Source organism: Triturus cristatus, chromosome 1_1 (assembly GCF_964204655.1).
Source record: "Triturus cristatus chromosome 1_1, aTriCri1.1, whole genome shotgun sequence".
NCBI lineage: Eukaryota > Metazoa > Chordata > Amphibia > Caudata > Salamandridae > Triturus > Triturus cristatus.
Window position 1 is genome coordinate 1,102,428,528 of NC_140579.1, and position 72,089 is coordinate 1,102,500,616.

Here is a 72,089-nt window from a genome sequence, read left to right on the forward strand (position 1 = left end):
TTTATCCCCTTCTAGTTTTGGGACATTAGCTAAAATAATGGTGTATGGACAGGCCTCAACAGGTAGGTGCAGGGAATCCCTCTTGTCATAGTTAGCTAAAAAGCCGGGCCCCCTTTCAATATTCTGTGAGCCCGAAACCACCGTTTGAGTTGTACTCGTAGGATTTAAAGCTATGGGTGGTGGATTTACGCCAGAAGCCAGGGTGGAACCATAATGTACTGGTTATTGGGGTACAGTGATTATAGTATCCAGCAGATTATTAACCGAGGCAGTGACTGAGTTAAGAGAGTTAATTGCTCGGGTACTAGAACCAGGGATAGAAGCCTTAGGAGTAAGGTGTGACTCAATTATATTCAGCCGCTCCTCAATGCGCCTCAGGGTAACCAATAACGGAGCAGTAAATGATTTAAGGTGCTCATCGAGAATGTTTATGAGTTCTGACATAGATTTTTCGCTATTTCTATCGGTAGAACTACCCAAGGCTGATTTAGTGCTAGCATTCCCTGCCGCTCCCAGGTTCTCACTAACTGAGAGTGGAACCTCAGTAGTGGTTTTGTTCAATCCAGGAGCGGGATTATTAGCTTTAGATAGTTTTGCCGGTTTTCTATTACCCTGTGGGTTGTCCTTCGCCTTCCTTTTCCCCGTGGCAATTTTACCACCACCAACAGTCAAATTAGACCTAATTCTTGATTGTCTGGTACGAACTACAGGGGGGGATTGTACAGGACTCGCTATAGTTGAAGGGGGTGACATGATTGTAGGACTAACATTAATACAAGAGCCATTCCTATTCTCAAGTAAATGCACATCATCCTCAAGAATATTATTTGATGAACAAACTACAGCGGGTGATAAAGGTACAGATAATCTAATGGGGTCCAATGATAGTCTTCGTTCGACTGAAGCGATCTCTTTCACAATGGCAGATTCTGCCTGTTTTAAATAACTGTCCAAGGTCCCCCTACCCGCAACCCTTGAGCCTGCTTTAGAAGACCCTTTCGACATTCTTCCACCAAGCAGCACAGAGCACAAACCACCCAACTAGTAATCACCTGTACAGTTCCCAGGATAGATGAACACTCCAACAGTCACTTTACAGGGGGCTGTCCCAACCCAACCTCTATCGGCCTCTGAGGGCCTAAGAGGGCCCGCCCTTTGCCCGGGCTTAGCCCGGCGACCGCCCGCGCGCGTCCCGCGACGCGGGAGGTCAGCGTCCTTTTAAGCGCCTCTGGGCGCGCAGGTAGCGTCACGGGTCGCTAGGGCAGCTGGGAGCTGTAGTACGCTCCGCTTTCCAGTCCGCGAAATGGCGTTGCGGCGATGTCAACGTGGCAGCCCAGGAACAGCAGGACTCAGACGAGGTGAGGAGAGCAGAGCACGAACAGCGACCCCCGACCAGCAGCAGGTCAGACACAGACACAGTCAGCAGGGCTCCAGGATTCAAACTTCCCGCTCTTCCAAAAGATCAGCGTCCTTTTAAGCGCCTCCGGGCGTGCAGGTAGCGTCACGGGTCGCTAGGGCAGCTGGGAGCTGTAGTACGCTCCGCTTTCCAGTCCGCGAAATGGCGTTGCGGCGATGTCAACGTGGCAGCCCAGGAACAGCAGGACTCAGACGAGGTGAGGAGAGCAGAGCACGAACAGCGACCCCCGACCAGCAGCAGGTCAGACACAGACACAGTCAGCAGGGCTCCAGGATTCAAACTTCCCGCTCTTCCAAAAGATCAGCGTCCTTTTAAGCGCCTCCGGGCGCGCAGGTAGCGTCACGGGTCGCCAGGGCAGCTGGGAGCTGTAGTACGCTCCGCTTTCCAGTCCGCGAAATGGCGTTGCGGCGATGTCAACGTGGCAGCCCAGGAACAGCAGGACTCAGACGAGGTGAGGAGAGCAGAGCACGAACAGCGACCCCCGACCAGCAGCAGGTCAGACACAGACACAGTCAGCAGGGCTCCAGGATTCAAACTTCCCGCTCTTCCAAAAGATCAGCGTCCTTTTAAGCGCCTCCGGGCGCGCAGGTAGCGTCACGGGTCGCTAGGGCAGCTGGGAGCTGTAGTACGCTCCGCTTTCCAGTCCACGAAATGGCGTTGCGGCGATGTCAATGTGGCAGCCCAGGAACAGCAGGACTCAGACGAGGTGAGGAGAGCAGAGCACGAACAGCGACCCCCGACCAGCAGCAGGTCAGACACAGACACAGTCAGCAGGGCTCCAGGATTCAAACTTCCCGCTCTTCCAAAAGATCAGCGTCCTTTTAAGCGCCTCCGGGCGCGCAGGTAGCGTCACGGGTCGCTAGGGCAGCTGGGAGCTGTAGTACGCTCCGCTTTCTAGTCCGCGAAATGGCGTTGCGGCGATGTCAACGTGGCAGCCCAGGAACAGCAGGACTCAGACGAGGTGAGGAGAGCAGAGCACGAACAGCGACCCCCGACCAGCAGCAGGTCAGACACAGACACAGTCAGCAGGGCTCCAGGATTCAAACTTCCCCATTGGACAAGTGATTGTACCAAGTCCAAAGACTCAACTCCAGCCACCATTGCCCCTAAGGCAACTGTTCCCCCTAGTTCAGCTCCAAGTAGTGGTACTGAGAATAAGGGTGTAGTAGGGTTAACCCTGGGTTCTGAGGTGGACTCTGGCCTAGTCAGAGTTCCAACTCAGGCTGTACTGATCTGTGATGGAGGCATGGATATGTCTGCCTTTGTGAGTTCCAGTAATCTGGGCAAATACAGACAGCAGCCTTTAATCAATGGAAAATAGGCTTTGGCATTCAGGGACACGGAGGCAAGTGTCACAATGGTGACAAAAGATCTTGTGGCTCCTGAGCAGATCATACTTGGTGAAATGTACCAAGTGACCAATACTAGAAATGCAGGACAGACCATTCCTTGGCAGTTGTTAAGTTCTCCTGGGGAGTGGTAACTGGCCTTAAGAAAGTTGTGGTAAGTGCAGACCTCCATGTTGAATGCTTGCTTGGCAATAATTTGGAAACTTTAGCTTGGGCTGAAGTGGAGCTCAGGACTCATGCAGAAATGTTGGGAATCCCTGCACATGTGTTTGCTGTAACCAAGTCACAGTCAAAAATGTCAAAAACTGAACAGGCCCTGGATCCTGGAAGAATGGACCAGGTGTACCCCAAGAAAAGGAGCAGCAGGGGTAAGGCAGTGTCTTCCCCCTGGTTCAGGAAGCAGATCAGCCTCTTGAGGGAGATGATCTCAGGCCTGAAGAAGGAACTGTCCCAGATGAGCTTGAACCTGATCAGGTTGAGTTCTTGGGGACAGGGGGCCCTTCTAGGGCGGATCTGAGCCAGGAGCAGCTGGGGGTAATCAGCTGAATTTTCGTCAAATTCATTTCCAAGGTGTTGCAGTGTTGTTATGTTATGTTATGTTATTAGTACTTATAAAGTGCAAGCAATTTCCCAAAGGTGTCAAGGCGCTAGCACTATGGGTGCGCGGTGACAATCACCTATCAAATACATTTCTGGGGAACTTTGTTTCATTGATTTCTTTTGTGTTGTGGCATTGTGCCAGTTCCTATTTGTGCCATAGTTTTAGTTGTTGTATTTCCATGTCGCCCTACCATAGCTCCTCTAGCTTATTTCATAAGAAGTTGTGTGACCGTCTCTATCTGTCCACTGTATCTTCATGCCAATGACACGCTGTGGGATGCAGGACTATGCTAGTAGCACGTTGTTGGTGATACTCGGTGTCTGTTATTAGTTCTTGGGTGTAACTGTATGTCCAAGGGCTTTTATTGATTGTAGTTTTGTCCCAATTGTCCTTTGTTGATGTTGGTTAGTGCAAAAGGCTTTTTGGTGGTGTTTCCCACCATTGTCTCTTTCTTGGGAGCATTTCTGTGCTGTTAGGTGAAGCTTTTAGCTAATGGCTCTCCCTTGTATTTTTTCTAGGGTTGGCATTAATCATTAGAATGGACGCCCTCCACTTCTACCTTTTTGTTGGCCTCATGTTGATGGTAGATGCCTTTGGTTATGAGTATGACTTTGCTGGGATTCCCGTCATGGCTGACCGATCGATACCAAAGGGGATGATGGACGGAGCGTTTGAGCAAATCAAACACTCACCCCCAGTCAACTGATCTGGGTTTAATCCATCATCATTCTTTAGCCCACTCCACCATCCCAGTTCAGACATGGCCATATGCAAATCAGTCTGACCATGTGCCTCATGGGAACAGTCCAGCCCGAACTGCAAAGCCATGCTTCCCTGGACCGGAAACAAGCATCCTGGGACCGGTTTCAGGTTCATAACCCTCATCAGCCAGGCTATCTTGAATCCAGTGGCAAAGTGAGCAAGGGACCCATGTCTGGGCATACCCTGCCACCTTAGGGCGAACAAAGCGATACCAAAGGGGATAATGGACGGAGTGTTTGAGCAAATCAAACACTCACCCCCAATCAACTGATCTGGGTTTAATCCATCATCATTCTTTAGCTCATTCCACCACTCCAGTTCAGACATGGCCATATGCAAATCAGTCTGACCCTGTGCTGATCCCCGTCATGGCTGACCGCTCGGCACGCGAGCCCACCATCTTCTCCTTCAGAGGCAAGGGTTATTCAAGTCCCGTGGCCTGTCGAGCGGTGACAGTTGTCCCCTAAACTGTGTCTGCCCCTTTCAGTGGCCTGGAACAGTGTACTGTGACCACGGAGGCCATAACACAACGCCGTCAGGCCTCCCTGCTCACACCCAATACCTCTACCTCCAAGGCAATCGTCTGAAAGGGCTGCGACGAGCAGACTTCACCAGCGTTACAGAGCTGCGGTGACTGGTGCTGGACTGGAACCAGATTACCAACAAGCTGCTGGAGAGCGGGGTTCTCGCAGGCTTCACCGGGCTGCAGAAACTGCTGATGAACCGAAACAACTTGACTAGTGTTCCTGGACCATTGCCGCCTGGGCCGAACCAGCTTTGGTTGGCATACAACCAGATCTCTGAGGTGCCTTCCGACTCCCTGAGGGGCCTGGTCAACCTCACCCTCCTGCTCTTGCAGGGCAACCTGCTGAAGACCCTCAGGGATGGAGCCATGAGGGGTAAGAGGAAAGGGACAGTGGATTAAGTGGCTAAAGAGAGCAGCAGTGAGGGTTTTAGAAGGGACAGAATGTGGGTCAACAGGTGGTTGTGAGTGAAGTGAGGGGGTCAATAAGGGATGAAAGAGAGTAAGAGGGACTCTGTGTGGTGTAAAAAGGAAGGAATGCATACCAAAGAGCTGACAGAGGAATTAAAAAAGGAATGAGGTCAAAGAGTGGAGCGCAGGAAAGAGGCAGGTGCTAGGCCAGTGTGAAGAGGCCTTTAAAGAATTGAGGTGGAAGGATGGGCGGCATTGATGGGTGATAAAGGACTGAGTAGAAGAGGAACATGGAAGAGAGGTTAAATAAAGTGACTAAGTGGTAACAATGATGTGATGTAAAAGGGCATAGAAAGGACCGGTAAATGCTAAGGGGCATGGGTGGGGTGATGATAACTCACAGGGGCCATAAGAGAACATATGCTATTGAAAAAGTGCATAACAGGTCAAAGGGAATGAAAAAAGACCTTCAAGAGTAAAAGGACCTATAATGGGGCCTTAATGGATACGCAGTCATGGTAGGGGCAGTAAATAGGAAGAAGGAATAGGAAGCACCAATCAAAGGTAAGAGGTTAGGGAACAACCCATAAGGCAGTGGTGTTCAAACTTTTTAATGCTGCACTCCAACCCCCCCACCCCCCAGTGAAAAACAAAAATCATCAGGCCCCCCCTCAGAGTAAATTGGCAATATTAAAATATGTCTTACTTATTTAACATTGCAGTTAAGTTCTGTTACCATTTTAAAAATGCAATCGAATACGTGATTGCAAAACATTTTTTTCTGCTCAGGCAGGCCTTACTAACATGTAAAAGTACCCATGCTAGCTAGGATATAAATGACAAAAGATGTCAGTGATGGCCCATTACAGAGCGGCTTACTGCCACTCATTTCTGTCAGCTTAAAGCAAAACATTGTTATCAGCATAATGCTTTTGTTTTGCCTGAGCCCCCCTGGGATCACTTAAGCCCTCCCCCCTCCCTCCCCCCCCCCCCCCAGGTTTGAAGATCTCTGCTACGTAGTATAAATGGGTGTGGAAAAGAGGAATAACGATAAAGAATAACCACAAAGAATTAGGAGAAGTGAAAGACTGTGGAGAAAAGGCAGTGAGGGTTAGGAGAGCAGGTAACAAGCCCATAAAGGGCAAGAGAGAAGGAAATGGCTTCAAGTGGTTAGGAAAGAATGGAAAGTGGATGTAGGAGGAAGTGAATTCCAGAAGCTGAAATTAAGACAAGTGGGCACGAAAACACCACATAGGCAGTAAAAGAGCACGAAAAGGTGCAAAGGGGTGCAAAAGAGCATGTAAGGGAGCCACAACAGTCTGAAGGGAATGGAAAGAAGCCATGAGTCCAAAGAGGGCTGCAAACAGCCCATGCAGGCCATGAAGACATGTAGTCCAGTCACGTAATGATAAAGGGCATGGAAACTAACCATGCACAAACTGCATTGAGAGTGTAAGTGAACAAGAGAAAGAGCTAAATGCTATCAGCATCAAAACGGTCACACAGGATTAAAAACCACAGTAAGGAATGTACAACAGAGGAATGCAGGGGCAAAAGGCATGGAAAGAGGCTATAAAGAGCCTGGGGCAGCTCCTCCGTTATGGCAGAGATACGTTGCCCCACTGCTGGAACCAGCAGACATATGTAAAGTAAAATGATAATAAAGAAGTTAATAAAACTGCTTTGTTATCATTTTATCTTACTCCAAAGCGGAGCCACAGCCGAGTCTTGAGGGTTGGGCCAGCAGGAGGATTGGTCAGAGCACTGCCAGTGCGCATCTCAGTTTGGTCGGCTGTCTTAGGACGGCCAAACTTACATGCACACTAGGATATCTTTGGGCTGTTGCTTGGAGATATCAGCAGGGCTCAGGAGCACAGGCTGCCAGTCTCTGCTGGAGCATGGAACCAGCCCACTCCGCTCAATCCCTACGCTTCTTGCATTCTGGGTAATACTAGCATCAGGGTAGCATCTGGATTGCCGCATGGGAGTCTGGGAGCCTGTGTGAACATCGTCGGAGCAGAAGAGGAGGCGAGGTGGCGTGGCGGCGGATGTCAGGCTGCAGGTAAGTTCTATTTTTCTTTATTCTTTTCCCCGCTCTGCCCACCAATTTGCCCTTGTAGCAGCCACACCTGTAAAGAGCCAGAGCATAAAAAAAAGACTATAATGTGTTACTGGCCCATGAGGCGTATTAAGGAGTAAGAGCATGGAAGGATTGCAAGTTTATGGACAGGGGCCAAAAAGGGCAAGACGGTATGAAAATGGGCCATGATGATTCAGGGGGCACTGTAAGAAGGTACATGGGGGTCCTATTAGCTCAGGGAGCAGAGAAAGAGGGTGAAGAAGGCACATAAAGGCCATTTAAGTTAGAAAAGGGTAGGGGAAGGGGCCATGAAGCATAAGAGTGTTTGGAGAGGGGCATGTGGTAAGTGGCTAATGTAAAGAGCTCTGATTGAAGAAATTAAAGACTGGGGCGTGGAGTGGTAAGAAGGGGTGGATATTGGCTAGCAGTGTGCTGAGTTGGTAAGAATGAGAGAGGGGAGGGGAATGGGCAGGGCACTGATGGCAGCAGAGGACTACTCATTTGTGAAAGGAGACAAGAAGCAGTAAGAAGGGAACTGGTGAAAAGGAATGGGAAGGGTGGGTGAAGGGAAACTGAGTACTGAAAGGTACCAAGGTGCTTAGAGAACATCCAAAAGGGCCAGCAGGGATAATGGTGGAGCATGCTAAGGAGCACAGAAAGGAACTTAAGGTGTAAATGGGCATTGCCAGGAAGGGTAAAGTTTTGGGATTGAGCCTTGAATGGTGAAAATGCATGCAAAGCGGACACAAGTGATGTTTTAAAGGTTCTGTAAAGGTAAGTTTTAGCCTAAAGCAGCTTCAGTGGGTCTGTTGCCATAACATATAAAATGGTTTCAACTCATTCAAACAAATTCCCAAAATGGACAGTATCAGTCTGATGAAACCAGTTTAAACCCATGATCTGAGATGCTAGAAGCCTGCCTCTTACTCAGGCTGGTGGAGCGCTCTCTAAAAATGTGAGGTCTCAACCATTTTCAGAAATTCATGCTGTCCCCAATTAGTTGGATTTCCATCACATCAGGACCAACAAATTATTGTTTTTTTCCCCAGAAACACTATGGTTAATGGTGTGGATCATAGCATGGAGACGGAAGGCAAGCATGGGTGCATGCCTTACAGCATTGATTGGATTGCGGTCTGTCCAATCCGATCCTTTGGGAGTTTGAACGTTTTTTCATATGGTTTATTAGGTGGGGCACAGAGCTGAAAGTCCATCATGGACAGTACCAGGACACAATTCAGACAAGTATGTGAAGGGTCAGGGAAGGTGGTGGACATGCCTTCGTGCATAAAATCAGCTGGGCAGCCCTGTCTTTGAAAACGTGCAGCTTCTGCCCGTCCTTCTTTGGAAGTTCTTTATATTGGGGTAAAAAAGCAAGAGGCGGGCCAAGGATGGGTGCGAGAGGAAGAAATTGGGAACATGAGGGGTGAGTATCAGCTTATATTAGAGATGGCATCCAATACAGACTATCTCAATAGATTTCTCTAGTTTTCCTTTAAAGCTCACTCCAAGGTTCCACGGATTGCATGAACAAGCACTGAGAGTGGGTTGATGGTTCAGTAGTCACTCAAAAACTCAAAGGGACCTGTAGAATAACTCATAGTGGACAAATCAGGTAAACCGCATGCACTTTATCTCTCTGTTTTTCTGCAGCCTCACTTTCAGTGCTGCAGCCCAAGACAGGATAAAAGTGCCATTCTGGCCACTCAGGCACGAGGCGAATACACTTCCTACATAGGCTATATGCAATACAGCATCCTTCCAAGGAAGAACAGTGTAGTGTGCTACCCACCACACATGGCACTTTAAACCTTCCATGATGTATGAAGCACAACAAATGCAACTACAATCACAGGAGGACTGGTGGAAGAGAAGGAGGACATAGACAGAAGTAAACTAGCCAAGAGGGGCTCAAGGGGATATAATACAGAAATTAAGTGTAAGGGGGAGGAATGAGGGACAAAGAAAGGTAAGTGGAAAGGAATGAGCCCAAGGGAAGAAATGTGGACAGAACAGATAAAAGGAAGTAAAGAAGGAGAACATGTGGTTTTGGAAGCGAGGAACGGTGAAAAGTAAAAGAATGGGGTCGAGGAAGGGCAAGAGGTGAAGGAATGGGAGGTTGACCAGCACACTTAAGAGGATTGAAAATGACAGCAGGCGGTGTATAAGGGCTGGGCATGGGTGGGACCGGATAAGTGGAGGCCAGGGTAAGATGGTAAGAAAGGGGGATCATCAGGAGTAACAAAGGATGAAATAAACCCATGACCCAGGGTTAATGGGGCAGAAAGAGGATACAGTATGGGCAGAGGTAGAAGAGTTGGGGTCTAGCAGTGCAAGTGAGGAACTAAGAGGCTTTTGGAGAGGCAGGAGAAGAGGGAATGAGGGTCAAGTGGGCTAAAATGAGGAATACACCAGGTGGAACAAGCGAGAAAGCAATGGGCATGGGGGTGGGGGAGGCAGGAGGAGAAAGGCATTGATTGGATTCAGCTGAGATGCCAGGCTCTGGAATGAGGACCTGGGACCAGTGAGCAGTGTGGAAAGAAGCCATAGTGGCACAATTTGATTGTGTTGTAAAATGTTATGTTAAACAGATTCCCAACTTAATAGGGATGTGGCCCATTTAATACAAAATTACACGTTTTTTAAAAGCCCCTCAAGGTTACCGAAATCCTGCTACATAGCCCAAAAACCTGCATTGACTTTTGTGTGCCTCAATTATTCTTAACACAAAATGAAAAATTAATTTGACAGATAACCACAATAGCAATATCTGATTTGCATACTCTTGACCAAATTGGCAATCCGTCATTTCCCGCATCTTCAAATCTGGATGGGTTTTCCAGTCAAGCCCCAAAAGCATCTTGCATAGTCATTCAACATCTTCCTACTGAAAACTGAGAAATTGACTAAGGGCCTTATTGAGGGTTTGATGGAGGTGGAGTTCCACCACCAATCTTTGAGCCGCAGGGCTCCAAACCCATGTGTCTGCCGCAACATTTAAGTTGGGGGAACTGCTGATTGTGCCTGGGTGGAGCTTAAGCCATCTTTGCTGGCACATGGTGTTTGGCGGTGGTCTGTCCGGCATACCACCTCCACCTACAGTTTATGGGAAAGGTCTACCCTGAAGTAAATTTTCCCAGCCTGCATTTCAACCCGGACAGAGCGATTCATCACTGATGTACTGTAGCACTTCTTGTACAGAAGCTGCCTATCCTCCCGGTGTGCAGTAGTACTTTTATGGAAGAGGTCTGTTTTCCCTTATGTTCAGCAGCACTTCTACACATGCTTCGTGTTCTCTCAAGCGTACAAAAGCTCTCTATAGCTAAGATTTACAGTAACACTCCTACCGATGATGCATCCTCTCCAAGGTTTACTTTAGGCCCTCTATAGTTGCTCACTGTTCTCCTAGATTTATGCAGCTGCACCTCTAGAAAGGATTTCCTGTCTTTCATGTGTCGCGTATTTGATTTATTTTTATTGAGCATGCAAATACCAAAGGGCATCCTGGCGGTAGTGGAAGAAGGCAGAGAAAAGCAGAGTGTAAAGAGATATGTTTTGGAACTTTTTCAAAACTTTAACAGATGTGGTACTGAGTGTATTAAAAGGGGAAGATATTCCAAGTTAAAGCTGTGGTAGTGGAAAGAGCATGGCCGCCCATGCAAGTTTTTCTTTTTAAGTGGGACTATCACAAGGAAGGAGTTAGAGGAGCCGATTTATATGCTGAGAATGACATATCATTTTTGGGAGGAGAACAGAAAAGTGACAAAAGTATAAGGCCTTGAGTATATTTCTTCTGAATGGGAAGCCAGTGCAAAGACAGGAGACACAATTTCAAAGCTGCAATAATGATGTGACCAACATCATTTGGAATAATTTGCAGTTTGTATGTGAAGGTCTGAGGAAGGCCAACATACAAAGAATTACAGCACTCCAATCTACTCAAAATCAGAGACTGGACTAAAATCTGTTTTGAAGATGGAGGGAGGAAAGGAGTTATTTTTCTTATAACTTTAAGCATATCGAGGCAGGTAGCCATGAGTCTGAAGATGTGATCCCTGAAAGAGAAATTAGGGTAAAAAAAGATTCCCAAATTATGAGCAGATGTTGTCAGAATAGGACAATAGATCAGTATTCAGGGAGTGAGTGAGTTAGCTTTCATCTAAGTAACTAATGATTTAAGGAAGCTCTGATAATGTGTCTGAAGAGTGTGTAGAGGCCCTTTGACTTTGAAAATAATTTGGGTGTCGCCAGTTTATGCCTAAAAGGCCAGGCTGAAAGATGCAATGAGATTGGCCAAGGCAGCTACAGATAAAACAGGAACCCTGAAAGACATTGCAATCAATTGGTTTAGATGTGGAGGACCCTATCAGAAAGGAGGAGAACCACTCAAGCACCATTTTACCCTCTGATCCAAACCTGTCTCATTCTGGTCAGTAAGATGTTATGGAGTGAGAGCTCACAGGTGCCTGATTTACAGTCTCTTATTTGATGGATCTTTTTTAAGTTGACTGAGACGCCAAGGGAGTTAGCAATAATAAAACAATTCAGTCTTCGTGAAGCCCATTTGGCCACACAATAAGGACCAGGAATCAGTGACTGAAGTTAATGAATTTTATGTCCAATTAATAGTCAGTTCAATATATATGTTTGTGAGGAGAATATTAAAGAGATCCAAGATTATATGGCAAGCTGAAATATTGCAGTCGGTTAAGTGTCAGTAGGAAAAAATACAAAATAATCACAGCCACAGCAATACAAAAACTAAGAATTAGACATGGGTGTTCCTTAAAGAAGCTCTGTTTCTCTCTCCTAAACATGAATGCATTCTAGAATTATCTAATCAAGGTTCTAAGTCTAGAATAAGGATGGTTTATAGAGTGTGGTCTTAAGGACATTCGAAAATGCAAGAAGGTGTCAGCATCAGCCGCAACCCGTGGAGGGAGTTCCGTGGGGCAGAGAGGCAGGGCGGGGGGTACTAAAAACCGGAATATGGATAATTGGAGGTAAGTAAACAATTAAATAAATAAAACAAATTTCGTAGTGCGCGCTGCATTGCATTTTGCTTTAGTTTAGTTCAAGGATAATCAACAGTCTTGGCAAGAAGTGCCAGGGGTGGGGGGATAGTGTGGGGCTGGAGAAACGTTGTCTAGAGTGTGCTCTCCTGAGTGGGTAGAACAGTGAACTTGTGGGACTCAGATACATTTTAGGGGACACAGGTGGACGATTGATAGGGTAAACCTAGAAATTCACAATCTTTGGGATATAATATAATCCAATCGATCACAGTAAAAGAGGATTTGTATATAAGTGCAATACCACCTCCAGGGCAGTTAGTACGAATGTGAGTGAAGAATTAGTTAGTCTGGAGGAAAGGCTAAGGAAATATTAGGTGCTGAGTGTTTTTTAATCATGTTTCAGTAACAGCCATTATAACCAAATAAAAATCAATAGATACATACCTAAATTCAAGTACACTTTGGCCAGGGCATACATTATTCAATGACACACCATATTATGATTGTTTTCCTTCAAAAAGAGAAACCTGTAAGAAAATGGTTTGGATGATCCTAAAATAGACTCGGGGTAGTAGGGAAAAGCAATAGGAAAACCATCATTAGGTGGAGGTATACTGGGAATTGAAGGCTATTTTGTAGCATAGGGAAAGAATTCCAAAGTGACTGGGCGAATCAAACATAGAGGTGCATTGCACAGCATAAGAATATTATTGTGACTCGCAGAGACACTATTGCACCAGGGCGCAATGGTGTCTCCGTGGAGAATGTCAGCTGATTTCAGTGTCAGCGCTAGGAAACGAGGAGGAGAGTGCCATATTTCTGTAAATATGGCTCTCTCTCCCTCTCTCCTTTTCACACAGCGCAGCATGTGTGGCTGTTGCACTGCACTGTGTGAATAAGTGGTAGCTCTGGCCCAAAGGGGCTTATTTGCAAACCCCCTGCGGTGCAGGTGTGTCACTTTTTAAATGGGAGAAAAAGTCACTCAGCAGCGGTGCAAAGGGCTTGTAAATAAGCCCCCTAAGCATTAATCTTTGATGTAAAACAGGAGAATGAGATGGCCATCTAGAAGGTGGATTTCATAGTGTGAGAGAACCTAGGGTCAAGCCTGACTTTTGTGACTGACTAAAGCGTGTGATCCAATTGTTATACTTCAGCCAGTTTCCTTTTTCTTCATTAACACATATGAGAGAACAGTCAAATATATGAGTTCAGAATGTGTTCTTGCAGGAGTAATTCTATGTTCATTTTTAAAAACTATAACTTTGAATAAATGTCTCTCATTGCAGTGAAATAATATGATGTACTAGGGTGAAACGTGCCCCACACATTTAATACACTTTTTGGAGGTATTTTGAGGAGGAAATGTTATTTTACCATGATGTTTGTTGCACGATTGACATGCCAAATATTTTAATTGCTCAGCTTGCAAAGCCTCGCCAGACCCTTGGCTCAGCTCTTCTTGTTAATTTCTTGGCAGCGTTTAATACCGGGGGTTTATAAGAGGCTGTGTCCAGGTTCCAGGCAACAACAACATCACATTCTATCTATAAACAAATTACAAGTAAGGTTACTCTGGTCCAATGGCCTTGCGCTTGCTCATACCCATAGAGCTTTGTAACCGGTATGGCTCAGGTTACATATGGTACCAAAAGTTGAGGAGGATTTACTCTGAAACACTTAGAGGCATATTTATGGAAAGTCAAGCAACACTGTGCAGAAAGTCACCTTGCTTCTCTGTGTGACTGAGAAAGGGCAGGAATGAACCGTATTTAAAAGTATGCAGTGTATTCCTGCGTTTCCCCCTGCGCTGGTGCTGTTTTGACTGCCTAGCTCCAACACATGTTCCCTTGCACCATGGCGCAAGGGTGCCGCGTTGGACGTAGGATTGTTTTTCTGCAGGAAGGGGCATCGTCCTGCACAAAACCAATCATGAGAGACATATTCCTCCTTCTATGTGTGCTACAGACTGTAGCACACATAGAAAGAGAAAGCAAAGAGGAGTAATAAAGATATTTATACCCATTTCACCTCCCCTGGGAAGGTGTAGCATTTTGGTGCATTCCCATGTTTATCAGTTCTGGTAAATCTGGGAATGCGTCAAAATCTATGGGAGTTGCTTGGGAACATCCACGGGATGCCCATGGAACGCAAAGTAATGCAGCACAGTGATTACGTTACTCCAGATTTATGAAGCCACTCAGGGCCACGCAAAGTGGCCTTCGGTGGCTTCATAAATCTTATTTTTGAGTTCCGTCGCGCATGCACCACGCTGCATGGTGCAAGTGAGACACAGCTGTGCTCTTAAATATGGTGCTTATTACAATACATTTTATTTTGATTTTAACTTCCTTTCATGTACTGCTTTAAAAAACCACACTTTAAAAAGGATTCACATTTCTTAGCAGATCCATGAAGCAGAATTATACTGTTTCCAAAATGAGTTCATCATTAATCATACCGATTTCTGCCCAAGTTTATACCCATCCTTACAGTCCAATACAGCCTCATGTGGCTCTTCTTCATTTTTTTAGAGGTTGTTCCAATTTAATTGATTACATCTCAACTCTAGGATTTTCTCAAAAGTTCTTTAACAGACTTAATTGGTGATCCCATCCATCAAAAGAGTCCTAAGCTTCATAAACAATTTTTAATTAATAATCAGAATTTCCAATTTAGGACCATGATATTTAGAAAGTCATCAGCATGAATCAAAAAATCTGAGCTGAAGTATCTGACAAGGAGCGAACACGTGTTTTCGGGTGCGCTGCAGCTCCTTCAGGGTTCACTTACAGCCTAGAAAACAAAACATCTCTTCTTACAACCTACATTACTCAAATAATCATATAATTAACACATTAGAACCATCCACAATATATTAAGTTATGGTGAAATATGGAAATTTCCAAAAGAAATCCACACCGTATACTGGGTAGGTATTGGTAAACAATGCCAGAAACCCCTCCTATTTTGAATGCTCGACCACAATACCATACAAAGCTACATTTCAAAATTACATTTAGAAAGTTCTCCCCAACCTAATATAATAAAGAAGCATGTTTACCGTAATTATCTAATGTTTTTCACCCAGATCAATTCCAATTACTAACTAGATGTGGTAAGAGTTGAAAGAGAAAAATAATCATCTTATAAAGGAGCCCTGTTTATAATTGTCTTTTCAAGTTTCGTGGTAAGCGCCTAGACGTTCCTTATATTGTTAGCAGTTTAAGTTTTCCTCGGCATCCTGACATATCACAAGGGTTACCAATATTATTTCTTGTCTCTCCCTATGATCAATAGGAGTGCATTACAAGCACGCTTTCTGTGGAAAACCACTACTTCAGCCCATTCAAATGCTGAACATCTTGTGAGCAACATGTGGGTAGGGCCAGAGCCCCTCCCAGTAGTGATTCTTCAAGCCCTTTTTAGGTCGAGGACCGCCGGTCTGCCGAAGGCAGAACCGGAAGTCGGAGATTTAATGACTTGGAGAAGAGGGGCTTGAACCCGCCCCTCTTCTCCCCTGTTCTCCATTGGCTGGCCTCTTCAATGCTGGCCAGCCATTGGAGAAGAGGTCCCGTCACTCTGATCAGGCCCCGTCCTTTTCGGATCGGGGGGCGTGTTTTTTGCAGAAAGTCTAATTAACAGCAAAACACGCTCCCGAATCCGAAAACGACGCTGCGTTTCTCCGAGGCATTTCTGCTTTGCCTCGGAGAAAGGCGGTGGTGTCCCGGCGTCTGACGCATTTTTTAATACACAATGTACACCCCTCACCGACCTGTGTGTGCTGTGTTTTCTCCATGCACACAATGTGTGCCCATCACAGTCCTGCCTGTGTGCTGTGTTTACTCCATGCACACAATGTTTGCCCCTCATAGACCTGTGTGTGTGCTGTGTTCCCTCCTCATACACACTCTGTGTGCCCCTCACAGTCCTTGCTGTGTCCTCTCCATGCACAGTCCTGCCTGTGTGCACTGCTCTTCCGTACACACTGTGTGCCCCTCACAAGTCTGCCTGTGTGCTGTGTTCTATCTCTACACACACACGGTGTGTCCCTCACAGTCCTGCCTGAATGCTGTGCTCCCTCCTCATGCACTCACGGTGTGCCCCTCACGGACCTGCCTGCGTGCTGTGTTCCCTCCTCATGCACACATTGTGCCCCTCACAGTCCTGCCAGTGTGCACTGCTCTTCCATGCACACTGTGTGCCCCTCACAAGTCTGCCTATGTGCTGTGTTCTCTCTCCATGGGGGGGGGGATGGGGGCTGGTGTCTGGCTGCATCCAATGCCTCTCTCCGTGCATTGACACACACTGTGCCATGTAGATGAGAGGGCACTGCTACATATGTGCCCCTTGGGTGCTCAGTACATGCACACTCTGCCCCCCCCTCCCCGGTTTATAAATAAGCCAGGCTCCCCATATGTGAATGGAAAGGTCTCCGGACACAGACCGTTTTTTAGGTCTCGGGACCATCCGGTCTGCCGAAGGCAGAACCGGAAGTCGAGAGATTTAATGTTTTGGAGAAGAGGGGCTTGAACCCGCCCCTCTTCTCCCCTGTTCTCCATTGGCTGGCCTCTTCAATGCTGGCCAGCCATTGGAGAAGAGGTCCCGTCACTCCGATCAGGCCCTGTCCTTTTCGGATCGGGGGCGTGTTTTTTGCAGAAAGTCTAATTATCTCCTCCAGCCAATGGCTGGAGGAGATAACAGCAAAACACGCCCCCGAATCCGAAAACGACGCTGCGTTTCTCCGAGGCATTTCTGCTCTGCCTCGGAGAAAGGCAGTGGTGTGCTTGTTGTGAGATCTGCCCGGATGAACACCATGGAGCCTAATGTCAGCACATGTGTGGGAACTGTCTTTAAATATCCGACGTATTTATCGCGTCACAAATATGGATTAATTGGATAAGTGAAAGCAGAGCGAGTCAGCGGCTCCAAAAATCCAGGTTTTCAAAGATTTTCTCTAGCAGAGTGAATGAGGCGGAGATGACGGGGGAGTGTATTCCATGCTTTTACCCCAAGAACGGCTACTGATTCCCCTCCCTTTGTGTTACATCTAAACAATGGGTTTTAGTAGGTTTGCTGACGAGGATCTTGGACGGCTTGCGGTGAGTCCATTCCTTGCAAACATGGGGCTGTGGGATAGCGGAGGCATTTCCGTATGTAGCGCTTACCCCAGCGACAGGAAGTGGATGATCACGCGTCGGCGCCCGCTGGCCGTAAGTGTCCTGGCAGTCCGTTTTTAGGGAAGACAAGCGTGTGAGCCTGTGCAGAGACACTTGTCCGACTGAGCGGCAAGTGCGTGGGCAGCCGCGGGCGCTGCTCGTGTGACCTGTGGTAGCAGCGGCCCTCCTCCTGCCTTTTCTTTAGCTTGCTCTGGTTTTTCATGATTATTACGGTATAGTGCCGACTTAAAGGGAGCTACTCCAGCTTGGACATGTTAAGGGCTATAGGAAACTCCACCAGCGTTTCGCTGTACCGTGGCGTAATGCATGTTCTTAAACAGCGCTGGCTACTAACATAAAACTCCCTTGTGCTGCATTTTCATGCAAAGACCTACTGGCCTTTAGGGACATTTGAAGATGTGTGTACTACCCACAAAATGGGGAAGTTGTTAGGGCTATGGAAAGTGTATAATGTAAGCCAACACTGCTATCGTTTCAAAACTCCCGTCCTGACTGACTCCTTCCCCGCCGTTATCTCAGTCACCGTCCTGCTGTGCAGTGTCTCGGACGCCCCGTCCTTGCGAGAAATGCCGAAACCACCTGATATGTGGTAAACTTTACTCAAAACTATCGTTTCATCGGACGCGCCGGCCTGTCGCCTGAGTCCAATGGGCTGACAAGTGGCTGACTGCCTGTGCCCACAACACTAGTGGCACCAATTTGTAGAGAACTGCTCTCATTTCCTGATGTGACTGACAGCGCCGCAGCCCAACGGCCCCTTCAGAGGGAACCTGCGTATTTGGAAATGTCTAGATTACCTTTCATGTGCCCGACTTCTTCCCAGCCCTACTGGTCTCTTAGACCCACTTGCTTGTATGAAGCCCCTCAGATTGTCCAACACGTACCCTAGCGAGAACCAGATGTCTGTGTGCCAAATCGAGAGAGTTCTCGGGGGCGGGGCGCTACTGCTATCGGGGGAAGCACGTGCCTTGCAGTAATCACTTTCTTGCAGCGCTTTACCGGCATCCGGCGCTAATTCAGGGAAAGCCCACTCATTTACTCAGCGAGTCACGTAGCGCCGCTGGAAAGGAAGTTCACTGTATCAGCTCAGCACTTAGAAATTCATCAAGGCGCTGAGCTAAGCCGTCACGTGACCGCAGTCACAAGAACAGTCCGTCCATTCAGCGCCTCCCCGGATATAGCGGATTTGCATCAGCCTTGGTTGCCCCTGCGCGTGGTGACTCAACAAACACACGTTCCACGCGGTGTCACTTGATACAATATTGGAGGATGTGTCACGTCCTGCTTCCCTGAAGTGGCGGCGTCTCCCCTGCACCCTAAATAGCACCACCCTCCCTCGAGCTCGGTCTATAAATGTTTGGTGCCTCCGGATGGCACTGTACAGACGGCTCCACGCTGTTTGGTTTTGCTAAATGTATTGAAATGTTATTTGTCAGATGTACCCTTTAGGGAAATTCGGTGCTTACTGTGGCCACAGGGAAGTGCAGCAGCTCTCTGCCCCCACCGGCGAGGTCCCAACCCCCATGGCAGTGTACACTTTAATGCTACAATGCAACGGTCTCGGCATTGTTAAAGTTAGAGCTATTGGCATTGCTCATGACAATGCCGTTTCTTTAAATGTTTTAAAAACAAAAACATAAACAAAAATAATGTCATGAGCAATGCCAATAGCTCTAACTTTACCAATGCCGAGACCGTTGCATTGTAAATGCTTGTTTAATTACGTTTTGACATCCTTCGAATCCTTAGATTGCATTTTCCTCCTCTGCCTTTTTGTGAAGACATGTAATGATGTAATGATTGGGGGGTGGGCTCCGATTAGAGAACTGTGAGCAGCGGGGACAGAGATCCGTGCCTTGTGCAGTCTGCAGGTTACAACACGTGTGAGTGTCGAGGGACGAGCAGAGCTGGTGGGGGTGCTGCAATGGGTTATGGTTGGGGATGCCCCCTCCCCCTTAGAATCCGTGGACAGCGGGGGGTGGGGGGTTGAATCGTTTGAAGGAAGGTTTTCATTGTCGGTTTCTTTGGCGCAGGCTCTGGAGGGAGATTGCATTCAGCCTGTCTGCTAGACAGATTCCCTCAGGAGGATGATGGATGACACAGCCCTGCAGCCCCCTCCTCCCCCCGCCCCCACCCCTGCTCTCTCAGAGCGACTTTACAGGCAGAGCCGGGAGGAGCAGAGTGTGTGTGTGTGTGTGTGGGGGGGGGGTTTAAAATAAACACACCAAACGACGGCCCCTGAGCCCCGGACATCGACTGAGCCGCTATCAGAAATTAACCAGCATATCAATGTATCCAATATCGCCTAAAAACAATATCTGTGGGCTGGTGGGCGCTAAACTGCTCACTTCCTACAAACATGCATTAAAAATCCCCACCACCCGTTTTCCAAGTGGTGCTTGTTTAAATAAACAACACACAAACACTTCATCTGCTCTTCAAGTATTGTGTAAGTACAAGAGCAGCGCGAAGTGACGCAGGAAAAACAGTTTCATACAGCGCTTAAGAAAGGCGCTGTGAGATGATTTGATGCTATGTTGCTATGGATTCATAAGCACACGGTCACCCTTTGGCCTCCAGGCACTACTGTTGTTGACATCTGAACTTCTCCTACTCAGGAACAGCACATCCACGACTGCTTGAAAAGCGCTTCAGCGCTGGAAACAGCGCTATCCTCAGACACGGGCTGCCGGCCGGGTCCACGACATATTTAGATCGCTCTAAAGGACCATATGCAACAAGGCCATAGCGCTATCTTAACAACGGAGTGCAGCAGCGACCATTCGGCGCTGTAACCTTCGCATTGCTAGCGCAGGCCCCGGTTTAGAAAAATCACTTTCTGAGAAGTTCTTTAATGAAGGCAAAATTATTTTAGTGCTCGTGCGAACGCCAAGAACGGAACTGCTTTTCGGCTCGACTGTTACACCACCTATAATACTATATTTATAATTCGTATTTCGTGTTTTACAGCACCTAAGCCTCGAGAACAGGCGCTGAACTGCCGAATGTCATTTACACGAGTTTCACATATTTTATTTTGATTGAGTTCGGGTAGGAGTTTGTCTGCTGCCTCTGGGCACAAAACTCGCGCCCTGTACCCCGTTTATTGCCCACTTTTTGCGAGAATTTCAACATGGTGTGGTAAACACCAGCACGTGTCCTGGGTCCCCACTGCGGAGTCCGTCCCCCAATAATGGAACCGTCTATGATGGGCCGGATTCAGCACTGAGCGGTTTGTGTGAGACGACGCGCGAGTCATTACTCGCGAACCTGCGGACCCCGCGGGGGTTCATAAATAAAAGCTTTGGAACCCCGATATTCCATGTGGTACTGGCGCCTTTCGATCACAAATACTGATTTTACAACGTGCATTTGCGAGGGAACCCGGACGCGTTACTATTGTTTTTTTTAAAATGAGAAATATTATTTATAGCCAAATATTGAAATAATTGTTATAATCGTAACTATCCCGAGTCTTCGCCCTCGCTTTGTTCTAGTGCCATTTGAGTAATATCTAATATAAACTAAAAATTACATTTTTTGTATTTTATTTTTGTTCACATGACAGCTGTTATTTTTTTGTACATGTATTAGTAGTTCTTTTTCTCGTTGATTTATTATTACCATTATTATGTTATTAAAAACCCATAATAATAGCACTAATAGTAAAGCAATTATTTCTAGCCAGGAACGGTCTGTTTCTAGACCGATGTCGTCACGTCCGGTGTTTACATGGGTAAACTTTGCCTGCTAGCCTGGATTCGGCTGCTCCATTTTCTGAATGTGTCCTGGGGTGCAGGGACCGGGTGCCTGGGAGACCAGCCCCTCCCGCACCCCTCTTTCTGCAGCAGTGTTGAAGGGTCTGGAGGTGTTTCTATGGCTACCTCCTGGGCTGGGGGTCAAACGGGGGGGGGGGGGCCCTCTGCGCAGCTCGTTTATCACTGTCACCCTCTAATGACGCCCTCGGCAGAGCTCTATTGGCGGCAATAATTACATTACTGCAGGACCGGGCGCTCAATGCAAGAGCTAAGCACAAAACTTCTCCCCGGCCGGGCTGGCCACAAAAAGGGCGGAGGGGGGCACATGCCCAGCAGCTAAAGAAGAGCTTGCTTTTTAGGTCTCGGCTCGAAGGCTGCGCTTGCGCAGTCTCGATCCGAGATTTAATGACTTGGAGAAGAGGGGCTTGAACCCGCCCATCTTCTCCCCTGTTCTCCATTGGCTGGCCTCTTCAATGCTGGCCAGCCATTGGAGAAGAGGTCCCGTCACTCCGATCAGGCCCCGTCCTTTTCGGATTGGGGGGCGTGTTTTTTGCAGAAAGTCTAATTATCTCCTCCAGCCAATGGCAAGAGGAGATAACAGCAAAACACGCCCCCGAATCCGAAACCGCCGCTGCCTTTCTCCGAGGCATTTCTGCTTTGCCTCGGAGAAAGGCAGTGGTGTCCCGGCGTCTGACGCATTTTTTAATAATCTTTCTGTACACACGCGCAAACACAGGCACTCTCGTTAGACCAGAGACAGTTAATTCGTTTTCGAAACGCCATTCGGGTAAGTGTCGGTACCACTATTGTATTTTCTACTTCACTTGTCGGTTTTCGCGAGTGTAATACATCGTTGTATTTTTCAGAATTACCGTCTTTTATCTCCAATGAGAGTCCGGTTCACCTAAAACTCATTGCCTCGTGAGTTTCTTTACTGTTAGTTCCTTTTAACCTCTACTCCTTCCGCATCCAAGTCCCAGTTCACTATCTACACTCAGCCCGCCCCCGACCCCCACGTCCTCCACCACCAGCTTCCCCAGAATGTCTTCTTCCCGGCGCGCGCACACTACATATATATTGCTCCAGGAACTGACGTAGCGCAGCTCCGCATCTTCAACCCAAACAGGGGACGGTGGGGGCGGTCTGTGTGTTTTATTTTTCAGGGCTCAATGTCGCTGCCTGTAGCACCTAAGACGTCGACATTGCGCGGTAGCATTTTAGCGCTATTAAATTGCCGGCAATAGATGGGCTAATTGAAGCTGGTGCCAAAGGGACATCGCGGAGCTAGTAACAGCGCCTCCCCAGCTAAGGTTAGATTGTCCTGTGACATTTAAACCTATGTATTAGTGCTGGAAGCACAAACCTCTTTGTGCAAATAACATTTGTGACAAGCAGCTTTGTTGTTGTGTTAGATTAAAACGCTTGAGTTAAACAATAGTGAGTGTTGCCCGTTTTGCATGCATTATTGCTCCATTGGTAACATACTGCAAGGCCTAGTTATTTCAAGATAAAAGTTAGTGTTTTGTGCCTGGGCTAAGAGGAGTAAGTCTCCAACGAGGGTCCAGAGGAATGTTTTCTATCGGTTTCACTTTCTTTCTAACGCTCTTCTCCGAGCACCCCTAGGAGACTCTCTCTGACGTCATTCTCCTGCCATCTAGTTGACCTTCAACCGCACACTTCCAAAACCTCATTAAGGGTCTGAGCAGCAACCAATAGGAAAAGTCATGCTTAATTTTTAGTGATAAATGCAAAGATCTAGAAACAACGGTGCCACTTCTGCTTTGGCTCCCAAGATTAATGTGTATGTGTCTATATCTATGTGTGTGTGTGGTTCTGTATGTGTGTGCGTGTGGCTGTGTGTGTATGTGTATGCGGCTCTGTGTATGTATGTGTGGCTCTGTGTGTGTGTGGGAGGCTCTATGTGTGTGTGTGTGTGTATGTGTGTGCCTCTGTGTGTGTTGCTCTGTGTGGGTGGCTTTTTTTTAAGGTGGCTCTATGCGTGGGTGGCTCTGTGTGTGAGTGGCTCTGTGTGGGTGGCTCTATTTGTGTGTGGGTTGCTCTATGTGAATAGCTCTGTGTAGGTGGCTCTGTGTGGGTGGCTCTGTGTTTATGGGTGGCTTTGTGTGTGTGGCTCTGTGTGTGGGTGCAAATGCAATAGGTCTCGCATTTGAGATAGATTAAGCTATTGACATTGTAAATAACAATGGTGTTTCTTTAAATGATTACAAAACAAAAACATTAACAAAAAAAATGTCATGAGCAGTGACAATAGCTCTAACTTTAACAATGCCGAGACCATTGCATTGTAAATGCTTATTTTACGATCCCATAAGGTCAGACAACAACCGTGCTGTCTAGTCAGACCTAGAAATGGTTTGAACAGTAAGGAGAGGTACCTTCTATCAGTAGCCCTCTCTGTCTGCCTCCTGGTCACTCAGGTGTACTTTGGTCCTCCGGTGGAGGAAGCTTGTTCTCCCAGTGACTCTCCATGATCTTTTAAGATATTTGACTGTTGTATGAGCATATTTTCTCCCCTTCCATTAGTTTTCCAATAAGAATCATCATGTTGTCCCTTTTCTTGCTCTTTTGAGATCTGAAGTCCCTGAACCTCCTGGATCTGAGTCAGAACCGGTTTCATGAATTCTCGCGTTGCATCCCACCCTCGGTGCAGCAGCTCTACCTCTCCCACAACTCACTCTCAGACCTTCCTGCAGACTCTTTTGGGTCCTTCAAAGACTTGCGCTACCTGCGGCTCTCACACAACAACCTGAGTGACGAGACTGTGCCAGTGGGGGCCTACAACCTATCCTCACTGGTAAAGCTAGACCTGGCCTACAACCGGTTCCTGTGGGTTCCCTGGGTGCCACAGAGCCTGCAGTACCTCTACCTGGAGGGGAATCAGATCCAAGGTGAGGAAGATGAGTGCACAGCTTGGGCAGGACACTGCATTCCTTCCACTTGCAGGCCATGGCCATTCACCCTGATGAGCTGAGCTCTTCATCGTCTTACTTGGGCCTCTACTTTTTACACATTCATCCATGCAGGCCTATTCAAAATGTATATTTAAAAAAAGAAATACTTCCCAAGGCAGGAGCTTCATGAACCCGCCGCTTTAGCAGCTACAGCTGAGGTTTTTTATGGGCCTCTTTTATCTGCAACTTGGTAGATGAAAGCTCATAATTAATGCTAAAAGAAATAAAGAAAGGTCGATGGAAAAGGGAAACCAGGATGGATAGGTGGATGAAAGGATAGATGGATGAGTGGGTGAAAGGATTATTGGATGAAATAATGTATGGGTGAGTAGGTGAAAGGATCAGTTGGTGAAAGGATAGATGGGTGGGTAAAAGGATGAATGGATGGGTGAGTGAAAGTGAAAGTATGAGTGGGTGAAACTTGACTATTGCAGTCGCACCTTGACTATTGTATTTCTCTGTACTTAAATATCAATAAAGTCACCCTAAATAGACTTCAGGCTATTCAGAACGCAGATGCTCATTGTAGGAAGGTGGAATCTGCCTACATGGTTGCCCCCACTTTTTTTCTGGTGTTTTGATGGTTTTTGACTAGTCTGGGATCCTGCTATCCAGGACCCCAGCCTATCTGCTTACTTAAATGACATGGTGTGCATATTAGATGCACTAGTGATTGGATACTGTGGTACCTTATGAGCCCCTAGAATATGGTACCTTAGGTACCAAGGGCATAGGTACTTCACAGGCCTACCAGGGGCTGAAGCATGTATTATGCCACCCCTGGGAAGCAGACTAAATCTGATACCACAGGCCTGCTACTGCAGCCTGGGTGAGGTAGTGTTAGCACTCCTCACTGAGGTATAGGTTCCCTATATCTCACCATACACACACATATAAACCTATCAGTCACCCCTAAGGCAGGCCCTATCAATCCTGAGGGCAGGATGCTTGGTTTACAATGTGAGGGGGTGCCTCTGCATGAGCAGGGCCCCTCTGCAGCTGGCAGAGTCTATTATCTGTGGCTGTTTGTGGATGCGGTTAAACCATATACTCTTCAGTGCATTATAACCTCCCGGTAAATACTAACTTTGCAATGACTGCATCAAAACATGTCGTGTTTGGTGTCAAACAACTTGGAATCATACCCCCACACCAGTAACTGGTGTGGGAGTATGATCTCACCCTTCTAGAGGGGAAGACATGTACCTACTGTGGAAACACGGTAGAAATCTGAAAGAGCCTGGCATCACAAAATGGATGCCACCAGCACAGACACTGGGCTGCCCTCCTGCTGCTGACTGAAACTCGCAGTGGAGGAGGCCCAACAATAGGCATTCTGTCACAGGGAGGTGCCACCACCTCCCAGACAGGATTTAGTGTATTGGGGCTGGGTGGGTGCACTCCTAGAGTGCTTAGAAGTCCTGCACTGGGGGAGCAGTAGGCTCCTCTGTGCATATGCCAGCTCAAACCGGTTCAGGGGCTACCTGCCCCTGCTCTGGCGCGAAGCTGGACAAAGGGAAGTGGGTGTAACCTCCCACTCCCCTGACCCTCCCATAGGAGTGGTCATAGAGCTAGTCCCTCCCTTTCCTTTAGTATAAGATAGGGAAACCTTGCCATTGCAAATCAGATATCCCTGGACGACGCTCTACAAGAAGAATCCTGGACCTTCGACGTTCCACTACCTTTGGAAGACTGAAGAATCTCCCTTGGAGTCAAGGACTGACTCCCCTACTTGGCAGGCACCAAAAACTTGAATCAACAGTCGCAAACTTTCCCGCTCCCGCTGGACTCCAAAGTCCCTGCAGCCCCAGAAGTAGATTTCCTGACTTCTTAATGACCATTGTGAGTCCCCAGAAAACTTGAGGCGAGTGGACCCCACGAGTGACGAGGAACAGCAATACCTGGGTACTATGCACTATTGACAAGTGCAACCCCTTCACCACATTCTACGAACTTGTGCATTAGATCACATGTGGTCTAAGCCTCCAGCAGGATTTCCCTTGAAAATCAGAGGCCTACCTCATTCCAAGTGACCGTGGGCTCCTGTGAAGCGAATCCTCACGAGGGGTCTTTGCGATCCCTTGCCGGCTGGCTTGGGGGTCCTCTGAAGACTTTCTCATCAAACCAAAGAGCTCTCCTGGTTGCTCCAGGCCTGCCCTGACTTACCTTTGCTGGGTGAGTTCCTCAGACCTTGCTGGTCTGCACCGCTGACTTTCTTCACTTTCCACAAGACTTGCTGTTGCCAAGGCTTGTTGGCTCCAATCCGGTTGCCAACACCTCAGTAAGCTGCAAACTTTGTGGGACACTCTGAATCCAGCTCCTGGTCATCATCAACACCTCCTGGACCTCGTGGCTGAAGAGTCAAAACACCCTTGATCACCTGAAATCACCTGACTTCCGTGGGCATCCATCTTCCTGGCCCCGGGTCACTGGCAAGTGACTGTGAACACTGTCCCTTCTGCTTTCAGGTCTTCTTCATCCTGAATCCAGCCTTGGATTCCACCGGACACTTCTCCAGTCTTCACAAGCAGCAAAACTTCTTCGGCTTCCATTGAAAACGACGACGCGACCCGACACCAAAAGACACCTATGCACCCGGCTTCCCTGGGTGAGGTAACTCATGCACTCCGGTGCTCCTGTGGGTGTTGGCCCTCGAACTATTTACCTTGTAAGTGGCTTGCTTGTAGACTCTCTAGAAGTACCCTAAAACTTTAAAATTCCAACCGCGACTTGCTCCATTGAAATCAATGGGGAACCCGCGGCTGTGTTCTCACACTGCACGCGTCCCCGGTGGGTCCTTTACTTACCTGCCTTGGGTGGATTAGTGAGGCCCCAGCGATTCTACAGGCCCTAGGCATTGTCCCCTTGCAAGTCGACATTCCTAAACCTCTTTTTTAGTATATGGTCTGGTACGCCCTTAGGGCCCCAGCCATATTTGTGCTTAACTTATTGTGAAACGTTGATATTTGCATATGTTCCTGACTTCTAATCTCATAAAGAGATTAGTAGAGTGTGTCTAGTAATAAATACATATATATTTGATATATATACCTGTGTGGTGTCTTTTCATTTGGTAATTCAAGAGATTATAAGGTCAAACAAGCTGCTTTACATTCCTCTGAGACTTATCCTGAAGGCTGCTCTCCACAGCTACCACTAGGATAGCTTTCTTTAAAAGGTTGTCTTAAACCTATCTACCATAAGAGTCGAATTGGACTGGTGCAAGGTGGCCACTATAACTAGTGACCAGCATATTCCAGGCCAACTTCTCACACTCGTCTAGTCCTGGACGTTCCAAAATGTCCGTCCGTCAGAGAGGGCATTCCTTCCCTTCACTGGCTACTGGTCAGGAAGCGTGTGACTTTTAAAGCCCTTAGTCTAGTTCACACTGCTCTCCACTGGCAGGGGCTGTTGCACTTGACAACTGCCTTCCACTGGTATATTCCCAATAGACAGCTGAGGTCTGCCTCTCTTAGAAAGGTGGAGATACCTAGATTTCAAAAAGCCAGGTTGGGGGGGCGGCGGTCCTTTCAGGTCGCTGCTGCCAAGTTGCAGAATACACCACCCACTCATATTGCAAGTCTTTCTTACCAGGCTGCCTTTCACAAGCAGTTGAAAACCTAGCTTTTCTCCCTTCCGTAATGGATAGGTTTGGTCTCCTCTCTTGTAGTTGCTCTTACTCTTTGCTATCACTATGACACTCTTGGGTATAATGCGCTCTACAAATTTTCAAAAATATAAAAAATACAAAGGATGGATTGATGGGTGGGTGAAAGGATGCATGGATGAAAGGATGGATGGATGAATGAATGGGTGAAAGGATAGGTGGATGAAATGCTCGATGGGTGAGTGGGTGGAAGGGTGGGTGGGTGGGTTAAAGGATGGATGGATGAGTGGGTGAAACTATGGATGGGTGGGTGAAAGTATGGGTGGATGAAAGTATGGATGGGTAGATGAGTGGGTGAAATTATGGGTGGATGAGTGGGTAAAAGGATTGTTAGATGAAAGGATGGCAGAGTAAATGGAATTTGAGATGACAAAAGGGTGAATGGGTGAGTGAACAGATGGCAAAGCAAATGAAAATCAGAGGCTGGATGATGTGTGAAAGGATGAAAGAGTAAATGGAAATCTGAGAGGATGGATGAGTAAATGGAAATCTGAGAGTATCGATGGATGGGTGGCTGAAAGGATGGCAAAGTAAATGAAAATCTGAGAGGATGGCTGCATGGCATAGTACATGGAAATCTGAGAGGGTGGATGGATGGATGGCATAGTACATGGAAATCTGAGGATGGATGGATGGTTGAATAGATAGACAAAAGGGTCAGTTGATGGATGACAGCCTTTATAGATGGAAGGGTAGGTCAAAGGATTGGTGAATGTATGGGTGGATGGATGTATGGATGGATGAATGCATAGATGATGGATGTATGAACACAGGGATGGATGGAATGGCCAATGGATTGTTGGAATGGTGAAATATCGAATGATGGGTGACAGAATGGATTGATGACAGAATACAAAGGTGAAATGGTAGAATCAACGAAAGGATGACTGTATAGATGCTTGGCTGAAGAGGCAAGAGAGCTCCTCTAGGGAGAGTTAAGCTCACTTGCTTTGCTTGCTTGGTGCCATCAGAATTTTGGTTCAAAGAGGGGGGTATTTAAACTTTCTGGCTACTCCCTTGTCCCAAAGGGTTTCCAAGATATATTGAAGTCATGTGTGAAAGGTGTTACAGTAGTAATGGTTTGGGGTTAAGAGTAAAAGGGTGGGCTTGGGGGTAGATGTTAAAGTTATCACATTAAGGCTTTGGGGAGTAGGGTGGAGGGTTTGATGTATAAGGGTTAATCATTAAGGGGTTTTACATTAAGATGTTAGGAGTAAAGGGTTAGGGGTATACAGTTAATGATATAGGTAGGGGGTAGAGGTATATGTTTAAAGATGTAGGATTAGCCATTTTGTACATAGGTTTGTTTAATTTAAGGTGTGTTTATGAATATTATAGTTATTTTTAGGAATCTGTACCACAAGAAATTGAAGTGTTTCTTTTGAGAGTAACATTGCACAGTTAATATCAATGAAACATACTTCAGCTTTGCAGTGATGTACGTAGAAGTGTTAAATCAAACTGATACTATTTCTCAGCAAAAATAAAATCGAATTAACAATGTACAGCCTTATTTGCCTCAGTCCTTCGCCCTCAATCTTCATATCATAATCCCTCTGTGCTTCAGACTTGTGCTCATGTACAGTTCAGCCCTTATCTGCGGTAGCCGCAACCGTTCCGCCATATAGGCTTCAGAGGCTTCTATCCTTTACCGATGTATGCCTCTGCCCCTCATGCCTGTGAGCCCCAACTCTACCCCCTTAAATTACCTCAGTCATTCCCTTTGTAGATTCCAGATCTTTGCCTGTGTTGCCTCAGACGTATCATCACACATGTAGGCTGCAAGCCTTCAAAAAATATGTTGGATTTTAGGCTTTTAGGAAGCACCCTACCTGCCTATTGGGTGCAGGATGCATGTAGCTTCCTGCATTTAAGTAGGTTCCACATTCCACCCCCTGCAGATTTTAACCCTTCACAGGTGTAGGTCTCACTCCGGTCTGATATACTATTCAGTCTGAGCACTTAGGGCCAGATTTATTAATGATCTGCACCAGGTCCGTATTACAAAAGTGACGCAAACCCTGCACAAAGTATTGGAGTGGGATTTACTACCTAACCCATACAAGGATTTGCTTTGGAAAGTTCAACAAAGTAAGGCTAAGCTGTGATATGCCGTATTTTGCACTACTTGCATCACCAGGGCATTCCGTCTGTAGTACACAGGCATTCCCATGCATCCACCCATGGGTTTTGATGTAAAATGTTAATATTGAAAAATCCAATGTTGATGTACACCATGATATATGTAAGTATAATAACGAACTTGCATCTCCGTTGTTGAATTTACCTGATTTGACCTCCCCCTCAACCCTGAGTCAAATATGTGGTCAGGCAGGCCCTGTGACCTAGGCCTGAAGAAACTGATTGACAGATCACAGGTGGGGTGGGACACATAGCCCTTAAACTAGGGGTGGGCGGAATTGGCGAAATTCACTTCCGCAAACTATCGCAAAAATGTTGAAAATCTCCGCAAACACGCCGGAAATATCGCGAAGACGCGGAAGTTTTTTTCCCGCCTGTTCGCAGTATTTTTTACGTGATCGTGGCTCGCCAACTTACCCATGCGGTTGCTCACGGGTGCGGCCATCTTATTTTCACTTGTCCTGCCCGCTCGCGTTCGATATGACGTGCCTGCGTCCTCACGCTCTCGCTCGCGGTGGAGAATGACGTGTTCGAGATCGCAATCTTCTCATACTCTCGCGGTGCATGATCGCGAGAAGAAAGACGTGATCACGTGACAAATTACGTGCTCGCGCGACAAATGACGTTAATGCGGGCGCGAACTGTCGCGAGACAGCGCAAATGGCTACCAACAATCCAACATCTCGTGGAGAACGCGACCGGATAGGGAAAACTTGTTGGCGAATGCGGGGATTCAGGTAAAGCGATCGCGCGCACGCGAGAATGTATTTTTTTACAGCGCGAGCAAGAAAAAAATTACCGGTAAAATGCGGGTTGCAGCAATCTTGACATTTTCGCGCTTTCCACGGAACGCGAAAATGCCAAATTATCGCAATTTTCGCGAGCGGAACGGAATTTTGGCCCAGGCCTACCTTAGACCAGCACATAAACAGGAAAACCCAGTTTGATCCTACAGAGAGGCAGCGACACCATAATGGTCTCAGGAGATTGGGCCAAATAAAACATGTTTGGCCAGAGGGGCGTGCATTCCCAAAACACCATAAAGTCAGATGCCACTCAAAGTTAGGAACACGCAGCCAATTAGAAAACAGCATGCACACTACACGCAGTGATCACACTCTCCCCATGACGAATATCTGGACATGTACCCACTCGCCCTGCATTTTATCCGCGCAAGTCCACCTGCGCTTCTTATCAAACAACCAGATTTACGGGTTCATGACTAGGCCCAGATTTCTGTCTCCAGAGGAATGTGCAAATTGTTTTATGATGCGTCATGTAATGTATAAAATGACGGTCAAGACCAATGTGCCTTGAGACAGTCTTCAGACCCCAACTCTGTTGCCTGCTCTTCCGACCGCTGCGTTAAATTAAACCAACTGCTCCTCATTTGCCAAACGACTCTTGTCTTTAAAGGTAAATTCATATTCAAGCAACAAAAGCACTGTTTACTAAAATTTGTAGGCAGGGATTTGCCCCAAAACCATACGCCTACTCGAGGCAGGTGTAACAAGAAGAAATCTTTTGATTTCTCCTTATTTGTCCAACTTTGGATGTGTGGTACATTTTAAAGCACATATACAAAGTAATAAAAGTCTTAAAGGAAAGTTTTTGTACTAAAAGGTTCCCCATCCAGTACAAGACCTATGCTGTAGAGAACGCACACACCCTAGCACTATGGCACAAAGGTGTGTGCTTTGACACACAACAGCCAGAGCTGGGGGAGGGAAAAATGGGCCATATTTTAGTAGATATGCCACATATTTTCTCTCTCCTTTTGATGCGTTGCATCAAATATTAGTAAATACGGGCCCCAATCCCGTTCATGGGAAACGGCCACTACAACGCAGCCGTTTCAACGCATAACCATAACCACGCATGCATTACAACGCATGCGTGGTTACAACGAAAAGCCTTTACCACGCATACTTTTACTACGAAATTCGTAGTAAAGGCATGTGTGATAAAGTGAAAAGGAAAAAAAAGGGGGGGGTTGGGGGGTCACCCCCCCCTCCAAAAAAAGCGTGGGATTAAAAAAGAGGGCTTGGGGGGGCACCCCCCAAAATATAAAAAATAAAAAAACGCACCTGATTCCGTAATTTTAAGAGAGATGTGGAGACAATCCACGTCATTAGGGGAAACGGAAAGACACTTCCGCTTCCTCCTAATGGCGTAGAACGTCACCAAGGAAGATCGAGGAGAGGATAGATAAGGGGGAATGAGGAGGTGGTGTCGTGGAGGGAAAAATATAAATGGTAGAATTTTAGTGTGATATCCTTTAACAAGAAAATGCCATTAACATGCATAATTTAACAAAGAAAATCGTTGAAAAAGTATGCGTTATAAAGGCATTTTCGTGGTAAAGGATATTCGTGGTGATGGCATTCGCGATGTAACGCATGCGTGGTAAAGGCATGCGTTACAACGGAATGCGTTGTAAAGTCATACATTCCCCGTTCTTCAGCACCTTCTGCTATTCCGATAAAAAAACGACACACAGCTCTGTTAATGCATCTCAGTCCTGCAAACCTTCAACACCTCGTGGTACACCATTTCTAGCCAGCATGACTGCTCTGCAAACTCACTTCAGTCCTAGCCTGTTGCATCCTCAGCTAATGCAGTACTGGAAACCGCAACAGCTCTGTCGAAGTACCTCTCTACTTGTTCGAAGCTTTCTTTGCTTCTGTTTTAGAAATAAGAGTAAAAGACAGCTCCACAAATGCATCTCATTTCTGATATGCAAGTCCTTTTCGATTACAATATACAGCTCTTCACATATATCCCACCCCAGACTTGCTATCCCAGTATTGGAGCTAACACACTGTTCCCAAATCTGCCAGTGTATGGGAAGCCGTTCATGTCAAAATTACAGATCCCCATATAAGGCACCTCCTGAAATGCATAGAGTGCTCCTAAATAAATTTGACACACACCAGAATGAATGTAACATGTGTCTAAACAAATATGAAACATGGCATTGTGAATATACTACTTAGTGGACAATAGGAATAATCCACACTCTGAATTGGATAAAAGGTATACCAAGATGTATAGCAACTATGCTGAAATGAATATGACTGTTGCTGAAAAGAATACAACAAGATCTCAAGTGAATATAAACTTTAATGAAATTATATAGACTGGTGATGAAATGAATATGACCCACATCAGAACGAATATGGCACATATTAAATTGAATTTGACACTCTTTAAAATGACTGTGACACACATGAAATGAATGTCAGACATACAGCAATGAATACAATATAAGGTGAAATAATTATGACTAGTGTCAGAATGAATATGACTAACACTAAACTGAATATAACACGTTAATATAAATATGATTCTAGTTGAAATACATTTTGTGTGCAATTTAAATGAATATGGCCCACACTGAAATGAATATGAGAAGCTTTAAACTGAATACAACATGCATTGGAATCAATGAAACATGGCAGAATAAACAAAAGAACTGAAGTGAATATAAATCTTATTGAAATGATATACACCAGTGCTGAAATGAATTTGACCCACACTGGAACAAATATGGCACATAGTAAATTGAATTTGACACTCTTTAAAATGTACATCAATTAATACAAGCCATGTTCAAATGAATATGACACATGTTCAAATGAATAAAAGACCATTTAAAATAAATATGACTAGTGTCAAAATTAATATCACTAACACTGAACTGAATGTGACACATGTTATTATTAATATGATTGCAGTTGAAATGAATTTGATGTGCATTAAAAGGAATATGGCCCACACTGATATGAATATGAGAAGCTTTGAACTGAATACAACATCCATTGGAATCGATATGGCACATATTACATTGAATGTGACACTTTTTCAAATGACTGTGACAGACATGAAAGGAATGTTAGACAATCAGCAATGAATGCAAGCCATGTTCAAATGAATATGACACATGTTCAAATGAATACAAGATAAGGTGAAATATTTATGACTAGTGTCAAAATGAATATGACTGACACTGAACTGAATATGACACATTTATATAAATATGATACTATTTGTAATACATTTGGTGTGCAATTAAAATGAATTTGGCCCACACTGAAATGAATATGAGAAGCTTCGAACTGAATACAACATGCATTGGAATCAATGAAACATGGCAGAATAAACATACTATCTATTGGACAATATGAATAACACACATTGAATTGGATATAAGATAAACCGAGACATATAGCAACTAGGCTGAAAGGAATATGACTGTTGCTGAAAAGACTACAACAAGATCTCAAGTGAATATAAACCTTAATGAAATGATATAGACTGGTGATAAAATGAATATGACCCACATTGCAACGAATATGGCACATGTTAAATTGATTTTGACACTCTTAAAAATGACTATGACACACATACAATGAATGTCAGACATGCAGCAATGAATACAAGGCATGTTCAAATGAATAAGACACATGTTAAAATGAATACAAGATAAGGTGAAATAATTATGACTAGTGTCAGAATGAATATGACTAACACTGAACCGAATACAACACGTTAATATAAATATGATTCTAGTTGAAATACATTTGGTGTGCAATTTAAATGAATATGGCCCACACTGATATGAATATGAGGAGCTTTGAACTGAATACCACATCCATTGGAATCGATATGGCACATATTACATTGAATGTGACACTTTTTCAAATGACTGTTAAAATAATATGACCTAGGCTTGGATGAATATGGCCTGGTTTAAGATTAACATGATGCACATTAAATAGGATGCATTGAAATAAATATGACCTAATTGGAAATGAGTATGACACATTTTGAAATTATTATGACCTACATTAACATCAGTTTGACACCTTTTAGAATTAGTATATCACACACCAAACAAATAATAAAGTCAAATGAAGTAAATAAAATCTGGACTGACATGATTATAGCATGGACTGAAATTAATGTGTAGTTCACCTAATCAACTATGACGTCCTATGATGAATATGATATGCACATAAAATAAAAGGGACTGCTACAGTTAACCAACAACTGCCTAGATAAATAAATATTACGGAGGTGCCTGAATTCAGTAGCACTGGAAGGCACATGACATTGTGGCCCAATCAAAATACAGGACAAGTCAAACAGGAAAACCAACTTCTGAAAATGCTCAGTCCTTGAGTTTTTAGCCCTTAGAGAGCATGGCTTTCACAAATGCCTCTACATTTAATTTTTTGCTAATTTTGCTTGTTTGTTTCTTAAATGAGGCATTATCAGATGACCTTGTAGACTATCTCACCTCTTTAAAGTCATGCTTTTTTGCTTTAGATAGAGCTTTGTTGTGTGTTGATATTAATTGTTTGGAACTCCTGCAGAGAAAACTGGAGAGCCATTTGGAAATTTTAATCGCCATATTAACGGCCTACAATCTTTCTGGAAGTGCGACCATCACTGTGAGCTTCATTTTGGAAGAGTTGTGTAGGCTCACTTCTGTTTCCATTACAAACATTGAAAACAAGATCACCAGTTTGTCAGCTGTTTCTGCGAGTACTTTCCATACACCTGCAGCAAATCAAGGAGTAGGAAGGCCAAGGTAAGTTCAATTTTATTATTTCAGTCACACTGTTTTGCAACTGGCTTTTTACAGTCTATTTTAATTATTTTTCTGCAGGTTTCTTGTTTCAAAAGAAAATATGGAGTACCTATGGGAGATTGGATTTTCATGGGCATCGATTGCATCATGTATGAACATAAGTTCCTCAACTCTTTACAGACGAAGAGTTGAAATGGGTTTGTGCACATCTTCTGAAAATAGATTTACCAATATAAGTGATGCAGAGCTTGATCAACAAATCATAAACATTCTAAGTTCAACGCCTGATTCAGGAGAAAGTTATGTAAGTGGAAGCTTGAGAGGTAGAGGACTAAGAATTCAAAGATGGAGAGTGAGAAATAGACTTCATCTTCTTGACCCTGTTGGTAGAGCAATTAGACAACGTACGGCTATTCGACGAAGGGTGTACCATGTGCAAGGTCCAAATCATTTATGGTAAAGCATTCCAATCTATCTATCTATCTATCTATCTATCTATCTATCTATCTATCTATCTATCCATCTATCCATCTATCCATCTATCCATCTATCCATCTATCCATCTATCCATCTATCCATCTATCTATCTATCTATCTATCTATCTATCTATCTATCTATCTATCTATCTATCTATCTATCTATCTATCTATCTATCTATCTATCTATCTATCTATCTATCTATCTATCTGTATATCTATCATGTATAGGTTACTTCTCCCTCTACGAGTGTCAGTGATTCACTCTAACAATGTTTGATAAGTGATTTATTTAGGCCAAAACTAGAATATGCTATCCAAACTCTTTGCCCTTCAGCAACAACTCTGAGCTTCAGACCATGCCCTGTTTCCAGAGATTTTGCACTAAGGCCATATGCCCCATGTCATTTCTAAAATCCTCCAAACCTATTGCATATGGCTGTGTTGGGTGTTGTTTAACAGTAGTGAATTGTGTAGTATTAATGTTTTCTGTTGTGTTCGTGTAGTTTTGCTCGGTGTAGTGTTGCTGTGTTGTTACGTTTGCTGTTTTGCTTTCATCTTGTGTTTTTGTGCCCTCTAGACCTTTTGTTGTTTTCTGCGGTGATGCTGGTTTTCGCTGTGTTCTTGAGTGGTTCAATTGTTTTTATATTTTGAGACTATCCAAATGTATGGGTCTGGTCAAAGGCACCACTCCTGCAAACCAAAGTGAGGTTGTTCAAAGTTGAAGGCAATTTCCAGTAGGCACACCGGCTTTGAGGACTGGCTGTACACTGGGGCCCAGATTTACTTTTCGTTCACAGAACGCTGACACAAAGACAATTTTCTGCACTGCGTTGTGCGGAAGGGAGAAAACAAAAATGCTCTGTATTTACAAAGATATGGAGTATAAGCCCCTTGAGCTTCCAGCCCCGCTTGCAACCTATGCACCCCAACTTCCTTTATTCCACAAATCGCTTAATTCATTGATGGTGCAAAAGTCCACAGTTGTATTACATATTGCCATATACAAACGTTATAACAATTCAATCAATCAGGTAATTCCTGCCTCCTTGCTTCAATTTTGACAGCACAACCCTTTTTTGACAGTGCCCTGAGCGAAAGCCATTTTTTTGCGGCCTCTAGGCTACACCTTGCTGACAAGTGTTGAGGGGTGGCCCTCATGCCTGAACCTGGCTGCAAATGCCATGTCCGCCCTCTGCTGGCCTGTCGCCTGCTCCCTGTGCCCCACCCGTAAGACATCCCAAGGACACGGGTTTGAGCAGCTCCTCTTTGGCTATTCAGCTCTGACTGCTTTCCCTCTGTGCAACTCCGCCCTGCCTGAGCCCTACATCTGCCTATGGCTGCGACGCCCGTATTTCAGGTGTGGGTGGGTGGGTCAACGGCAAATGCACATGTTCTTGGTGGGGGCCCCCGCCGCCCTTAAGACCTGGTGCATCCCCAGAGGGCTCCCTAAACCTCTCACTGCCCCTCCCTAAACTCCTCCCTAATCCTTCCTCTTTATTAATTTATATATTTTATGCATTTTTATATAGCGCTGACTTTACCCGAAGGTGTCAGACCGCTTCTTTAGTAGTAAGTATGCTGTTTTCTCCATCCACTTCCCTGTCCCTTCCAAATTTACAACTAAAAGGTATACTTACTTGTGCGGAGACTTCACTCTCATGATGGAGATCTATGCTCAGAAAAGTTAAGAGCAGTAGAGGTGGAAACTATGCACAGAGGCTTGTGAATACCATTGTCAGTATGCTAGTAGTGCTACTGTAGTACTACGAAATGCAGTTAATGACTAGCCCTCAGGGCAGTGGCTTAACACAGGCTCCCACAGCCCCGTGGGGTCCCCCCCCCCAGCACAGTGCTCAGGCCTGAGAGCTCTGGGTTAAATTCTGAGAGTGGGCCCATCCATGTACCTTGCAGGGGGCCCCCCTCAAATCTTGTTACGCCTCTGCCTCCGGGTGTCTAACATAGCTGAATCTAGATAATTATTTGCAAACCCTCTGAGAGAGCATCACCTCACATACCTATCCTGTTAGATATAATTTTGAAATTAGGATTTTGAGGTTTTTTTTAAGGCATTAAAAGAATGTAATAATTCCCATAGAGGGGTGATTAAGTTTCATACTCTAGCACCACTTTCTGAGAAAGCCTGGGTGAGACTTCTGGTTTCTTGAAGGCTAGAGTTTATTGTAGGAGAGAGTCTGCACTCTGTAGTATACTTGATCGCCAGAGATTACCAAATTGTCAGCTAGATAGCTGGGGGGAGGTGTTGAGTATAGATTTATGGATAATGAGGGCTATTTTGTAAATACTTCTGTTCTCTACGTAAATCTTTTTTAGTGATGTGGTATGATCAGACATCAACCAATCTTCAGTGTTGATGGCTGCTTTTAATAGCGAAAGGTGAATTATCAAAATTCAGAAAGCAAGGAAAGATTATAAGAAACTCTCGAGAGGACAAAGGTTTGCGTCACAGATCTGATGGTATTTTGTTGAATGATGGATTTAATGCCTCCTACGAGTCTGTTTTGGTGGTTAGCGTTTTGAGCTTGGGCATCGATGTGATCCTGTAAGTGCCTTTATTTCAAGGGTCAAGCAATCATTATAATTGTTTGCAGTCCTGCATGTTTAGTTTCATCTAACCATATTTTCACTGGATTGGTGCATGTCAATGTAGAGAAGAAGAAGAGCTAAATCTTTGTAGGGGTTTACCTTTTGCTGTTGGTGACAAAATACCTTAAGTAATTTTAGGGTCTCACCCACTTCAAATAATATCTTCTAGTGAGGAGACTCTCAGACAGAGCTGCAGTTGTTCACATACAAGCAACAGGAGATGTTTGAATGATTCAGAAGTGAGAAGATGTGTTCTGTGTATGCACTAAAGAGTGTCAAGAAAAAAATTGACTATTAGAGTACTCCTTGGTAGTGAGGCCTAGGGGTCGATTATGAGTTTGGCGGTCCAACCGCCGTTAGACGGTGTCTGTGAATGCCAGTACACTGCTGTGCTGGAGCTCTCCCGGCTGCCGTATTACGAGTTACCAGGGTGGCCAGTGGAGTGGCTGCAGTGGAGGGTAGGATATCCCCATACATATCAATGAGTATGTGTAGATTTCGACTGCATATGTGTTAAATGCTTACATATGCACAATATATACATGGTAAGATACCATCTATATATTAAGATACTATATCCCCATACATATCGATGCATATGTGTTCATTTCGACTGCATATGTGTTCAATGCATACATATGCAAGATATATATATGGTAAGATACCATTACCCATTACCGGGCTCCGAGCCATATGTGTGCAGTCCCGGCAATGGGTATATGTTATGATATGCACTTACGTGTATTTTGGTATACTTTTCCTCAGGGTGAAGATCCACCTCGAAATCTCTAAGAAAAAACAGGACAGGTGTAAGTATGCACCCCAAACTCTTCCTCTCTGACTTCCAAACTGCGAAGGTTAACTGGCAGAAGAGCAAACTTATAATACGGTCAGCGGTCTTGCACCGCTTGACTCCCCAATGGGTGCTGCCTTTCCGTGACCATCATGCCGGAAGTTTACCTTGTGCTGGCAGTGCCGACGGTTCAACTAAGGTCCCAGCACAGGCAACACTGTCAACTCGTAATACGGCGGATGGACTGCCGCCCTCAGACTGCCACCACCAGCCCAGCAGTCTATGGACCGCCAAACTCGTAATCAGGCCCTATGTTTTTTGACAGGAAGTTTGCTAGTTTTATTTTCAGGGATCAGTTTTTCTTAGGGTTGGGGCACAGATTCCCAACCACTGTTCAAATGTTTTCAAAAGGATGGCATGATTTACTATATTAAGTAACTCTGACTGTGATAAACTGGGAAGAATGAGTAAACATCATTAGAGTAGGATTTTGACAGCATCATCTACTATTTGTACCATACCAGTTGTTGAGTTACAGCCTGCAAGGAATGTTGATTGAAGATCATAGAGGAGCTTGTTTGTGTTTCATTGCTAAAAAGCATTGATTATTTCATTATGTGGCTTTCCAAAACTTATATAGGAAAGGTAATTTGAAAAATGGTCAGAAATTACCTTGATTTTCGTAATCGGATCACTGTTTTCTGAGCACAAGAATGACTTAGCGGATTTTCAAATTGTCCTGGCACCATGCGCTGCCTTCGGGAGTAATTGGCAAAGATCGTTATGTCTTGAATGGATTATATGCTTTATTCGCCTCGCTGGCATGTAGTGGCAGAAGTGACAGGAGGGTCTTAGATTAGCAACAGTCTTTGTTAATACTGCCTGGTTTATCTTATAAAACAAAGATCAAATCTGTGCGGACTCACAGACTAGTAGGAATGGGAGTTTCTCAGGAGTATCAACTATGAGAGTTCTACTTCTCTTATTTTGTACTGGAAGAATGTAGATACTTTTTCACACTGTCTCTTGTATTGTAGTGGAGGCGGAACTAGAGATATACACATTGCTATGATAGCATAAGCGTCTTAGACATTAAAACGCCATCTTGCCACTTTTGCTGCTCTTGCACACGACACTGTAGATAGATGTTATTATATGAAAACTGCTTGCTTGCTTTTTCTTCACATGAGAAAGGTCTGTTGTTCACATTGCTAGACGTGCACCGCGACCTTGGTCTGAACATTGTGTGCAGAAACAGTCGGGGCTAACAAACAATGTATGCTTTTGAATTCAGGTTGATCGGCCCATGCTCTAGCCATAACACACACACAGCTGCAAATATCTGAAACTCGAGTGCCTTTAATATTGCAGTTTGCATGCATGAGACTCACATTCTGGAGAAGACTTTTTCCAGACACAGAGCAAAGCTGATCCTGTGATGTGATTCACCTAAGCTGTTATTTACGGTATGGGGTTCCCCATTCAAACCTAGAGACCTTCTATTAGTCTAATAATACTAGCTTACTAATGAAGGGAGGGTGGTTGTATTCCACTATCATTTGTAATATGATTTCTCCCTTTATTTTCTATGGTATTGTAACAATGCTGATGGTTTTTATTTTTAATAATTTGTCTGCTTATGTTAGCCAAAGTACTGCATCTTGGGACACGTAGTTTATAAAATAAACATTTTACACTTTACTGTGTCTCAGAATACTCTTGTTGTGGACTGATATGAGAATAATAACGAACAGGTATTTCTAATTCCCACCATTCCTAAGAGTATTCTAAGTCGCATGTTCTGGGTTGTCTAATCATTGGTAGCTTCGAAATGATACGAAGAGCGAATGAGACACTGACCGGATAGGGTTCTGGGTACTCAGGTGAGTTTTTGGTACACCGCAATTCACTGAGGTCCTGGTTTCCTGCGCATAGTTCTGTGCATGAGCAGAATCCCTGCAACAGGATTTTTTGATGGCATGTAACAACAGTTGGGGTTTTCTATTGTTTTTAACAATTTCAAAAAGCTTCTTGCTTTAATTTTTTACAATATAGATCCCTTATTAATAAAGAAGGTGTTGGTCTCCAATATGTGATTATACTATACCTTCCATTTTTATCTTACCTTTTCCCGTTTAAAGTGGAAGTGTATCGCCTTCATATTCTGTCTGTTGTGCTAAGAATTTTCCTTTATTCATATAATTATTAGCAAATTAGTACAAAGAAGAGGGATTATTTTGCCTTTTTTTAAAGTGAAACAATTTCATCTGCCATGTCAATCATGGTTTCATTATAATGTGCTGTTAAACAAGTAATGTTGGGTTCATTTATGTTGTTGGCTAATTTTGTAATGTTCTTCTATTCAAGATAGAGCAGTTTGTGTCCCTGCAATTTTTCGTTCAGATCGTCTGTTTGTTTAATTGACCCATGACATACGTTTTGGTACATAAAAAGGTGAAAGATAGTGGGAGGTGGAGAAAGCGGTCAACCAACTTTTGGTTTTTGCTCTTGATGCAGACGTTTTTGACTATTGGGAAGCTGATTGTCAAATTTTCAAATGAGTTGGTGCTGAGCAAAAAGGAATGAGTTGTATGTTATGTTGCCAAGTATTTCTAATGTGCACGTACACCAAAAAGGTTTCATGGCGTTGGGGCAAAAGAGGCAAGGAACTCGGAACTTATCCATAAGCTTGTCTAAAGAGCCATATTTTTAGCGAGGTCGTAAAGCTTCCATGGGAAGTTGTGACTCTAATGAGTCAGGGAAGAGAATTCCACATGTGTGGAGCAGTCACAGCAAACCTTAGGCACTCAGTCTATTTTTCCTGTACTTGGGAACCACAAGCAGATTTTGATGAGCTGATCTAAGGTTACGTTTGGGGGTATAGTCCTGGATTCTGGAGTTCACAAAAGTAGGATATTCACCATTATGCGATTTAAAAATAATGCACCCAGTTTTAATTAAGGACCTTTGGCCAGTGTAATTTTGACATCAGAGGTTTAGTGTGGAGCCATACGAGCCTGGTTTGGAACCAGCGGCAGCTTCTGTCTCTGTCCCTTAGGAAGTCCCAGATAGAGTGAGTTTGCATAGTTGATGGGGACATAACCAAGGCGATTATAATCTGAGTAATAGCCTTGAGTGATAAGATAAAGTTACTGCACTTACCTGAGGCTTCATAGATAGATTCCCATCTATCATGACCCCAAGGCTCTTGCCTGTTTTTTTCTTCACTGGTCAAATGGAAGGATTTCAGCTATGCATTTTGTTTTCAGGCGTCACAATTTCAGTCTTATCTGAATTCAACTTTAACTCATTACAACTCATTCAGTCACAACTGTATAACATGGTGCTTCAGAAACATTATGCAGATTCTGTTGTGTCATCGATGTTGAAAAGCAACTGCATATCATTAGTGTACTTGTATATGTTCACCATCTGTTCCTGTAGGGTGCGGACTAGGGGGCGGATACCGAGGTTGAAAAGATGGGGGGGACAAAGAGGACCCCTGTAATACTCCTCAGTTAAGTTCTACCTTGGATTAGGAAAAAGGAGTGAGATGTGCTGATTTTGAACATCCAGAATGGAAGGACTTTATCCAGTTTAATGCCGACTCCTTCACATGTGCGACCCTGACATATTTGATTAAGATGTCGTGCGCTCTACTGTGTCAAAGGCTGCAGATATGTCTAACAGTACCAGTGCCTGGGTCACACCTGTGTCTGTTTCTTCTTGCATATCACTAATTACGGAGAGAATAGAGTCTCAGGCATGGGCAGGGCATGTGCATGGGCAGGCCAAAACCCGGACTGGTGGTGATTGAGAAAAGAGAAGTCCTCTAAGAATGTGCTTAAAGGTTTGGTAATGTGTGCCTTTAGTAACTTGGCTAAGTAAGGGAGGAGTGAAATGGGCTGTAGTTTTTCAATATGGAGGGATCGTCCTCAGCTTTTTTTTGAAGTGGGATGACTACCGCCTCCTTCAAGGTATGGGTGACAATGCCTTGACTTAGGGATAAGTTAAGCAGAAAGACCACAGGATCTGGAAAATGTGAGAAGATTTCTTTTAGGATCCGTAGGGGACAGGTGTCTTTTGGAGAGCCAGATTTGACCTTAGTCATCAATTTCCACTTATCAGCTTTAGAGATGGCCGGTAAAACTTGTGTTATATGGAGTGTTATAAAATTCACATCTTCCGAGCCAGTAGTGCTACTTAGGAGGCTGGGAGGAATATTGTCTATAATCAACCGTATTTGGTCAATGAAAAAGAAGACTAAGTAGTCATACTTGAGCGATCAGGGTTAGAAAGTTTGCTGACAGTATCAAGTATTTCTTCAGTTTTGTTGCCAGAATGTAGGATTTTATTTAATAAATAGGCATATTTAGCCCCCCAAATTGATTTCTTGTAGGCTTTTAGTCGCACCATGAAAATGTCCTTATTCTCCGGAGTAGATGTTTTCTGAAATTTTCGCTATAACTGGCATTGCTCAAGTTCAGCTTTTGTTAGTTCCTCTGTGTACCATTTTGAGGGTTCATGGTGGTGAATTGGTTTTGTTTTCTGTTTCAGGGGGGATACGTTCCTGGCTTCCTTGAGCCAGGAGGATATGGGTGAATCTAGTTTAATGGTAATGTTCTCTACCGTTACAATTGGTAGGGGAGTAAGTTTGGTAAAATAAAGTGAGTCATTTAAAATGTTTTATTTGTATCTCTCTACTTGTGACTGAAGCTACCTATAAAGATGTATTTTGTTGTTGAATGGATTCATTCCCCTCTTTTCCGTAAACTTCTTTTTCAACTCTGAGCCTTCCCTGTCTTCAAAATAATTTCTTCCTATTGGAGAAGTTAATTAAATTAAAGGAGAAGGTTTGATTTGATTTCACCTTTACTCATGTAATGTTAATAATCAGCAATCAGTGTTTCCAGTAATTCTTTATGGGCACTAAAACACATAATCATTGATTTTGGTATGGGGATAGTGGCCACAAGAGGAGATCCAACCCTTAGATATGCACCTAAATCCGTTCAATTCATAATGAAGGTCATAGTGTTGTTTTTTTGATTTACACTAATGTATGAAATATTTATTCACCATTTTAAAGTTTGTTTATTTTTTTATTTATCAGGCATATTGACAGTAATCACAAGCTGATACGGTGGAGGTTTGTCTTCCATGGCTGCATCGATGGCTTCAGTAGAGCAATTATATATGTGAAATGTTGCACCAACAATCGAGCAGGCACAGTTCTTAACCTTTTCAGAGATGGAATATCCAGATTTGGACTGCCATTGAGGGTTAGAGGCGACATGGGTGTTGAAAATGTTGATGTTGCACGTTACATGATATGTAGAAGAGGATTAAACAGAGGCAGTTTTATTTGTGGTCGAAGTGTTCACAATCAACGTATTGAGCGATTGTGGGGAGAGTTAAACAGAGTTGTTGTTCGTTACTTCAAGGATTTGTTCTTTTGGATGGAACAAAATGGAATATTAGATATTCAAAATGAAATCCATCTTTTTGCACTGCACTTTATTTACCTAAAAAGACTAAATAAAGCAGTTGCTGAGTTTGTGAACCAATGGAATAATCACCATTTGCGTACAGAAGGGCACTTAACTCCTTTACAGTTATGGACTCGTGGTATGCTCTGTGCCACCTCCATGTTAGACACCTTTTGTGTAGGAGATGATTATGGTGTTGATAACTATGGGTACACTTTTACTGCTGAAGTAAACAATTCTGTACAGGTCCCGGAAAATGTTATAATTTTAGGAGAAGAAGACAGGGTGGCACTAGAGAATTCAATGGACCCAGACACCAATCATTCTAATCATGCAGTAGACATTTTTATAAGCACATGTAATTTTATTGCAAATCTAATTAACAATGTCGACAATGCTTAAATTCTAAGTAGTTCGTTTTGCTCTCCGATATGCTCCAATGTTTTGTTTTCTCCTTGTTTTTATGCATCATTGAGCAAGGTATATAGCAATTTCTTTACTAATGTAAAAATGACATTTTTTGTACAACACTAAGTATTTGTGATGTCAGTGGTTGCATTCCACACTGTGGACTTACAATTAGTGGAGCAAAAAATATATTGTTATTAAACATGGCCTTTGTTGGTCTCATTATTTAAAATAATAAACTGTGGTAACCCTGAGCTGGACAGCAAGTGGAAACTGTTTTAAGCTTGAAAGTGTTGGTGCTAGTTGTAATTGTGTGTTTCAATGACCACTAAACATGCAGTAATTTTAAATATGTTCTGAATGCAAAATCATTTCAGAATATTGTCAGCAGAGGATGTAACTTAAACATATGACTTTTATGATAAAATGAGCGATGACACATTCTACCCCTGCAGAGGTAAAGTTAAATAGATTAAAATTAGTGTCACATAAATCATCAAAACTACTAGGATAATGTTCAGGCACTGTAAATTAAAATAAAATACACAAACATACAAATATCATAGTGAACATTAATAGCTTAATGTATTGGATTAAAAGGACATCACTTGAAATTATTATACCATGGAACATATGGAAAAAAAGCAAATTCTTGGTGAAAAATTAGAGGCACATACAGGATATATGAGCCCATAGACAGTTGGAATTATTTCGCTTTCCCTCATGGTTGATTTTAGAAACTGGTGTTTGGAGGCTCAGTTGCAGAGATTATGTTGTTCGGATACAGATTCATACTTCCAAATTGTCAGCACTGTAGCATAGATTCAGAGCTTTACTTTCGTAATGTTATGTTCGTATTACACTATACTTGAAATGATTTTTTGCTGATTGTTTCCTTGTTAATTGTTGTCAGAAATGCCCCTCTTAAGTGTAGGTGATACCTTGTTTTGGCCTCTCCAAAATGAGAAGACTCTTTGCGCACAATACCCATCAGCCAAGAAGACACTATTTACCGTTACCTATGAAAAAACACATTCCCTTTGCCCATTGTTACACATTTGTAATTTACATGACTGCCTATCTTCATTGGTATCATTTAGGTGATTGCTTATATTTGCTGCCTGATACAGTGAAAGAATGCATTGTTAATACTTTCTACTGGTACTGAACTAGAAAAACCATTAGAAGCTGTAGTCGAGTGATCAACAAATAAGGTGACACTTTCAGAAATGTCCTCATAAAGTGTTTACAATTGCATTAGTGTACCTACAGTGTTCAAATTCTCATTTTGCTGCAAGAAAAAGTCTGATTTAAACTGATGAGTTGGACATGAGGAATTGCTCCTCTTTACATGCTCGACTTCTTTTTTGGCTGAATATATTGCTTTTTTAGACTCTGCACAACATGGTTCTGCTATCAACGCCCAGTGTATGTGTTCTCAACCCTAAAACTTTTAAAACATGGTACAAGGTGATCACTTTAACTAGTGAGCATCATATACCAGGCCAAGCAACCCTTATGGTGTGGTTGTAAGTCAACCTTTTCGGACTAGCTGCCCTAGTGGTAGCGTAGGCTAAGCAGTCTTTGAGGCTAAACTCGTGAAGCGTGTTAAGCCAGCTGTTTTACCAAATGCAACCCCCTTTTATACCAATGAAAGGACACCACACAGATATATATTCAAAATATATATGTATTTATTTATCAAAGTAACCCCTAGTCTCTTTATGAGCACAGGAGCACAAATCGTCAAACAAGATTATCACAGAATACACAGAAGTTGCACTTTATATGGATAGGCCCTGGTGGCCACTCAAACCATATACTAAAATAGTGGTATAAGTACCACGAACAGAAAAGGGAAAAGGCCTAGGGCCTCTAGAATCGCTGGGCCTACAAGGAGCTAACGTCAGTTAGTGACCAGGAGGTCCACGGGTGGCGTGTGCAGAGCAAATAGTCACACGCGTGCTCCCATAGGTTTCAATGGGTGCGTAAAAAGTACAAAGTTACTGCAAAGAGGATCTTCCGGATGGACTAGGAACTCAAGATTTGGAACACAGGCACTAGAGATGTAATACTACACTTGGGCACAGGTGTGCCAGCTTTACCTCACCCACAGGAAGCGGGTGCATAGGCCTCGAAGTGCGTCGGGTTTCTTCTATCTGTTCCGTGGAGCTTGAAGACAAAGATGCTGCAGGCGGTCGGTCCGGGAGAGATGCAGTGGACCCAAGAGTGGATCGGAGATGTTGAAGACCTGTAAGCAGAGGGGACAGTGTTCACAGTCACTAGCCAGTGACCAGCGTGGCACCAGGTGGGTACCAGGCGATGTCGGGTGCAAACAGGTGATGAGGGGTAGCTTGTCTCCGCAGCCACGTGGTCCCTGAAGGTCGACGACGTCCAGGAGTCGGCTCACGAGCTGTCCCACGCAGGCTCTCGCTGTCGGCGGTGTCGGCGACTTGATCGAAGCAAACAAGCCTTGGCAAAAGCAATTGCAGGAGGATTCGGAAATCAGCTGTTGGTTCTGACCAGCAAGGTCAGAGGGATTGCTCCTTTGGAGGGGAGCAAGGGCCAGTCTGGAGCAACCAGACCAGCGGTGTTTGTCGTAGATTTCGTCGCCAAGATGGCCACTAGCCAGCGGGCCAGCAACCGGTTAGGCGTGTCGAGTGGCAAAATGCAGAAGGGCCCCACGCAGATCGTGGAGATGCTGGAGGGCTCACCTTTGGTGCAGATGCTGCTCGAGGGTTGGGCTTCTCAGGACCCAAAGCACAACTTGGAGGGAGCCTCGGTTGTTGCACTGGTCAGCTTGTCGTAGTCGTTCCAAGATGGCTGGCTCCACGTGTCTCGGTGCCTCCACGGGTCTCCTCTTTTCAGGGACTGTGGATCGGGCGGTGAGAGGTCTGGAGGTCCAGGTCTTGTCAGTCTCTGGGCTCGGGCTCCGGCGGGAGGCGGCGGCAAAGCAGACGGTGATTCGCTGGATGGTGCTTGCGTTAGCAAGGTGGTCACTCCCTGACCACAGGGGAGATTTTCTTCAGTCTTCTGTGCAGCAGAATGTCGAAGTTCCCGTCTTCTTCTTAGTTTCAAGTTGATTCCAGGATGTCTGAAGTCTTTAGGACACAGCTCCTACCTTTAAGCGGATTCTAGGGGCCGGACTACCTGCTAGGTCCCTCCCTATGGGTGGGACCAGGAAGGGGGGTGGTTACACCCCCAACCCTTTGTCCAGCTCGCCCCAGGCCCGGGACTGGTGTGCCCCAGGACCGGTTTGAACTGGCATATGCACCGAGGCTCCTTGTGAGCCACAGGCATGTCTGGTTTCTTTCAAGCCCTACCTGACCAATACACAAAACCCTGTCTGGGGTGGTGCACGCACCTCCCCTGGCAGGAAACCCTTTGTCCACACCTCCCAAGCTGGAAGGACTCCCAGCAGCAGGAGGGCAGACTTGTGTCTGTGGTGGCAGCATCCATTTTGTGGAGCTGAGGCTATGTCTGATTTTACCCGGGTTTCAGGTACTGTACATGTCGTGTCCCTCTAGAAGGGTGGAATGCTAACCCCGTCGCCAGAATTGGCGAGGGGTTAGTATTCCAATTCGTATGACACCTTACTCGACATGTTTTGATAAAGCCAAACCAAAGATAGCATTTAACCGCGAGGTTCATAATGCACTTAAGAGTATATGGTATGACGATATCTGGAAACAGCAGAAGGAAGTTGTTCCGACCACTGCAGACAGGCTCAGCTCATGCCAGAGCACCATCTCACATGGAACCAAGCACTCTGCCTTCAGGATTGTTAAGGCCTGCCATAGGAGTGACTTAGAGGTTACCAGGTGTCCCATTTAAGGTTAGGTATAGGTATACTACACCTAAGTAAGAGGTGATTACACCAACTTACCCCAGCTGAGTGATCAGCCAGTTGTGTCAGATTGTTAGGCCAAGCCTGGGGTGGCATAATACATGCTGCAGCCCCCGGCAGGCCTTGGGTACACCAATGCCCTGGGTACCTAGTGTACACTGGTACAGGGGCTGACAGGGTGATCCACTTCCAATTGGTTATGCACCTAGGGTGCATAGTTTTAATTTAGTAGAGAGAACAGCAGGCTGGGGGTCTGATTGGCAGGCCCACAGCCTCAATATGTCAAAAACCAGTGAAGCAAAAAGCAAAAATTTGGGGTGACCATAGGATAGCAGACCCTACTCTCCTACACAACCCCCCCCCAAACGCTGGGACATTAAACTAGCCTTGACCAGTCTCGTCTTCATGTCCTAAGTGGAAGTACCTGGAGAGACCATCTGCATTCCCATGGTCAGTACCTGGCCGGTGCTCCACTGTAAAGTCCATCCCCTGTAGGGAAATGGACCACCTAAGCAGTTTGGGGTTTTCACCCTTCATCTGATTTAGCCACAAGAGGGGCTTATGGTCGGTCTGAATCTTGAAGTGAGTGCCAAACAAGTATGGCCTCAGCTTCTTCAGGGCCCACACCACAGCAAAGGCCTCCCTCTCAATAGCTGACCAATTCTTCTCTCTGGGGGTCAACCTTCTGCTAATAAAAGCAATGGGTTGGTCTTGACCATCTACATTAAGTTGTGACAGCACAGCTCCCACACCCAACTCAGAAGCATCTGTTTGGACAATAAACTCTTTGGAGTAGTCAGGACTTTTCAGGATAGGTGCAGAGCACATGGCCTCCTTCAGGTCATCAAATGCCTTTTGACAGCTTACTGTCCACTGAACCTTTTTGGGCATCTTCTTGGATGTCAGGTCATTAAGAGGAGTCACAATGGACCCATAGTTCTTAACAAACTTCCTGTAATACCCAGTCAAGCCCAAGAAAGCTCGAACTTGAGTCTGGGTGGTTGGAGGGGACCAATCCTTGATGGACTGTATCTTACTCTCCAGTGGTTGAACTTGGCCCCCACCTACAAGGTGGCCCAAATACACAACCTTACTCTGCCCTATCTGGCACTTAGTAGCCTTGATAGTGAGGCCTGCCCTTTGCAGAGCCTCAAGAGCCTTCTTCAGGTGGATCAGGTGATCCTCCCAGGTGGAACTAAAGACAGCAATGTCATCAAGATATGCTGCGCAAAAGTCATCCAACCCAGTAAGGACTTGGTTCACCAGCCTTTGGAAGGTGGCAGGTGCATTCTTCAGACCAAAGGGCATCACCACAAACTGATAATGCCCACCTGGGGTTGAGAATGCTGTTTTGGCCTTAGACTCCTCAGCTAACCTGATTTGCCAATAGCCAGCTGTCAAGTCAAATGTGCTCAAAAACTTTGCAGAAGCTAGTTTGTCTATGAGCTCATCTGCCCTTGGAATAGGGTGTGCATCTGTCCTGGTGACAGCATTGAGTCCTCTGTAGTCCACACAGAACCTCATCTCTCTCTTGCCATCTTTGGTGTGAGGTTTGGGGACCAGAACCACTGGGCTAGCCCAGGGGCTCTCTGAGGGTTCAATGACACCTAATTCCAGCATTTTATGTACCTCAGCCTTTATACAGTCCCTGACGTGGTCAGGTTGTCTGTAAAGTTTGTTCTTTACAGGCAGACTGTCACCAGTGTCCACAACATGGGTACACCAGTCAGTTTGACTAGGTATCAAGGAAAACATATGTGAAAATGATTGTAGAACCTGTCTACATTCAGTCTGCTGATGGGCAGTGAGGTTGCCTCCAAGGGTCACTCCTTCAACTGAGCCATCTTCAGGGTTCTGAGACAACAGGTCTGGGAGAGGGTCACTCTCTTCCTCCTGTCCCTCATCTGTAGCCATGAGCAAGCCCATGTCTGCCCTGTCAACATATGCTTTAAGCCTGTTAACATGGAGTACCCTGTGGGGACTCCTGGGAGTTCCTAGGTCCACCAAGTAGGTGACCTCTCCCTTCTTTTCCAGGATTGTATGGGGTCCAGACCATTTGTCTTGGAGTGCTGCTGGGGCCACTGGCTCCAACACCCATACCTTCTGTCCTGGCTGATACTCAACCAAGACAGCCTTTTGGTCATGCCAAGCTTTCTGTAAGGCCTGGCTTGCCTCAAGGTTTTTAGATGCCTTCTCCATATACTCAGCCATCCTGGAGCGGAGACCAAGTACATAGTCCACTATGTCTAGCTTAGGCTTTTTGAGAGGTAACTCCCATCCTTCCTTCACCAAACACAGTGGGCCTCTCACAGGGTGCCCAAACAACAATTCAAAGGGGCTGTAGCCAACTCCTTTTTGTGGGACCTCTCTGTAAGCAAACAGAAGGCAGGGTAGAAGGATATCCCATCTTCGCCTGAGCTTTTCAGGTAATCCTTTGATCATACCCTTTAGGGTCTTGTTGAATCTCTCAACAAGCCCATTGCATTGTGGGTGATAAGGGGTGGTGAACTTGTAGTTGACACCCCATTCCTTCCACATAGCTGTCAAGTATCCTGACATAAAGTTGGTACCTCTGTCAGATACTACCTCCTTAGGAAACCCCACTCTGGAGAATACTCCCAGCAGGGCCCTGGCCACAACAGGAGCTGTAGTGGTCCTAAGGGGAATTGCCTCTGGATACCTGGTGGCATGATCCACTACCACCAGTATAAATCTGTGCCCAGATGCAGTGGGAGGATCCATGGGACCCACTATGTCTATTCCCACTCTTTCAAAGGGGACCCCCACCACAGGTAGTGGTATTAGGGGGGCCTTTGTTGTGCCACCTGATTTGCCACTGGCTTGGCAGGTAACACAGGAGCGACAAAACTCCTTTGTATCTTCATTCATATGAGGCCAGTGAAAGTGAGGGACAAGCCTGTCCCAAGTCTTGTTCTGGCCTAAGTGTCCTGCTAAAGGAATATCATGGGCCAAGGTAAGAAGGAAGCCCCTAAATTGCAGAGGTATAACCAACCTCCTGGTTGCACCAGGCTTGGGGTCTCTAGCCTCTGAATAAAGGAGCCCTTCATCCCAATACACTTTATGGGTACCTTGAGCATTCCCAGCAGCCTCAGCAGCAGCCAGCTGTCTGAGGGGTTCAAGAGAGGGACAGGATAACTGAGCCTGCCTCAAGTCAGCCCTTGAAGGTCCCCCTGTCCCCAGAAACTCAACCTGATCAGGTTCAAGCTCTTCAGGGACAGTTCCTTCAGGGTCCTCTAGATCAGCTTCCTGGGAAGGCTGATCATCACTCTGAGGCAGGGGGGAAGGCACAGCCTTGACCCTCCTGTTCTTCTTCTTGGTAGGTGCTTGGTCCATTGTTCCAGGATCCAAGACCTGAGGTTCAGTGAGGCACTTTTTGGCCTGTGACCTGGTCACAGCAAGGACATGTGATGATATACCTAACATCTCTGCATGAGTCCTGTACTCCACTTCTGACCATAGAGAACTCTCTAGGTCATTGCCCAACAAACATTCTACTGGGAGGTCTGCACTAACCACAACCCTTTTGAGGCCAGTTACCCCTCCCCATGAGAAGTTAACAACTGCCACACTGTGTGAAGTAGTGGCATTGCTGGCATTGGTCACCAGGTAGTTCTCACCTGGTATGTACTGTCCAGGGTCCACAAAGCCTGGTGTCACCATAGTGACACTGGCACATGTGTCCCTGTAGGCTTGAGCCACTTTGTCATTAATTAAAGGAGTCTGTCTGTACTTGCCCAGGTTACTGGGGCTCACAGTCAGGGACAAATCAATGTCCCCATCACAGATCAAGACTGCCTGTGTAAGGGTTCTGTCTAAGTCAGAATCTCCTTCAGTTCCCATAGTGATTCCCACTACACCCTTTGTCTGGGGACCAACACTGCTAACAGTAGTACTGGGAGCAGGTGCCTTAGGGGCAACAGTGTTGGGGGCTCCACCCTTTTTGCAATCACTAGTCCAGTGAGTTGTATTTTTACAATGATTGCACCAGGGTTTCTTCTGACCTTCTTTCTTCTTCTTGGACTGTTGGGACCCACCCTCCTTAGCAGTAGTTTGGGGCCCTGTTGAAGACTTCTGGTCTTTAGGTTTCTGATCTCCACCCTTTTGGTCTGTTTTCTTCTGATCACCCCCTTGGCCCTGGTTCTGGTTCTTTTGCTTAACCCTGGTTCTGACCCATTTGTCTGCCTTCTTTCCCAATTCTTGGGGAGAGGTCAGATCAGAGTCAACCAAGTGTTGATGCAGTTGCTGGTTTTGACAGTTATTTAAAATCTGTTCTCTCATCATCAAATTATACAATCCTGTAAAATCAGATACCTTACTTCCCAGCAACCAACCCTCCAAAGCCTTAGTGGCACATTCAATGTATTCAGACCAGTCCTGAGTCTGTGTCTTTTGGGTGTCTCTGAACATTAACCTGTACTGTTCAGTGGTTAAGCCTAACCCATCTACCAGAACACTCTTCAGGACTCTGTAGTTTCTGACATCCTCTTCTCTAACAGTGAGGAGTCTGTCTCTGCCTCTTCCTTCAAAGGAGAGCCAGAGGATTGCTGCCCACTGGTCTTCAGGAACCTGCTGTACTTTGCAGGCTCTCTCAAGAGCAGTTATCCATTTGTGGATGTCATCCCCACTTTTGTAGGGGGGCACAACCTTAGACAGGTTCCTATTGTCAAAGACCCTATCTTTGTCCTTAGGGACAATGCTGCCACCAGTGGGTATAGACCCACTCTCTCTAGGTTGCCTAGCCTTGTTCAGTTTTTCTTCCATCAGGGCTACTTCTAGCTCCTGCTTCCTGATCCTCAGCTGGGCTTCCTGCATTCTGGCCTCATGTTCCCTCCTCTGAGGGGTGGTCATCCTTTTCCTGGAGTGACCTTGAGAGCCCCTAGAGCCATGAGAAGCATTGGAGTCACCTGAGCGATTCCTTTGCCTCCCAAACCCTGTGTTAAGTCCACTGGGGAGATCCAATGGGGGGAACCCATTGTCAGTCCCCAATAGCCTTAGTTTAGCTGGGCCAAGTATAATACTTGGCACTGGGCTAGTTCTCCCTTCATCATCACTACTGTCAGTATCCTTTTCACTCTCATCCTCTGTGGTAGGCATCCCATCTAAGGGGTGACTATTGGGAAGGGGTACTTCAGTGGCATCTTTAGAAGGGGGGCCTCCTGTTCCTGTCCCTAAGGGGGCTAACTGGGAAGCTTTCTTGAGTGCTCTCTGATTCTCATCATTCTGTAAGAGCTCTCTGAGCTCAGCAGAGTTTGGGTTCTTGGGCTGTTTAAGGCCTCTAAGAGTTGCCAAATGCCTGAGCTCATTCTGATTAAGGGTAGCAAAGCTGGATGGTGCCCTCTGGGGGTCACTCTCAACAGAGATGGGTACAGTGGACCCCTCTGCCCCGGCCATTGCTCTTAAGTGTGGGTGGATGTGTTGCAATCTACCTACACTTGGGTTTACCTACTAAACCTATCTAGTAGTTGTAGTCAGGGTGTGCTACTCCCTTTGCTCTACAACAACTACGTTCAGTAGAACTTATGTATATCTAATCTTGTTTTATATGTACCTACAGGTACCTATGTGATCTTTCAATTGGTAACCAAGAGATTACAATGGTAAAACACAGCAAGCTCAAATCCAACCGCTGCTCACCAATGTGAGAAGTTGGCCTGGTACAAGGTGGTCACTAGAACTAGTGAACAGCATATACCAGGCCAACTTCTCACAATCATCTTCCAGGTCTTTTTTGAAGTTGTGCTTTGGGCTCTGAGTAGCCCCGGCCATGCGCACCTACAGCATCGAAGATCTCTGGCCTCCACTCCACGAGTGACCCGTGGGCCAGTTTCCAGTGCGACTGCTCGAGGCTCCTTCACGATCACTAGCCCATTCGCTAGTGGGTCCCCACGAAGGCAACTCCTTTTCTGCTTGGGCTTTCCTGGTTGCTCCACACGTGCCCTGACTTGCCCCCACTGGGTGAGTCCCCCAGACCTTGTTGGTCTGCACCGACGTCTTTTTACTATTTCCACTTGAGTTGCCATTACCAAGGCTTGTTGGGTCCATTCTGGTCACCGACACCGCAGCACTCGAGAGACTTTGTGGGACAGCTAGAATCCAGCTCCTGGTCATTGTCGACACCTCCTGGACCTCCTGGCTGAAGAGTCAAGACACCCGTCAACTCACCTGAAGCACCCGACCAGGGGCATTGGACTATCGTGCCCCTGGTCATTGGTAAGTGATCCAGACTCTGTCCCCTCTGCTTTCAGGTTCCTTCAATCTTCGATCCAGGCTTGGATATCTTCGGACACTTCTCCTCTTCACGGCAGCAGCACTTCTTTGCCAGCTTCCATTGAAAACAACGCCGCGACCTGACACCAAAATACACCTATGCACCCGGCTTCCCTGGGTGAGGTAACTCGAGTACTCCGGTGCTCCCATGGGTGTTCGCCCTTGACACCTCTAAGTCCAAAAGGGTTTGCTTGTAGTCGTCCTCTAAGTGTCCTTAACTTGTAATTTTCTAACTGCGACATTCCCCATAGAAGTTAACGGCGATTCGCGCCTGTGTTCTAACAATGCACGCGTCCCCCTTGGGTCCCCTATGTCCTTGGGTGGTTCGTTGGGGCCCAAGCACTTCTAAAGGCTTTATGCCTTGTGTCTAGTTCAGTTGTGGTTCTTATACCACTTTATTGGTATATGGTTTGGTACGGCCCTAGGGCCCAAATGTGTATTTGTGCTTTTACTGTTGAATACTGACTTGCAACTTAAGTACTTCGAACTCCAGCCTCATAAAGAGACTAGAGGGGTGTGTTTTATCTTAAATACATATATTTTGAATATATACCTGGTGTGGTTGTCCTTTCATTTGGTCATTCAAGAGATTATAGACTGGTAAAACAAGCTGCTTTACATTCCTTCAAGACTTAGCCTGAAGGCTGCTCTCCATAGCTACCACTAGCTTTCAATAAAGGTTGTCTTTAACCTATCACCATAAGGGGTTGTTTGGACTGGTACAAGGTGCCCACTTTAAGTAGTGGACAGCATATACCAGGCCAACTTCTCACAAGAGGCACTGGACCCAGGGGTCTAAGTGTGGCCACTGTAGTCCAATTATGGCTTTGCTTTAGTACCCGGCATGTGGTGGAGCGAGTTCTCCTCTCCAGCATTAGGGTTCATTGCACTCTTGATATTTCACCACAAAACGGAGAGCTCTGGTTGCCCCACGTCTTTGTTGTGCATAAGAAATCCTGTTTTTTTGTCTTTGCATTCTGGGATTTATAGTCTTCCATGTATAATGGGTACACTAAAAATACAAATATCGAATGCAAAGGACCAGGCATAACTGGATAAGCTAATCAAAAGCGGCATGGCACAAATTCTCCTGCAAATGACAGTTTCAATTAAGAAAACCTCTGCATACTTTGCGGCCAAGAGGCCCCATGGCATTTGTGACATTCCGAAACATCACTGGCTTTTAAACAAACTGCACAATGCATTCTAGAACTTGAGAGTTTTTCCCAATTTTCTTTTAGTACCAGAACATTTTAAAATAATGTATATTTGCCACGTTGCATCACAAGCTTCCATTTGAGCCTTAAGCATTATGCTTCTTTATTCACAAGGAAGGTCTCTCTTCCTTAAATGTAATGTTTTAAAAGATTTTTGTTATACATGCTTATTTGCTGTTTATATCTGAAGTGTGTACTTATGCAGTCATGTCCTACACAACTCTGTATTCATTTGGCAGTTCAATAAATGTATCTCTGCCTATGACATACAGAATATGTGCATTTCCACTGATATAGTTTTCAGTCTGGCATAGCCAAAGAAGCCAAGGAGCTGAGAGCTTCCAACACTTTGTTACAGATGCTTTATGCTACGTCGCCTTTTCTTTTGTCTGATTGTGGTCTAGTTCATTAGAAAATCATGTGCCTGCTTGCTATTTGCACTGTTAGAAAACCCTGCCTCATGGATTACCCCACAGCGATGACTCAAGTGATACCTGCTCACTGGCTCCAACTTCCAGGGAGAGACTTCTAAGAGTGTGGAAGTCATGGTGCATTGTCCAGTGATTTGTTTTAGCCTTCCTAGATCCTTTCATAGAAAGCACCTACCTTAAGTTATACTGTTTAGTGGCCACTCTCCCGAAGAAATCCAGGACCATTCAGATTCCTAAGAAGGTATCCATGTCCTCAAGTGATGAAGACAAGGAGTAGATTAACTAACAGTTTACGACACAAAAGTGACGCAAACCGGTGCAAAATGTTTATTTGGGATTAACTGGAATGTCTTGTAGTTCCTAGGAATCCCCAGGACCTGTATGTTTTGGATGACCTAAACTGAGGGTTTTGGTGTCCAAACTGACTCCGGACACCCCCACAGGATACATCAGCCGCTAGACCAGCTAGCTCTACAGTACTATTACCACCCCCCTGTATCCTACAGTGGTGTAGATAGTTTCTGGCAACCACTGAACATGACAACCCTGATTCCTCAGGGATCGTGGAGAACAGTACAGTACTTTTCACTCAGTTCCCTCGTGCTTACTTATTCTCAGAAAATATACAGGATGGCAATTAGGACGTTTTTAATAAGTATTTATTGGTCTACCGTCAGTCTTGTGTAAAACATATTTGCTGCACCAATTAGGAGGCAGAAGCATGCGAAAGAAATCGCCAGAACTAATATCGAAAACAGTAGATACATTTCTACAATAGTTCTAAGAAGATGAACATATATAGCTTAGATAAGACAGTAGTACCTGCATACTCCTAAATGAGCTCCCTACGTACTTTGCCTAAATTTACGTAGCCTGGATATGCAGGTGTAGCATGTATGTGTGCTTATATGTATAAAGCCAATAATTCCCTAGGGAAGCTCCAACCCCCTCACCTGATGGTAGAGAAACAAGGACCCCGTCTCAGTTCCGAGGATGACACCCCGCAAGGGATGTCAGACCGCTGCTTGTCAAAGATTCAGCATGCAGGACCCTGTGCCAGCGTGGAAGGAATTCTCCTCTAATTTTCAGGGGGGAATAAGAGTCTTCTATACTAGAGTGGTCACTCTAGGTTTTCTTCTCGAATCAATATGTTTTGGAAACAATCATAAGTGTTATGAAAACAATCATAAATGTTTTCCTAAAATAAATGCGATCATGCCCAGTGGGCCTGTTGGCCAAGGATGAAAAAAGTGGTGACCCTTATACAGAATAATTATGCAGTGCCTGAGGACATGTTTATGTATGTCAGGTACAGGGATTATGATAATATACCAAGAGCCTGTTCAGGAAGAGACAGAGCGAACTACTAGGTAAAAGGTCACCCATACAGAAGCGTTATTGTCATGTGGATGGAACAATGTATGTAAAAAGGGGCATACATGACAGGACTTTCCTAACGAACATGACAGCCACTCCTCATCAAAAGGTCAACAGGGTTAGCTAGATACTTTTAAAGTTAAGGCCATTAAAACGAAGGCCATTAAAACGCATAAAAAGCATAAAATCATTTCTAAATAAAATACCAAAAAGCTTTTAAAAGTATTCATAAAAGAAAAGCCCTTCTTCTAAAAATGTTCAAAAGGTCTTCTAAATTAAAATATGTGGTTATTATTACACTGAGCACCTTGAAAGCCAGGATAAAAATAAAACAAAGTCAGGTTTGACCTTCAATTTAGTAAATGTTTAAAAACTTTGCCTAATAGTTCCCAGCACAGGGAAGGCCAGATTGTTTATGAATCCCGTGCTGAAGACTCAACATTGGTAACCATAGCGTCCGCAGGTGGCAATCCCTCCAGCACTTCCAATATCATGTTGAGTGAGCAAAGATGGTCATCTCTGGTTTCCACAGCAGCCACCGGGGAAGAATTAGATGCCTGCATGCCTGGAACCGGTGCCTGTACCTCTGGAGCAGAGCCAATTTAACTTCCAGCAGGAGCAAAAGCATCCCTTGGGGGCTCCAAAAATGCTGTCATCAACATGTGAATACGCTGTGGACAACTGTACACGTGGGCCTTTAAAGGTTCCAGGAGCATGTTTATGTCCGGGGGCTCAACCAATCGAAGTGTCAGACACAGGTCCAACATGTAGCCGAATCCGCAGAAGAGGCATCGGAACACAGGCACAACACAGTCAAGCCAGACCAGTCTAAAAGACAGGAACCAATGCTCACTCAGCTCTCAAAGCCCAGGTGCACCGAGGTAGAACACCATACACTCACAACAATGTTGTTCCAGCAGTGTTCTCACCATGTCTTGAGGGATTGGGATGTCTGTTGCGAATCAATAGGATTAAAATTAGTATGCCCGCCCACTGATAGCAGGACCAGAGGAAGCCCTCCAAAAATGCTTCCAAGTACGGAGTGTATGAAAGCTGGAATTACCCCAAAAATGGTCTGAAAGGTGCTTAACAGACCTGATCCAATATGCTTAAATAAGTGTATGATCCCCCTGGTATCAGCCATGTTAAAGATACGATGAACCATTTCTCCGAAATGGAGCGGGAAGTTCGTCCAAACCAGGGCCTGTATCTCAGCCGAAGACCTTGCATCCTGGAGATCAAAAGTCTCTCGGGCTGAAGTTAAGGCCACATTTTGTTGAAAAAACATGGCTTTCAGTCTGCTCAGTGAATCAAACCTTATACTGGAAACATTCAATGAAGGCCACAGAGGTGCCTCCCTAATTGTGCGAGCTGGGGGAAACAATACTTGCTTACAACAAACAACCCTGGAGCTTACTGTGACTTGATATGCAATGCCTGGCACCGTCCCGCAACAGCCTTGATCATTCAGCATTAAATAACTCCCATTTGAGAGTAACTCGAAAACTGGATGAATCACTGCAGCTGGGGGGCCTTTCAAGTAGCAAGATAAGTTTGCTATTGAAGCATTACATGCTCCGTGAAGCGAGACTTCCTTGCACACTAAAGACCCACTTAAAGCCTTCTCACAGTCTGTACACTTAAGAAAACTTCAGTGTCCTTATTTCTACATCTATATCTGTAGGCCAACTCACAGGTTTCTTGTATGTACCCTTCACCCAGTGCTTCATACCTTCCTACCTGGTGGTATCTAAGGCAGTATTGGAACTGGAATGTCGTGATTGGCAACGTGATATACCCATGAATTAACCATTCCGTAGATGGTGACTCTGCTACTGTAAAAGGTAACTTCTCTAATTTTTCAATGAGCAGCATGATGTACTTTGCAACTCTGCGCGCCATGGTCTTTTGTCTGTCTGTAAGTTCATAAGCTGAAAACAGACTTCTGTCGTTAATGTACCGCCATGGCACGTGGCCAGAACGCAATGATTGTAGAGTCCAGCTTAAAAGCATAATGGAGCGCAACTGAGATTGCCCATGTTGTAAAACAGACAAATCTTATTCCTGTATGTCAGTTGCTGAGGACACAATGTTGCCCTGTGAAAAAATATGATAAGAAAGTGTGGTCATTCCATTGTTCACCACAGCTAAGGACTTTTCTAGGTTAATTCTATCAATCTCATGTAATCTCTCATCAGTTTCCTTTTTGGAGACTTTCCACAGTTCATTGTAGATGGCATATAAGAAGCGTTTTTACGCAGTTTCTAAGGACCTAGCAAGAAATCCCTAAGATTCGTGTTCTCAGACAGAAGGGACAAGTGTTGTTTCAACTGTAATAGTGTTGAGGTCTTTAGCCACTCTAGGCATAACTTCCCAACAGTATAAGAAGTCACTACCCCTGGGTCATCTATGTGTACATAGCGTGGTTCAGGCCTATGGATACTAAACCCTCCGGGGTACCCTTGAATCTCGACTGACAACTATTTGTGTTGATAGGCCAAACCAACCATCCCTTCCAATTGTGAGTGGATGAATTGTATGTACCATTCTGTATCATTGCACTCAGCACCTCCTCACTTGTCAGTGTATCATCTGAAAGACTATCAATAGGTGTGGACAAGGGGATACATGGTGTTTTCAGGTCTTTTACTTTTGCAAACTCGTAGCAGGTAGTCTGTTGCACTGTTTTGTTCAGGAAGAGTATCTGTAATGGTATGAGGCAAGCTCTGAATAAAGCCTCAGTTCCCTGAACCTGTCCTTCTTTTGTCCCCCAGATCAATTTTGTGTCTATTGTGTCCCTTCAATTGTCGAAACCCTGTATAGACAGTTGGGAGATAAAAGGTGCTATATATATATCAGCTTCGTGTTTCTCAGCATAATGTTCTTTGCAGTTGCATTCGTCTGTGCAAGCTTACAGTAGTATGAAGCTGGGTCTGATGTATTAAACCCTGAAAAGTATGCACATTTCTGTGTAAATGTGGCAGAACTACCTTTCAGTGGTGTTGAGCAATGTTCCCAATGATGGTAAGTGTTAAAAGGGTGTGGAACGTTTGCTTTGTGCAAAATGTGATGACCATAATGTCGGTAACAATAAATGGTATAAAAATCAGGTGTATCCTGATACAATTCCCTGTAAGAAAATGAAGCAGATTGTTCTAGATCTGAGAGCTTAGTATTTACAGTTTCAATGTCCCAATCATCAGAGAGTGTATTTGGGGTAATGAAATCATTCAATGAAATTTTAAATACATGTGAAATTTTCAAATGTTCAGTAGGACCAAATACATCATATGAAATCCTACCCCAAAATATACCATTGGGTACTGGAACTGCTGTAATGTTCACTAGGGTCAGGTCTCTCTGTTGGTGGGATGACGTATGTGGTTTCAGGACCAAGTTCACAGATTGTACTGCAGAGCGTTCTGGGAAGTAATGTCCATTTAGTAGTAGGAAAAAGACAGTTACTATACCAATCCAAATGATCAGGAACATGATCCCTAATGCAAACCAAAGATGCAACCAAGGGGACACAAAGTAAGTTTTTTTCAGCCAGAGATAGAAATGTCGAAGTCTTTCTTTTTGGGAAACGGATGGCATTCGCTCAGGTTCACTTGGATCTGAAGAAAAGTCATCGAAGTTGATGAAGTAGCCAGACGCAGTTCGATCGATTTTTGGCAGCTCCGCTGCATTTGTAAAGCTAGCAAGCATCTCTTTTGGAGGCACATTGATGTAGATATCATTATTAGGCAGAATTGCAATTTGAGTTTCAGTTATATTAGCATTTTGTTCAATTTCAACTGGTGTTATTCACACTCCATTATTGGATACTCCTGCACTTTGCGTAGGGGAGTCCTGAAACGTTATTAGTCTTTCCATCTAAACCTCCTCTATAGGAACAAGAGGACATCTGCGGCTACTCAGCACCCCACGCAACCTACTGTTGAGAATGGGCCACATAGTGTGGTTTGATCAGGTCAATGGAGACGAATCTTCTTTCTTTTTGGCAGGCAAGAGACATAAGAAGTACTGTTCTTGTTCCTTCGACAGCCAGGACAGGTACAGGTGTTCTGTAAGATGGCCCAAACTCCTTCTTGTCCATGACCTTTTCTCTGACCAGGTCCCCAATCTTCGAGACCCAGGCAGGTCTTGCTGGAACCGGTTTCACTTCCCCAGTGGTGATGCGTTTTTCTTGGACGTTGCTTTATAATGCCCAGAATTCTTGTAAAACAATTGAGGTCAGTTACCCACATTAATAACCCAAACAGGATCTCATAGGGGGTATGGCCTCCCAAGGATTTTCTTGGCATGTTGTTAAGTGCCCTCTGGACCCCATACAGGTGGTTGACCCAACGACCGCCTGCACATAATACCCTTGCTGTTAAGGATTGCTTTGGGTACCAGTTTGTCCTCTCCACCACAAAATTTCCCTCAGGATGGTAGGGGGAGGAGTACCGCAAGGCCACGCCCAGACGTCCCATGGCTTCCTTGTAAGCCTGCGAGCTAAATGCAGGGCCACGGTCAGAATTTGACGTGCCAATTGCGTATGTCCTGATGAAGACTCACAAATCCTTTATAACAGTTCAGGCGACAGCCAAACGCTGTGGCCAAACCCATAAAAATTTAGAGCATGAATCCACTGCCACCAAGATGTACTTGTGGGCCCCATCTGAATTGAGGGGGCCGCAGTGGTCCAAATAGACACATGCAAGAGGTCTGTCTGAAATGAGTAGTGATGTTTGCAGTGGCCGTGCGATGGTCGAACCTTTCATCTCCTGACAGATGTCGGACTTTAGGACATAACCCTTGGCCTGTTTGGACAAACCTGCCCACTAATATTGTTGCTTGAACAATGAAAATGTTGCAGTGACTCCTCCATGTGCTAAGCCCAGACCCTTGTGTGCAGCTAGAATGAAACATAATCTGCGATCCATGTTTGGTAGGAGTCTATCCCCCACTTCTGAAATTTGCGGATATGGTGTATTTTGCGCATCTAATTTGTAGGAGTACTTGAGTGGAAAGCCTTTTAGCATGGCAGAACCGTTCTTGGAGGCGTTGAAAGCTATCAATATGTCTCCGTCTATCCTCGTGCTAGAACGAGTGATTGCAGCAACGGCAGCAGTTTGCACTGTCACCTTGGCAGCTTCATCAGCCAGTAAATTCCCTTCAACGTGTATGCCAACACGCTGATGACTCAAGGTGTGAATAACTTGAGCCCGTAGCAGGCATTGTTTCAGCTTTGCCACCGGCTCCTATAACAATTTATGTTTTATTGTGCAACTCTGGTATCTCTAAACCCATTCTATACCCAGTAATAAAGATATTCATTTTAAGACTGTACACAGTAGAACGAATCGCACACTATCAGTGTGGGAAATTCCTGATCCGTATATTGTAGTGCTAGTATCAGGGCTTTTAGTTCTGCCAGCTTTGCTGTGCAGTCTCCTAGAGATTGTGTAGTTGTATTGCTGGAATGTTATTTACCGTCCCGCATAAGATCCCTTCATTATAGCACATGCTGCGCTATACTGTTGTTTACTTCCGATGGCAGGCTGAGCAGAACCATCTGTGTAAATGATGTACTCATATTTTTCTAGAGGCAAGATTTCATTCGGGACAGGGTATTCTTGTGCGTACTGCAGGAATGATTGTGTTTCAGTTTAGGATCATATTTGTTATCTACGTCTGTTGCGGTGAGAGAATTAGCCCATTGTATCCATCGTGGCTGCAGCGCTTTTGCATTTGGAATGCTAGCTTTGGTAACAGCTTCTAAAGTTGGTACCGGGGTTACAACTTTTATGCATTTTCCCTGTCTCTCACTAACGCAGTCTGCACTGCTGTCAGTATTTTTTCTGTGGCTGCAAATCGCATTTCAGCATTCGTTTATAAATGTAATTTGTATGCAATTGGGACTTTCATTGAAAGTGATGTATGTATATCCTGATAAATCCGGGACCACCAGGATCACCAAGTTGGTAGAATTCACACGTGTGTGCAAATGTTTTCAGCTATCATGTCAGTCTGAACGAAACGGTCCCTGTGTTCACTGATGTGCTGTGAAATCAGGTCTGATTAAGTAGTTGAAAGGTTTTACTGTTTCTGCGTAATCCAGAATGTATGTTCTGCCAAAAATGTAGTAATCCTAAAATGGATTGCAAACCCTTCAGAGTCGGTAAATAGACATAATATCGAATTAGAAATATCGAATAAGAATAATATCGAAGTAGAAATATTGATATTGCCCTAATATCGAAGTATAGAATATCGTTGTAATAAATATCGCTTAGATTTTTATGTTTAAAATATCGAAGTATAAAATATCGATGTAGTAATATCGTTTGTAGATAATATGGATTTATTAGTGTTGTGAGAAATATCGAAAAATAATATATAGAATGTGTAAAATATCGATTTTCTATATATCGAATTAATAAATAGTTTTATTTTATGTATTATTATTTAAATTGTTTAAATATTATAATTAATTTATTTAAATAATTTTATGTAAAATATGTTTTAGGAGCGGGATGTTGGGTTATTAGGGGATAAGGGTGGGGAGTGTTTTAAAAATATTAATATAAAATTACATATAAATTACGAAATTTAGAATTTTAAATAATTAAACATTTAGAAATTTAAAAATAATTTCAAAATTATATAATTTAAATTTTTAAGTAAATTTGAAAGTTATATTTGAAAATGTATTGAAAGATTGAGAATTTAGAGTTATAAATGTTAATTAAAGTTTTAAGTAATTATTTTGTTTGAGGAGCGGGATTTAGGTTAATAGGGAATGAGGGTGGGGAGTGTTTTAAAAATAATAGTATAAAATCAGATATAAAATAAGAAATTTATAAATATAAATATTATAAAAAAGCGAAATTTTAATTTAAATTAGAAATTATATATTTTACATTTATAAATTCAAATTCACAAAAAAATGGTAAAAGGCATAGGAATCTTGATATTACATATTGATAAATTTAAGTATTATTTTTAATTAAACATTTAGTTATAGGAGTGGGATAATGGGTAAATAAGGGATAAAGGTGGGTATTTTTTTTATAAAAATATGTAATATTTATCATTATAAATTACAAATAACAAAATAATAGAGTAGTAAAATGTATGTTTTACATTGGAATATAGTGATGTACTCTAAAAGATATTTTATTCATTTCTATAGTATTGTATTTCAATATAAATGAATAATGTTGGGGTTGTGAATTATTATTTATATATGTTTACTGACCAGTATATTACCACACAAAGAAATTAATTATGTGGGAATAGTAAAATGTATATGGTTAATGTTCTGCAAATTCCCTGACTTTCAAATAACTGGAGTGGGAATTGTAAAATATATATATTTGCTGTGCAGCACCTTCTTGGATTTAATGTTAAGTGAAGTGAGAATAGTAAGTTAGATATAGGGTTAGTGTCCAGAGCATTCCTTAACTTTAACCTAAGTGGAGTGGGAATACTAAATTATATAGGGTTAATGTCCAGCACCTTCCCTGACTTTATGTTAACTGGAGTGGGAATAGTAAATTAGACAGGGTTAGTGTCTAGCACCTTTTCTGACTTTTATCTAAATGGAGTTGGACTAGTAACTTATATAGGGTTAGTGTTCAGCACCTTCCCTGACTTTAAGATAACTGCAGTGGGAATAGTAAATGATGTTGTATTAGTGTCCAGCAACTTCCATGACTTTATGTTAAGTGGAGTGGGAATAGTACATTATATAGGGTTAGTGTCCAGCACCTTCCTTGCCTTTATGTTAAGTGGAGTGGGAATGGTAAATTATATAGGGTTCGTGTCCAGCACCCTCCATAATTTTATGTTAACTGTAGTGGGAATTGTAAATTGTACAGGGTTAGTGTCCAGCACCTTCCCTGACTTTATGTTAACTGGAGTGGGAAGAGTTAATTATATAGGGTTAGTGTCCAGCACCTTCCCTGACTTTATGTTAACTGGACTTGGAATAGTAAATTATGTATGGTTAGTGTGCAGCAGTTTCCATGAATTTAACCTAACAGGAGTGGGAATATTAAATTATATAGGGTTAGTGTCCAGCAACTTCCTTGACTTTATCTTAACTGGAGTGGGAATACTAAATTATATAGGGTTAGTGTCCAGCACCTTTCTTGACTTTAATCTAAATGGAGTTGGAATAGTAACTTATATAGGGTTAGTGTCCAGCACCTTCCCTGACTTTAAGTTAACTGCAGTGGGAATAGTAAATTATGTAGTGTGAGTGTCCAGTATCTTCCCTGACTTTATGTGAAGTGGAGTGGGAATAGTAAATTATATAGGGTTAGTGTGCAGCACCTTCCTTGACTTTATGTTAACTGGAGTGGGAATAGTAAATTATATAAGGTTACTGTCCAGCACCTTCCATCATTTTATGTTAACTGGAGTGGGAATAGTAAATTCTATAGGGTTAGTGTCCAGCACCTTCCCTGACTTTATGTTAACTGGAGTGGGAATAGTAAATTATATAGGATTAGTGTTCAGCACCTTACTTGACTTTATGTTAACTGGAGTGGGATTAGTAAATTATGTATCGTTAGTGTGTAGCAGTTTCCATGAATTTAACCTAACTGGAGTGGGAATATTAAATTATATAGGGTTAGTGTCCAGCAAATTACCTGACTTTATGTTAACTGGAGTGGGAATAGTAAATTATATAGGGTTAATGTCCAGCACCTTTCCTGACTTTTATCTAATTGGAGTGGGAATAGTAAATTATATAGGGTTAGTGTCCATCACCTTCCCTGACTTTAACATAACTGGAGTGGGAATAGTAAGTTATGTAGGGTTAGTGTCCAGCACCTTACCTGACTTTAACCTAACTTGAGTGGGATTAGTAAATTATATAGGGTTAGTGTCCACCACCTTCCCTGACTTTAAGATTTATATTATGTTTATGTAATTTTTTGGGGATTTAAACAATTTATATTATTAATTGTAGAAATATTATAACATATTTAATTCAAATTTTATTACTATAAGATATGTATATTACGTGGAGTTAGTATGTATTTGTATTGTGTTAATGAAGTATATTTTATTATTTTGGTGCCGATTCCGATCCGTTAAAAAAATTTACCGTCCGACTCGTATTCGTATATTTTTACGTACGAATCGAACAAGTACCGTACAAACTGCGAAGTACGATTCGTACGTGAAAAATACATAAGAATTGCGTCGGGAAAATGGCCTGAGACGGAGCCGTAAATTTTTACGTCCGAATAGCGTCTGGAAAAGTGTCCGATAGGGAGCCGGACATTTTTACGTGCAATTCGTAAAACAGAAGTCCGAGCGCGCAAGTACGATCCGTACCACCCATCCGAATACACAACCGCATGTAAAATGCCCCGTACGGAGCGAACGCTGTAGCCTACATGTACACGGGTAAACTTGTGCCCAAATACGAGTCGTACAGCCCCCCTCACCCTGCACATGTCAGCACCGTACCCCCATATGTCAGCACCGTACCCCCCCTCCGCACCGTACCCCAACACCGTAGCACAGCCCGCACCTGTACGCACCGCACCCCAACACCGTAGCCCAGCCCTGTACCTGTACGCACCGTACCCCAACACCGTAGCCCAGCCCGTACCTGTACGCACCATACCCCAACACCGTAGCCCAGCCCCGTACCTGTACGCACCGTACCGCAACACCGTAGCACAGCCCACACCTGTACGTGCCGCACCCCAACACCGTAGCACAGCCCGCACCTGTACGTGCCGCACCCCAACACCGTAGCACAGCCCGCACCTGTACGCGCCGCACCCCAACACCGTAGCACAGCCCCGCACCTGTACGCACCGTACCCCAACACTGTAGCACAGCCCGCACCTGTACGCACCGCACCCCAACACCGTAGCACAGCCCCGCACTTGTACGCGCCACACCCCAACACCGTAGCACAGCCCCGCACCTGTACGCACCGTACCCCAACACCGTAGCACAGCCCGCACCTGTACGCGCCGCACCCCAACACCGTAGCACAGCCCGCACCTGTACGCGCCTCACCCCAACACCGTAGCACAGCCCGCACCTGTACGCAGCGCACCCCAACACCGTAGCACAGCCCCGCACCTGTACGCACCGTACCCCAACACCGTAGCACAGCCCGCACCTGTACGCGCCACACCCCAACACCGTAGCACAGCCCCGCACCTGTACGCACCGTACCCCAACACCGTAGCACAGCCCCATACCTGTACGCGCCGTACCCCAACACCGTAGCACAGCCCGCACCTGTACGCGCCGCACCCCAACACCGTAGCACAGCCCGCACCTGTACGCGCCGCACCCCAACACCGTAGCACAGCCCGCAGCTGTACGTGCCGCACCCCAACACCGTAGCACAGCCCCGCACCTGTACGCACCGTACCCCAACACCGTACCCCAGCACCCTCACCCAGCATCGCGTATGTACGGACCGTACCTACGCGAAAAAGACTCGTACAGAACCAGGACACAGTAAAACAGCACAAGGAGGGTCAATTCGACTCGCACAACACCACAAAACACGTCAACATGACAAAATACATCTCTATGACTGACCTGCCACATCCAAACTGCCAAACAGAGGACCAAATCACAACCACCTCTTATAACACACCCACCACAAATTCAAACACAGCCACACCCAAAAATTGTACCAATAAAAAGGGCCCACACACACAACCCATGAGCCATTGCAACAGACCCACTGCTCACAGACACCACAGACAAACAACTGCACCTTACTCGCACCTTACTCACACCTAAACTACACCTTCAGTTACACACCTTCACACAACCTCCTTCACAAACAACCCCTCTTCACCTTCACACACACACCCTCACATTCATACCCACACACCCACAACCATCCACACCCACACCCCACACCATGCCCACTGACAAGAATCCAAAGTTCACTACGGCGGAGCAGGAGCTCCTTGTCAACGAAGTCATCAGAGTCGAGCCACAGCTGTTTGGAACATTGGTCAGACAGACCAGCATAGCCCAAAAAAACAGCCTGTGGCAGAGGATCGTCGATAAGGTGAATGCTGTTGCGCCCATCCGAAGGACTAGGCATGAATGTGGTACGATCTGCTCAGGGCAGTCAAGAGGAAAATGAATGAGGAATACGCCCAGAGTAACATCACTGGAGGCGGGCTGCCCCGCAGACCCGTACATTACCATCCCTGGGAGGAGAAGGTGATGGCCACGCTTCCGCCGGAGGCAGTACACGGAGTCGAAGGAGTCGCAGAGCCTGGTGAGTACACAAACAATTCACGTAACATGGGGGGAATGGCATCCACACCCCAACTACAACAAATGCATTCACCTACCCCCAAGCCCTCACCACACACAACCACACCCTAGAAACCACGCTCATGCCACTAACGTCTCCATGCCCCATTCACAACTAAAGGCAATGCCATGTCCCAGGCCACACCAACCACAAACCCATGACTGGATGTCCGGGATGCTGGGAGGGTGGGGCTCACACAACACATTGTGCAACTCAGAACCAGACACCAATGCCCACAGCTCATATGGCCTAGGTACATACCCACGCACCATGCCCAATGCACAGGGACTGGCAAAGTAATGACAAGGTAGCTGACACTTGGCCCTGCTGTAGGCAGCACAAGGCCCTCCTGTGACCACTGTACACTCAAACAACAACTCCACTAGCTCACATACCCAGCACAGGAACTTACACACACTGTCATGCCAGCATGCACCATGAGGGGACAGACACATCACCTGGGAGACCCAATGACAAATCACACTACACACAACAGCAGGCCTCGTCACACACCCCCCCTCACACAAGCACACACCCCCGGGGCAGGCAACGGATTCACCGACTCTCACAATTGACATGTGACACAACAAGACCAATCCATAGCCAAATAAGCATCCCAGCAAAAAAACTACTGGCAAACACTCAGGAGCACATACCAATCTGTCCCCCGCAACATACCCATCCCCAAGTGTACATTGAGAGGAATGCTAGGCACATCCAACCACCTGGAGGAACTGTGACTACTTGAATATGTATGAAACATGGATGTGGCATGAAACAGCATTAACATTGTCTCTCTCTCACACACAGGGCAACGTCATCGACCTCCCCCCAACTATGGGGGAAACAATCACAGTCCCAGGCTCAGCGTGAAGATGACCCCACCGGCAGCGACGACTCTCACCACTCCGTGGATGACCCCGACCAACCTGGCCCCTCTGGTACCCAAGCCCCTGCAGCACCTGCGTCAGGTATATCTGTGCCAACCATCACCCCCATTCCTGCCACATCCCAGGAGACACCCAGGAGCCCTGCTCGCACCGAACAACACAGCCAGTCTGACCAGGAGGGACAAGGTTCTCCGGGCACCCAGGAGGAGGCAGACGACCCGATGTGCCCACAACGGCAGGCCCGGCTCGTGTGGGCAGGGGTGGTGGGAGTGAAGGCAGGCGGAGGCGAGAACCTGACCAGCCAGCTGAGGGAACCGGTATAGCACACATGCGCCACATCCTGGACACATACCGGCGTGACACCAGGGGCATCAGCCAGGTAGTGGCGACCCTCAACGAGATTAAGAACCTGCAGGCCGAGCAACATGCCAGTCAACAACAACGCCAAGGACGGATGGAGGCAAGACTGGCTGAGCTCCTGGCCGTGCAAACGGACATGAGCCGTTCACTCCGTCGGATTGCCGACAACATGGGCAACCCTCCCTGTGACACCAGGCGAAGACCAGCACCAGCCACAGGGAGGGAGGAGGAGGAGGAGGATTCCTCCGACGGAGCATCACGGACATCGTCAAGGCCTGCATCTGAGGGTCCCCGGAGGAAGGTGGGTCGTCCACGGAAAAGACCGTGAGAGTCAGCGGACCATCCACATCTCCCAGGTCACCTGGCCTGGCACCTGGCCCTCTGGCGCAACAGCACCACCTCACCCAATGACATTCTCTGCCACATGGACTTGCTGGTCACAGTCTGACCAATGATGACCAACACTGTGGTCTGGACTCTGACGACTCCAACTGACAAGGATGCCATCTCCCCCTGTGAACTTTGGATTCTATGCACCCGGTAGAGCACCTTACTTCATCCACCAAAAGACTTACCCCACCAAAAATAAACACTTAAGTTTGTCATGAGATGTTGCTGTCATTTGGCATTATTCACCAACATATATGTGTGTAAATGTTAAACTATGCCTGAGTGTTGAACTAACTCCACACATCCATACCCTGGGAACGGAGTCTGGTACAGGACACACATGGGTCACAATGTATCATTCAATGCAGACATGGAGCACAATACTCACCTGTGATGGCCTCAAGCTGCTGAGGGGGTGCTAGGGAAACTGTGAGGACACACCTATTTGGAAGAGTAACATTAAGGCGTAGAGGTCATGCCTCATTTGGAGGTTCCCGGGGAGAGAGTCCCAGGTATGTGTTCCCAGGTGGGAGAACTATGTCCTGCATGCAGGAGTACGGTGGATCAGAAGAATGGTGGCCAGGTCAAGGTTGGATGCACGGAGATGGCACTACGGGGTGTCGGATGACAGTGGTACAAGGTTGGTTTTGAGTCAGGGTTGTGGCCTGCCTCCTGAGTGTGGGTGAGGAGTCTGAAGGTCATCCTGCAGCACACAGTGATCCATTGCA

The 72,089-nt window shown here is 45.1% G+C and overlaps 1 pseudogene; it reads left to right on the forward strand.

Annotated features, from left to right (window-relative positions):
* Positions 1–3,905: 3,905 nt before the first annotated feature.
* LOC146871620 (lumican pseudogene) lies at positions 3,906–24,085 on the forward strand (annotated as a pseudogene).
* Positions 24,086–72,089: the final 48,004 nt, after the last annotated feature.